Source organism: Muscardinus avellanarius, assembly GCF_963383645.1.
Source record: "Muscardinus avellanarius genome assembly, chromosome: 7".
In the NCBI taxonomy this organism is placed as follows: domain Eukaryota; kingdom Metazoa; phylum Chordata; class Mammalia; order Rodentia; family Gliridae; genus Muscardinus; species Muscardinus avellanarius.
This window is the reverse complement of record NC_137793.1, coordinates 26,233,486-26,304,839: the sequence shown is the minus strand read 5'-3', so window position 1 is coordinate 26,304,839 and position 71,354 is coordinate 26,233,486. Positions and strand designations below refer to the sequence as shown.

Here is a 71,354-nt window from a genome sequence, read left to right as displayed (position 1 = left end):
TAGACCAGAGACCTTGAGGCTCCTTGAAGAGGGCATAGGTCCAACACTGCAATACATAGGCTCAGATAAAAAAACTTTTTCAACAAGACCCCAAAGGCATAACAAACTAAAAGGCAAAACAATATGTGGGATTGCATGAAACCGAAGAGCTTCTGTTAAGCAAAGGAAACTGTCAAGATCCTCAATTGAGAGCCAACAGATTGGTAGAAGATTTTTGCTACCTACCCCTCTGAAAGAGGACTAATATCTAGAATATACAGAGAACTTAAGAAACTCGACACTAAAAAAAAAAATCATCCAATAAAAAAAAATGGCTAAGCAAACTAAATAGACACTTCACGAAAGAAGAAATTCAAATGGCCAATAAATGCATGAAAAAATGCTCAACATCATTGGCAATCAGAGAGATGAAAATCAAAACTACCCTGAGATTTCACCTAACTCCACCTAGAATGGAAATCATTCAAAACACAAACAACAACAAGTGCTGGCGAGGGTACAGAGAAGTGGGAACTCTAAAACATTGTTGGTGGGATTGCAAATTAGTGCAACCACTTTGGACAAAAGTATGGAGAATCCTCAGAAGAATGGGAACAAATCTACCATTCAATCCAGCAATACCACTTCTGGGTATCTACACAAAAGATAGGAAACTAAACTACCAAACTAATGCATGTGTATCTATGTTCATAGCTGCACAATTCACCATAGCCAAACTATGGAACCAGCCAAGATGTCCATCAACAGATGAATGGATTACAAAACTGTGGGATATGTACACAATGGAATTTTACTCAGCCATAAAAAAACACAATTACATCATTCACAGGGAAATGGATGGATCTTGAGGCCATTATGCTAAGCGAGATTAGTCAGTCATAAAAAGTAAGGAATCAGATGCTTTTCCTAATATGTGAAAGCTAGGGTGAAAGGGGTTATAGGAGGAACTCTAGGTGAAAAAGGAGATCCTATAGAGGAGCAAATAAGGCAACCTAACTGTGGGGATGGGAGGGGGGAGAGGGAAACTCTTTAAAGCACATGATGTACTTATTCATATCGAAGTCAACCACTAAACCAAGCATGGGAGGGAGGGAGGGATGTGGAGGGAGTGAAGTGGGGACTGGGTAGGGGCTGGCTGGGTGATGTGTGCATTTATGACTACACAAGTTTTTTACCCCATTATGACGTATAAATACAATGAACCAATAAAAAAAAACAACATAAAAAGAAGTAGAATGACCTTGGGTTCAATCCCCAGTACCACAAAATAAATAAACAAAAATAAATAAATAAATAAGATTGTCATTTATATACCAATAGTGAACTTTCAAAGAAAGAAATCAAGAAAGCAATAATATTCACAATAGCCACCAGAAAAATAATAAAATACCTACAAGTAAACTTAACCAAGAAAATGAGAAGCTTCTACCATAAAAATGTATATAATTCTGATGAAAGAAATTAAAGAAAGCTCACACAAAAAATACAAAAAAGATCTTCCATCATTATGAATTAGAAGAATGAATGTTAAAATACTTTTTACCCAAAGCAATTTATGGATTTGAGGCAATTCCTATTAAAATAGCAAAGGCACTCTTCACAGAACTAAAAAAGGCAATTCTAAAATTTATATAAAACCCCAAAAGATTTCAAATAGCCTAAGAAAAGAATATAAAATAGCCAGGCATAGTTGTGCATGCTTGCAATCCCAGCATTAGGGAGGCTGAGACAGAAGGATTGCAGTTCGCAGACAGCCTCAGCTACTTAGTAAGGCCTTTTGCAACTCAGTGAGACCCTGTTTCAAAATTAAAAAAAATAAAAATATAGGGATATAGGGTTGAGGGTGTAGCTCAGAGGTAGAATACCCCTGAGTTCCATCCCCAGTACATATATAAATATATGCCAATATATACCCCAGTACCAACATATATATATATATATATATATATATACACACACATATATATACCAATATATATATATATACCTATATATATACCAATATATATATCAATATATATACCAATATATATATATATATATCAATATATATACCTATATATATATATATATATATAGGGAGAGAGAGAGAGAGAGAGAGAGAGAGAGCTCAAAATGGTCCGGAGGAACCAAGAGACCTCATCTCAAAACATACAGCAAAGCTGTTGCAACTAAAAGAGCATAAAAACCAACACACCAACCAGTAGCACAAAGTAGAAAACCCAAAAATAGACCTATACATTTACAGTCAATTGACCTTCAACAAAGCTGCCAAAAATATCCATTGAAGAAAAGACAATCTTTTCCATAAACGGTGCTGGGAAAATTGAACATCTACATGCTGAAGAATGAAACTAGACCCCTATTCCCCCAGTGTATGAAACTCAACTAAAACCAATCAAAGGCCTATGAAGCAATTAACCTGCTAGAATAAAATAAAATAGAAAAAATGCAAGTGATTAATAGAAGCAATATTTTTTATAAAACCCCCAAAGCACAGAAAACAAAGGCACATTCCAGCAATTGAGAAGATGGGCTCTGTGTCCCTTGGCATGCAGCTGATTGTCCTTCTGACTCACAGCTTGGGAGGATCAGGTAGGACCATCTGTTGTCTCCCAGCACTTCTTTGCAAGAGTTCAGGCTGGAATAGAGAGGTGGTGTGGGTGCAGGTTAGCTTGCTCTTCATGGCAAAGTGAATGGGCTCGTTGGTGGCAGCACTGTGGTCGGATGTGGGTGGGTGTGTTTCCCAAGGCAACATGGGAAGCTGGCCCCAAGTGTGGTGGTGTTAGGTGGTAAAGGGATCTCTAAGAGGTGGGGCCTGGTGGAGCTCCTTTGATCATTGGTATGTGGCCTCTAATGGGATTAAACTAGTTCTTGGGGAACTGTGGTCTAAGTCTTTCAAAAGGGTTGTTTTAAACTAGGTGCACAGCTGTAATCCCAGTACCTAGGAGGCTGAGACAGTAGGATAGCAGGTTCGAGGCCAGCCTTAGCAACTTGGCACGACCATCAGCAACTTAGATAAAATAAAATAACAGAGAGGGGTCAGGATATGGCTCAGAGATAGAATGCCCCTAGCTTCAACCCCTAGTACCAAAATAAACAACAACAACAAATGCCTGGGTGTCCTGGCCCTGGGTCTTCCTGTTGGCCATATGTTGTGTGGTAATTTGTTGCTACAGTCATAGGAAGCAATCACTAGAAGAGTTACTATGAAATACTTTGTTTCTTCTATTATAAAATATAGAGCTTTTCCAGTGTAAGCAGCAGAAGTCGGATATGACAGGAACTAACACTAAAATTACCAAATAGAGCCCCTAAGACAACAGGAAGGAAGAGGAGGACAGAATTTGAATGTGTTCAACAGGGATGAACAAACCAAGTCCTTGTAAAGGAGAGCATTGCTGACTTCTTAGCCCTCCTGAAGATACCTCCCTGATCAGCCTCTGAGCCTCTTCTCCTCTTAGGGAAGCAAACTCTAAGATCTCAACCTTGGCCTTGCAAGACTCAAACAAAGCTAACAGTGTCTACCAGCTCAAAGCTACATTCCTAGGACAACCTTAGCCCTCCTCAGAGCGCCTGCCTGAGAAAACTCAAGGCTGCCACAAGAATATACTCTCTCAAGCCAGGTGTGGTGGCACACACTGTAATCCCAGCATTTGGGAGGCTGAGACCGGAGGATTGCGGTTCACACACAGCCTCAGCTACTTAGAGAGGCCCTTTGCAGTGAGGCCCTGTTTCAAAAAAAAAAAAAAAAAAAAAAATAGGACTGGGAGTGTCGCTTGGAGGTAGGATGCCCATGAGCTCCATCCACAGCAACACCTCCCACCATAAAAATGAATTTACTCTTCTAGCCAACACCTGACGATGGATAGGTTCCTGCTGTCAAACATCTGTGGGAGGGTGGGATCATAGCTTCAGCAAGTGTTGCTTAATAAACAAGATGAGTTCCACATGAACCAACCCCCTTTCCCCTTCTCTTTGCAAGTTTCCACCACCCAGCCCCTGCTCATGCCCCTGCCTACTTCCCCATTCTCCCTTTAAAAACACCATCACTGCTCTACAGATCCAAGTTAAGTGCAGTTCATGGTGCAGAATTTGTCTTTGAAACTTTAACTAGCTTGGAGTGGTTTATCTTGACACCCTCACCTCCATCAAATGAGATCCTCCAAAGGCTTCCTACATATTATAATAAAATACTGTGGAGTGCTCCAGGACAAACTGGTGACCTGCTAATCAGTCTTTGGGGTACATGGAGCTGACCTAGTGAGAGGCCAGAAAAAAACACAATTAGGGGATATGTATGAGAACAGTGCAGACCTCAACTAAGTAACTCATTGCAACTTACTAACTTGTCTAGTGGAGATCACCTGAAGAAGGAGCCATTTTAAACCACCTGGTTTAAAACACTCCCGAGTGGGGATCTAGTGAGAGGTACCATCTTGATCATACTTAGTTACCCTTGCCCAGGGCCACAGCTGGCAGGATACTGTGTCCATTTTAAGAGGACTGTGGAGAAGAGATTTCTGAGAACAAGGGAGGTAAACCCTAAGAAAAAGTCAGAGGAAAAAGAAGACAAGGGAAAAGGAAATTACTGTCATTTGCTGTCATTGATGACATTGGATGTGACAGAGTGACCCATCTACATGCCAGCAGGCTTTAGAATCTTGTAAAAATGTTCACGCCCTGTCTGTGTGCACTGAGGGAGTTAAGTATTTGATGAGAAGCTGTTTGGCTGGTGGTTCTAAGGAAACATTTAAAGGTGTTTTGTGATTGCTACAACAAATGTTTGTATATTTGGGGAACTGTCATTTGATAAATCCATGCATGGATATTTGGAGGAACACTAATGGTTTCCTATGCTAGAAAGGCCCGTTGCTTGAGATGGAGCGAGTGAAATGGGCACAGTGTAGCAAGTGTGGGGCTTCAGGCTGTACAGAATCTTCAGCTCTAGTGAATTCTAGGACAAGCGAGGTGCAATACCCACCTTTACTTTCTCCTTCTTGGAAAGAGAGAGAAGCCGGAAAACGGGAGACCCCAGAGTCTTTGGGAAAAGATGAGCAGGAGGCTTGTCCTTGCTCAGGGTCACACCAAGCAAGGGCTTGTCTGATGGTAGAAACAGTTCCTGGAGCAGGTCAGCCCTGGAGCAGGAGGGTGGAGTCTGGTTTCTTTTCTCTCCAGGAAGAGTTAGACAGCACCTCCCCCTTGCCACTTTAATTTGCACTGGGGATTTTGCAAATGTGTGTTCTTCCTGGAGCAGCACAGAAGCAAGGGCATCCTTGGAGTTCAAAGGGCAGGGGAGCTGTGGGCCAGGAACGAGGGAGAGCTGGGCTGTGTTGGAGGAGGGGCAGCAATGACTCTGAGAGCCAGCCTGCCTGAGCCTGGTGGCAGTGAGTTCAACCTCTGGAAAGGCCCCTTCATTCTTCTGGGTTGGGTGTAATGCCTGGAAGCGGGGTGACTGCCATCCAGCCCACTCCTCTCAGGGTGAGTTACACAGTCCTCCGTCTCCCATACAGAGAAAACCTCTGGCTGTTCACTATGTCAACCTCCAGGACGCCACACTCTGTGCATCACTCAGCCGCTGACTGTGGAGAACACCCTCCAACAGTTTGCTGGCACCCTAGAAAACTTTAAAAACAGGCAATTCCCTCCACATTCAGGCTCCGATTCACTGTGGTCTCAGAACCACCTCCCTGGACTTCAGATTCCTCATCTATGAACTGAAATGATTGTCCCAGTTATTCCAACAATTTTTTCCATTCCAGCTACCTGGGGGAAAGCATGGACCAGTCCTGAAATCTTGCTCCTCCATCACAACTCATCTAGAGATCTCCAGGAATAAGAAGGTACAACCCTGAATTCTAACGGCTGGCAATTCAACAAAAGATTTAGAGACAGGATGTATGTTACTGTAATGGTAGACACACATCATTGCACATTTGCCCAAACCCATAGAATGTACAACTCCAGGACTGAACCCTATGTGAGCTATGGACTTTGGGTGATAATGACAAATCGATGTAACTAATGAGTCACTCTGGTGGGGGATGTTGGTGATGGGGGATGTGTAGATGTGAGTGCAGAGGTTATAAGGGAAATCTCTGTACCTTCCTCTCAATTGTTCTATGTGCTTAAAACTGCTTAAAAAGTAAAGGCTGTAATATGAAAAATTATCACTACATACACGGAAGTTCAATTCCTTTCATTTCTTCTGAAACTCCAGCAGGTGCCTGCAGAAGGGAAGATTCTGACATTCTGGGATTAGTAGTAAGACTCACAGTTTCTCCAAGGCTTTCTTGGTGTTGTATATATTATCCAAATCCCATGAAACCACCTTTCCAAACCACCAGCCACCGTGGAGTAGCCCATCCTCTGATAGAAACCTCTCCATCTCCTGCACCAGGTCATCATGGCCCAGTTACCAGTTCTAGTTCTGACAGAATTTTTTGGAGCTACATGATCGTATTTTTAAGTGTATCATCTGGGATCAATTTGCTGATAAATCTATTCCTCACTCTTCTCCTAGTCTAATAGGGGTCTCCTGGAAACCATATTTCCCAAGATCCTTTGCCCACTTCTTCTAGTCAGGTTTGGCCAATGGGAAACTCTCATGATCCTATCAGGCTAAAGATGAAGGAAAAAGCCATCTGTCCTGTTCAATTGGAGGCTCCGGCTGTGGCTACTTCTCTTTGTCAACCTTTGCCTCAACTAATTATTTTAATTGTAGAAACAATTTAGAGCAAATGTGAGCTTTCCTGTCCCCTCTTCCCTACATAGTTCAGAAAGCAAATCTGAAAAATACTGGAATGTCCTTACAGACCCACAGAGGCATGTAGCCCCTCCCCACATGTACAGGCACACACACACACACACACACACACACACACACTCACACAAAGAATTGAAACTTTGTTTCTCAGGGCCTCAGGGACTCCAGAGATGTGAAGGAGAAGAACTAGGACTCAAAATCAAGACTCCTGACTCCAAGCCACCCCCACCTACCCCCAGCACCCTCTGCTCCTGCACTATTTGGGCAGATCCAGTTTGGGCCCCTGGAACATTCTCTAGCAGTCCAAACAAAGTGTTAGCACCTTTGGCATAGATCTCAAGCGTCTCTGGAGAGCTTCAAGGTCTTTCTAGGTCTCCCTGCCTTCCCATCCCCCAGTTTTTGTATGGGTGGTGAGAGTTCACAGTATTCTAAAGAGAAGGAAGTCCAGTAAAGGGGGAAACTATGGCTTAATCATTGGGCAAGGAATTTTATTTCTATCTACTCCTGATTAGGTACAAGTTAGATGGATGCAGAGGCGTGAGGCTGGAAGCTGCCACCACCCCTGGCCTGGGGTCTTCCCCACTCTCCCAGCTCCTAGCAGCCCGCCACCCCAGAACACAGGGTCTCTTGAAGTGCCCAAGGCCTGGCCGCACAGGGACCAGGAACAGGTGGTGTTTGCTTGTCTTTCAAGGACAGATCTATGTCATGCAAAGGTGGAGGAGGAAATGGAGACTCCACAAACACACTAGATCCACTTTATGGCACCCATTTATATGCACGGCAGCTGAACTCATCACAATTCTGTACTTCCTGGACATGTAAAATGGGCACTATGACTTGCATATAAGCCCGAGGGGCCAGGAAAGGGCCTGGAGGTGAAGAATTGGGCTGAACATAGCACAATGCCCATGGTACTGCCCATCCCAGAGAAAGATAACACAGCACCACTCCCGCTCAGCAGCAGAACCACAGTGAACCCACCAGGGGTCAGGTCTCAGGGGGCATATGATTTTCTTATACAGACTAGTGCCTGAATGCCTGAGATTTGCAGCCCTAGACCAGTATCTAGCCTAACTGATTCTAAGTTTTAGCTGCTGCTACAACATTCCCTTCCACCCACCGCTTCTGTGGAACTCATAATCCAGGAGCATTGGTGTGTAGTGCTGGTCAAGACTTGGAAGATTCTCTGTGGCTCAAGGACCTCTAGTAGGCAGAAAGAGACAAATTATCAAAGTAGTCAAGACACCATGCATGCAGAATCATTTAAGTCTCACAGAAATGTGATGGAGATACCATTATCATTTTAGAGACAAAGTAACCAGAAACCAGAGAGCTAAAATAACACACTCAAGTTGGGAGAGCTGCTGGGAGGATAGGAGATTTGAACTGAGGTAGGGAAGGTCTAGGGTCTTTTTGTAGAACCACCATGCTAAACTCTCTTCCTATAGTTTATAAGAGTTGCACTTTCTCAGGAAAAGCCACACCAAAAGATATTCCAACTCAGAGATCAGTATTAGGATATAGAAGCCACTGAAAGGGAAAGTAAATTCTATCGTTTTTACTATTCTTTTGCACTGTAAGATTCTGAGCAAAAGCCATATTTCTTTTATTCATGTTATATAAAAAATTATGTCAATTGCAACCACTTTTCAGGCAATTGGAGAATTATATCAAAGTTATCTCCATTCCCATTAAGATTTTTATTACTCTTCTGAATACCTGCATAAATGAGGAAATAATTGGACCATGTTCCAAGCCCTAATCTCAACTATTATCTTGAAAATGTGTCTAAATACTGATGAAATGTGGTTCTAATCTGATGAGCAAAATAAAATATCTTTATGTATACTCACAATACTCTTAAAGGGTTAAACAATATGACATTCTACCACCTATCTAATTCACATCAATGCCACATTATTAATCCGTAGTGATAACAACTTGTAAATCATGGAATTTTTTTCTTATAAGAAAACACAGAACAGGTATAGAAGTAGACTGGGTCGAAGTTATGGTCATTTTAAAGATCTCTAATATTTCTGGCTTTATGGCATTGGATTGACTTTTCTAATATTTAAGTTTCAAACCAACACCTTTAAAAGAACTCTTACTTACAACTAGTCAAGCTGTACATATCAAATTCTTGTGATAATCTTTATCCATCGAGATCGTATTTTAAAGGACAGGCAAGGCATGAAAGAAAGCCTTAAGAAAAAAACAACGTATGCCGGGTGTGGTGGCGCAGGTTTGTAATCCCCGCGCTTGGGAGGAGGAGACAGGAGGATCGCACAGGTCCAAAGCCAGACTCTCTGGCTTAAGAGACCCTGTTTCCAAATAAAAAAAAATGTATATAAAATAGGTCTGTGAGTGTAGCCTGGAGGTAGAAGGGTTTCCAGGAATCCCAGTAAATAAATAAATAAATAAATAAATAAATAAATAAATAAATAAATAAAATGTAAAGCCAGATATGGCAGCCCACGCTTGTAATCCCAGCACTTGGGAGGCAGAGAAAAAGGATCACAGGTTCGTGGCCAGCCTCGGCTACTTAGTGATGCCCTCTGCAACTTAGTGAAATCCTGTTTCAAATAAAGAATAAAAAAAATTACAGCTGGAGGTGTAGCTTGGAGGTAGAATGCCCGTGGTTTAATCCCAGTTCTGAAAAAAACAGTAAAGGAGAAAGAGAGAAAAATGAAAGAAAATGTAGCCCCAAGGCCCCATAACTGAGTTTGCTAATAGTAACATTAATCATTGACATATATTAAATTATTAACTTAGTATTCAATTAATGTTAAATTAAGCAAACAATAAATCAATTTAACATGGCCAGTATTACATTTTTTTTTTTTTTTTGGCAGTACTAGGGAAGGAACCCAGGGACATTCTACCTCCAAGCTACACCCCCAGCCCTATTTTTTTATTCTTTTTTTTTTTTTAAACGGTCTCACTGAGTTGCAAAGGGCCTCAGTAAGTAGCTAAGGCTGTCAGCGAACCAAGATCCTACAGTCTCAGCCTCCCAAAGGCTGCAGTGTTAGATCTTGAGGAGGAAAGTGGCTTGGGGGAAAAGAAGCTATAACAGGTTTCTCAGGCATGAGGCAAGGGGGTGCCAGGGAGCATCCAGGCAGGATGAGCAGGTGAGGCAGGCATAACCCTCCTCCAGGTCATGGTGGCCAGGTATTGGGCTGAACCAGGAAGCCTGGCATTGGGACCTGCCATCCAAAAGGCAAAGCAAGAGCTGGGCATGGTGGCCCATGCTTGTAATCCCAGTATTTAGGAGGCTGAGACCAGAGGATTATGTTTGCGAACAGTCTCAGCTACTTAGTGAGGACCTCTGTAACTTAGTGAGACCCTGTTTCAAAATAAAGAATAAAGCCGGGCGTGGTGGCGCACGCTTGTAATCCCCGTGCTTGGGAGGCGGAGACAGGAGGATTACGCAGGTTTGAAGCCAGCGGTGCTGGCTTAAGAGACCCTGTTTCCAAATAAAAATATAAAATAGGTCTGGGAGTATAGCCCTGAGGTAGAAAGGCTTCCAGGAACCCCAGTACCACCAAAATAATAATAATAATAATAATAATAATAATAATAATAATAAAGAATAAAAATAGGGCGTGGGTATAGCTCAGAGGTCAAATGCCTCTGGGTTTTATCTCCAGACTCACACATGCTGGCACCCCAACATGCTCGTTTGAGGAATAAACATTATGCAGCTATATCAATAATCTTCCTAAATGAAGATGTTTTAGTTTTCATTTAACTCTTACATTTAAAATTTAAAAACATAGCCGGGCGTGGTGGTGCACGCTTGTAATCCCCGCACTTGGGAGGCAGAAACAGGAGGATCGCGCAGGTTCGAAGCCAACCGTGCTGGCTTAGGAGACCCTGTTTCCAAAAATAAAATAGGTCTGGGAGTGTACCCCGGAGATAGACCGGCTTCCAGGAACCCCAGTACCACAAAAAAAAAAGAAAGATAAAATTTAAAAACATAATTGTAACATTGAAATTGAGTTGGGGTTGCGAAGGAGGCAAACACCAGCCAAGTTATTATAAAACTTTTAAAATCAACCGGCACCTTTGGGCAAGGACTGCTGACCGTGGGGGAAGGGACCAATGACCAAGCGGCAGAGTCACAGGTCAGCAGAGTTGCATGGTCAGCAGAGTCATTCAGCAGAGAGGAAGTGCAGATATTTATAGCGGGGGTCTTGGGGTGGAGCTAGCAGGGTGGGAATGCCGATTCTCTTGCGACATCCAGAGTCTCGCAGCATCTCGAGTCTGCGCCGTGATGTCTGGAGTCTCGCAACACCTGGAGTCTCACGACATCTCTGCTTCTGGCTTCCCGGGTTCCACCTCCAATTCCTGCTGTCGGATTCCATGGAGGGAGGGAGGGAACTGACCTACCAATAATAAATGCTGGAAGAAATTTTGCCTTCTTATTACAAAAGAATGGTTTATAGGTTTACATGGCTAATGATATTTCCCCTAGACCTATATGTGGACTCATTCGTCTGTGTGTGTGTGTGGTGTGTGTGTGTGTGTGTGTGTGTGTGTGTGTGTGTGTGTCCAGAGACATTCACCCTTTGAGTTATACCCCCAGCCAGATTTTAGTTTTTATTTTGAAAGAGGGTCTTGCTAGGTTGATGAGAGTCTCACAACTTGCTGAGGCTGTCCTTGAGCCTGCGATCCTCCTGTCTCAGCCTCCCAAGTACCAGGGTTACAGACATGCACCACCACACCTGGCATTCATTCTCTTCTTTTAAACTGTGCCACCCTGAACTTGAGCACCAGGATTATTCACCTTCTAATGAATGTCCAGCAATGAATGTGGTTCTCAATGAATGTGGGATGGTGCATGTGATATGCACCATTCCACTTTTTTTTAGGCATTGCTTAGCATATTTTTAAAGCAAAAAGATTGTCATTCCAAATGGATTAAACCTTCCTCAATAGATGACTCAACTTCTTTGTCCGGCATTAGCTGGAGTGACAGTGTGAACACTGCATGTTGACAGAGAAAGTGACAGAAGGGGGTGGTTTGGCTGTATTTCTTGCTTAATATTCTTTCAGCTGCAGATTATGGACTTCAGCTCCAGCAAGGATAAGGCGAAAAGATGTGGTGTGGTAGGGCTCTGGGAACCTCTGTCAACACTGCCTGGTGGAACAGGGCCTCACAATAAGATCAATACAGGGTAGACTGTACTGGGTGGGCTCTTTCCTTCTGGTAGAAGAGCAGCCTGGGAGCAAAGGTTTCACCTTGGGTTACCCAACCTGAAAGCCAGGTTTCCACAGCCTTCCCTGAGCAGCCTGCTCTTTCTCTCCTTGGTCTTACTCCACCTGGTTCCTAGGATGGTTGTTTCGAAGAAAGACTTCAAAGATACCCTAGGGAGGTAGCCCCTTACCCATGTCTTGAGTTTACTCACAGAATCTGCTTTCCTGGTGCAGTATTGGAGGGCAAACTCTATTGGAGACAATGTAGGGGTAGGGCATGAATAACACAAAACTTATCTGTGATTCCCCTGACATCAGGACCATAAACCTCTGGCCAGCAGACAGCTGAAGAATTCAGGTAGCTGAGGAAATAGCCCCACACCTAGTCACCTTCAGAGAGTTCAAGATAAGGAAGGGCAATAAACCCAACCTGGCTCCACTAGGCCCAGGCACCCCTGAGCACCATGTATGCTGCTAGCCCGGTCATGAGTGGAGGATTTCCTCTTCTTACCTCTGAGGTCCCTTTCTCCAGCTGAGTACATGTAATCTTGGGGCTCTCTTCTTCTCCAGTGCTCCCTTCCCTGGCACTGGGGATTGAAACATGGGGTGCTCTACCTTGCTGCCACATCCCTAATTTGTTTTATTTTTGAGTCAGGGTCTGGCTAAGTTGCCTAGGCTGGCGATTTCCAGGTAGCTGGGATTGCAGGCATGTGCCACCTGGCCTGACTGCTTTCTCTGGTTTGGTTGGTTTTTCTACCTGCAGACAGGTTTTGTGTACCTGCAGACATCAATAAGGATGAAGAATATGTGTTTATGTTTAAGAGATTGGAAGTGTTTGCTAATTTTCGAAGCTGTAGCTTCCAGGATCAACAGTGGTGGCAGTGATGGGGAAGAAGCAGGGCAGGGCTTTAGTTTTCAGGCAGTAGAAGATGGTTAACAATGTATAGAATCACAGGTGGATGACCCAGGAAAGTATCCCCCATTGCAGATATACCAGTGATTATTGTTTTGAAAATACTGCCACACAACTCTGCAAATTGTGATGTCAACATGGTCAATATGAAGTTGAAAACTACCCCCCACAAAAATAAAAACATTGTGTGCACTCCTATAATTAAGTATTTGGGAGGCTGAGCAAGAGGATCACAAGTTCAAGGTCAACCTTGGCAACTTAGGCCCTCTTTCAAAATAAAGTTAAAAATAAAAGAAAAAAAATAAAGGGTTAGCCGGGCGTGGTGGCGCACGCTTGTCATCCCAGCATTCGGGAGGCTGAGACCTGGAGGATCGTGGTTCACGGATGGCCTCAGCTACTTAGTGAGGCCCTCTGCAACTCAGTGAGACCCGGTTTCAAAATAAAGAATAAAAAATTGGGCAGGGGGTGTAGCTCGGAGGTCGAATGCCCCTGGGTTCCATCCCCAGACCTGGAAAAAAAAAAAAAAGGTTTGGGGTGTAGCTAAGGAGTAGAATGCTCCTGGATTCAATCCCCAGTAAAACACACACACACACACACACACACACACACACACACACACACACACACATTTTGCTTTAGACAGGACATTTAGAACTCATGCAGACTGTCTTGAAAACTGGCCAGGTTGCAGAAGAATCAGACACTATATACTCAAGGTTCCACACATGTGTAGCATGTGTAATGGAAAAAGTAGGTTAAAGTCATTGCTGAACTGACCAGATTATGCCCACACAGGCCCCAGAGGGTTAGCTACCACACAAGCATTGATGATTAAGTGTGATGTTTTTGTTCTGGAAAACAGAAAAATCAGGAACCTTGCGATGGTGCCTGATCAGGGGACATTGTCCTAACTGCTGTTTTTAGGCTAGAACATTAAGAGTGAAAGTGAATCTGATAGGATTTTCCCAGATTCAAAAGATGCTCCCAGAAATCCAGCCATGGTAGAGAATTAAGCAGGGCTCATTACTTTTAGAATGTGGATATACTCAGATAACAAGAAGTAGCTTTAAGAGCTGGATCTTCTGCTGTAGACAAAGGGAAGGGTTTTCACTGTTGAGGAGGCTGACTGGAAGCCCCATGAAGACCCTTGGGAACAACAAGCTAAGTGGTACCCAGTGGGTAAATGTTTGTTAGAAGTGGTAGGAATATATAAGCAACATTTTTTTTTTTTTTGGTGGTACTTGGGGTTGAACCCAGAGGCTTTCTACCTCCAGGCTATACCCCAGACCTATTTTATATTTTATTTGGAAACAGGGTCTCGATACGTTGCTGAGAGCCTCACTAAGTAGCTGAGGCTGGCTTTGATCCTCCTGTCTCAGCCTCCCAAACGCAGGGATTACAAGCATGCGCCACCACGCCCGGCTATATAAACAACATTTAGTTGACCCATTTGGTTGAGGAATCTTTGGTAAAAACTGCTGAAAAGAAACAAACAACACGATCATCAAGTCAAAGAACTGATTATTCCATCTTTCAAAATCCTATGGTACAAGAAGCTACATGAATAGGATTCAGTTTGAGGGAGTTGAGGAAAAGAATCCACACATCTGGGAGCAACTATAAGTCACTGGAAGCTCTGGTTGCAGATTTAGGTGGTGTTCAGAAAGATGGAGATTAGAACTAAAGAGCTGTAAAGACACCTGCAAGAGAAGCTTTGCAAAATGTGCATGGAGGATCAACACTGCCATAGTGTGTATTCCTTGTGGATATCTTGTTACTTGTCAGCAGTATGCTCAAGCAGCTGACAGATGTCCCATGTGCTGCGCCATCATTACTTCCAAGCATAAAATATTTGTCTTAATCTAACTGCACAGCAGACACGTTGTGTTCACATTACCCTGATTACATTACATTTAATGGGATGTGAACTAAGTAGTCAGCAGTGATTTCCATTAGCATTTGCTAACCAACGAGGGAAAGAATGTAAATGGCAGTGTTTAACAACTTCCAGCCAAAAATTTCCTACCCAGCAAAACTTTCTATCAAATTAGATGGGGAAATAAGAAGCTTCCACGACAAACAGAAACTGAAGGAATTTATGTCTTCAAAACCAGCGCTAGAGAAAATACTCAAAGAGATTAACTACAAAGAAGAAATAGGTAACACACACCAGAACCAGAGAAACAAGATTTTCCATCCAACAGACAACTAAGATTGGTTATCTGTGGAGATTCATTATTTATGTTAGTCTTTTACCTATCTCTAAATGGTATTGTTTGCTTTTATTGTTGCTAATTTTTAGGATTTCTAGTTGGAATATTAATATACCTTCAGATATAGCATTTGGAAATATTTTATCCCATTCTATCAGTAACTTTTAACTCTGTTTACATTGTCTTTGGATATACAATATTTTTTTAAGGAGTTTATTTACCCTTTTGTTGCCTGTGCCATTGAAATTATATCCAAGAAATCACTGCCAATTTCAATGTTGTGAGGTTTTATGACCCAGATTTTCTTCTAAAAGTTTATAGTATTAAGATTTATATTTAGGTCTTTTATCTATTTTGAGTTAATATTTGTATATGTGTTAGGTAAGGGTCCGATTTTATTCTTTTTCATGTAATTATTATTTTTCAACAATATTTAGTTAAAAGATTAGTATTTCCTCCACCAAATGTTCATGGAAACCTTGTCAAAAATAACTTGACTATATATGGAAGAATTTATCTCTAGGCTTTTATTTAACTCCAATGGTTTATATATCTGCCTTTATAACAGTACTACACTGTTTCAATTATTGTAGCTTTATATGGTTTGAAATCAGAAATATACATCTTCTAGCTTTTTTCTTCTTCAAGATTGTTTTGGGTATCTAGAGTCCATATTCCATATGAGGATAGATTTTGTCTGAAAAATAAATAAATAAATGTATGATAGTTTCACCTAAAAAAAAAAAAAGAAAGAAAAAAATATTCTCTGGTAAGAAAGAAAGCAAAAAGAAATATTGAACTGTTATCTTTAAGTCATCAAAAGCTTGGTATCAGACAAATGAAACTGTTATGTGAGATTATCATCGTTAATATTGGATAAATTGCTATAAAACTAGATGTCAACCACTAAGCCAAGCATGGGAAAGAGGGATGGGGAGGGAATAGGGTGGGGATTGGGTAGGGGCTAACTCGGCAATGTGTGCATGTATGTCTACAAAAGTATTTTCTTTATACCATTATGATGTATGAATACATTGCACCAATAAAAAATAAATTAAAATAAATAAATAAATAAAAAATTTGAGTTTTGTAATCTTGATTTTTCAGGATATTAAGTATATATTTATCAGTTTATTGTTATTCAACTTAAACTCTAACAAGAATCCTATTACAACTGTTTACAAGGTGTATTTGTAGTAGACTTAGTTTCTAAGTATAAATGAATTAATCATCTAACATTTTCATCCTTTTCAGATGGGCTGAACAAATGAAGCATTTGTCTTGTATGAAAGGGGAGGTGTTTCACACTGGTGGAAAGAGAAAATAGTTTTGGATGTTTGTCTTTGTTTTAGGTTTCTGTTTCCTCTTAGAATTATAAACTTATAGCTGGGTGTGGTGGCACACGCTCGTAATCCCCGCACTTGGGAAGCTGAGACAGGAGGATCGTGCAGGTTCGAAGCCAGCCTCTGCTGGCTTAAGAGACCCTGTTTTATTTATTTATTTATTTATTTATTTATTTATTTATTTAATTTATTTATTTGTGTGTGTGTGTGTGTGTGTGGTACTGGGGGTGGAACCGAGAGGCTTTCTACCTCCAGGCTATACTCCCAGACCCATTTTATATTTTATTTGGAAACAGGGTCTCACTAAGTTGCTGAGAGCCTCACTAAGTAGCTGAGGCTACTTGGTCTGGGAGTGTAGCCCAGAGGTAGAAGGCCCCTGGGTTCCATCCCCAGTACCACCAAAGGAAAAAAAAAAAAAAAATAATAATAATAATAATAATAATAATAAACTTGTGTGAATGATGTTTAAAGTTACTTTGTCATTTTCAAAAGGCTATTTAATAAGACTTGTATGTAGTCAGCATGTACTGGCATGGAAAAATGGCAACTATATTTAAGTGTAAAATGCAAGTAGCAAAACACTGTATATAATACAAAAAAAAATCAAGGTGTGTTTTATATCTGTATAGAACATAAGATTTGAAAAGATGTGCACCAAACTGTTACATGTGGTTTCTCTTGACAGAGGTGGGGAGATGGATCCCAGAGGGGGTTTATGGGAAACTTTCACTTTATGTTTATTTTTATTCTCTTTGAAATTTTTGTATGTATTAATTTTGTAATAATAAGGTTTTGTAGTATGACCCTAAGGTTAATCCCTAGCACTACACACACACACACACACACACACACACACACACACACACACACACACACACAAAGGCTTAGGCATGTTCAAACTGCTTTTTGCTCAGTGTTAGTTTTTCTTTTTTTGTGTGTGGTACTGGGGGTAGAACCCAGGGGCCTTCTACCTTCGGGGTACACCCCCCAACCTATTTTATATTTTATTTGGAAACAGGGTCTCACTAAGTTGCTGAGAGCCTCATTAAGTAGGTGAGGCTGGCTTTGAACCTGCACGATCCTCCTGTCAGCCTCTCAAGTACTGGGATTACAAGCATGCACCACCACGCCCAACTAGTGTTAGTTTTTCTAATCCAAGAAGACAGGACAGTTAAACTTGTTAGTGGCAATGTAAAATTGGAAGAATGTTTTTATGTTTCTCCTGCTTTGTGGATGAAAAATATTTCTGAGCAGTAGTTTTCTAAAAGGTAGACCGTATCTTTATGGTGTATGGTCTAATATTGTTTCAAATTATATTGTTTCAAAACAAATATTACACACACACACACACACACACACACACACACACACACACACACGATTGAATTTAGGGGCCTTCTACCTCCAAGCCCCAGGCCTTTATATTTCTTATTTTGAAATAGGGTCTCACTAAATTTCTAAGGGTATTGCTAATTTGCTGAAGCTAGATTTGAACCACAATCCTCCTGTCTCAGCCTCCCAAGGATTACAGTAATGCGCCACCATGCCCAGGCCAAAATATTTTTTTAAAGAGTAAAAAGGGACAATGCGCCATCCAGAAAGAGCATGTGAGATGATGAATTAGCAGCTGGGAGAGGTGTTTGCCTTCTCTAGTAACCACCATGGCCCTCCTCCCCCACTTCATCCAAGTTCTAGAATGTTTCTTCTTCCTAAATGAGGAAGAAAGTCATTTGGAACCCTTTCCTCCCAACTATATTTGTACAACTCAGCTGGTTTTGTTTTTTATATCGTGTGAAAATACTACCTGCTGTCTGGCAACGGAGAAACCGCTATTCAGTACAGGTTCCGCAGCCGCAGTGAGCCCAAGCTTCCACCCACGGCAGAACACCCAGCGCCCTCCGTGCCTTCAGGGTGGACATCACCAGCAGGAGGTCTGCTGACCCCACGCCTCTCTGGAAGCACATCCACCATTTCCCATCGTCCACCCAAACTCTTCCCATGGCCTTCCTGCTTCAGGTAGCCTGAGAGGTTGGCAGCCACGTCCAGCCACTCTTCCTGCAGACTGCACAAGAAAGCCAGAGGAGCTGAGTGATGTGACCCCGTGCACGCAGCCCACAATGGCAGAGACGCATAGCCCGCCACAGCAGAGGCAGTCAAGGACAAACCTTTTTGGTGGTACTGGGGTTCCTGGAAGCCCTTCTACCTCTGGGCTACACTCCCAGACCTTTTTTATATATATTTTTATTTGGAAACAGGGTCTCTCTTAAGCCGGCAAAGCTGGCCATGAACCAGCGCGATCCTCCTGTCTCTGCCTCCCAAGCGCGGGGATTACAAGCGTGCGCCACCACCACGCTCGTCAAGGACAAACCTTTTTGAACAGTGTGGTCAATGCCTTCCCCACCTTGAGCTGATGAATCCACAGATGTTCGCTGAGTATCTAGAAAGAGGAAGACTACACAACCTGGGTCACCAAGTCAGTTCCAAGTTACACCTGCCACATTTCAAATCCAACTGTCCAGATTTAGACCATACACCACATACAAAGCCACTCTACATGGAGGAGATGTGTCAGCACAGAAAGCTAGCACTTCAGTAAGTCAGAAGAGCCATGGGAATCCTGGGTACTGGGGATTTATTAGATTGGGCTTATCGCTGAAGAACCAGGAAGGCCTTTGGTAGAACTCCATAGGGAGAAGTTTAAACCTGTGTCAAGGGTGGTGTGGGCAGAAACAAAGTCATGACAGATGTCTGGGGGGAAAGTGCTGTATCCCAGGCTCTGATAACACCAAGATGGGTCTGAATCAGGCCTTGGCTGGAGGCGCTTGGGGCAGATTTCACAAAAGTTAGGAAAGTCAGGGGGGACCCAAGTTGGGGAGGGGAACTTCCTGCCACCCCCTCTCCAGTCTGAGGCCAAGGCCAAGTCAGAGTGTCAGATAGCAGTCCCCTGCTAAAAGCTTCTGCTCCTTCCCTGGCCTCCCAGACCCCTCCCGGACTAGAGCTTTTCATTGTCTCTCTTTTTGGGGGGAGGGGGGGGTCTGGGGATGGAACCCAGAGGCATTCGACCTTTGAACTACACCCCCTGCCCTACTTTTTATTCTTCATTTTGAAACAGGGTCTCACTAAGTTGCGGAGGGCCTAAGTAGCTGAGGCTGTCGGCCAACCGCGATCCTCAGGTCTCAGCCTCAGGAATGCTGGGATTACAAGCGTGCGCCACCACGCCCGGCTCAGGGTCATTTATTTTTTACTGGCCAGACTCACTGCTTCTGTGTACACCTACATTCCTTACCAGCAAGCCCCACCTATCTTGGTAAATATTTTGTAATAAACTACTTATGCCCATGGCCCCCCTCCCTGGCCCAGTGAAAGTCCCAGGGTCCTCCTTCCAGGTGCCACCTGGGGCTTATAAAGAGTGGGAGGGGAATACTGAAGGCAGCTGAGGTGGGGAAAAGAAGAGGGGCAGGGCACAGGAAGGAGGTCTGTGAACAAGGTGCAGCAGCAGTTGATAAATATCGTATCCCACGTGCACCCTAAGCCTCAGTCCAGCGCTCAGCCAGGTTCCAAGGAGCTGTGGAGAGACAAGAGGCTTGTGAGAAAATGAATGGGGTTCTGCGCCCGTGGATAACACTTCTCCACCTCTCCAGCAGTTTCTCAGGCCCCGCTGCAGTGAGGACTAGGAACACCTCGCAGGCCTGCAGGACCAGGCCCGCAGCGGGCGCTCTGACTGCTCAGGCAATTCCAGGCGGCTTCTGCCCCCTGCCGGCAGAGCCTTGACAGCAGAAAGGCCGTCCACAGAGCGCAGGTGCGGCTCGGCTCCTCAGAGCCACTCCAGAGGAGGGCAAGCACAGCCCTTTTACAAGGAACTTCCTGTCTAGCACAAGAAGGGATGAGAGCCCCTTGGGTTAAGTAACCTGAAGCCTAGGGAACTGCTAACAGAATGCTGTGAAGCCGGGCGTGGTGGCGCACGCTTGTAATCTCAGCATTTGGGAGGCTGAGACAGGAGGATCACTGTAGTGAGGCCCTTTGCAACTCAGTGAGACCCTGTTTCAAAAAATAAAGAATAAAAAAATAGGGCTAGGGGTGTAGCTCAGAGGTAGAATGTCCCTGGGTTTCATCCTCAGTACTACAAAAAGAAAAATACTGTGACTATCATCCACTGATGTAGCGCCATGCTGTGTACGCCTACGCCATCCTGTTTTATAGGTGGTAAAACTAATGTAGAGAAAATTTGAGATTTCCCAGGGAGATGTGAAGATTGCTTCTGGGGATGGGAAACATTGGATCTCGACCTCCTGACCACTTTTTCATTCAAGAGTCCTGGTGTAGGTTTGGGCTGGGGCAGGACAGAGCAGAAACACCTGCATTGATTACAAGACACAAAGCCTGGCTGGGGAAGACACACTATAGAAAGCACATCATCACCCAAGGTGAGGAGACACAGTGCAGAAATGGGGTATGTGACCACGTGTGGTGGCTCATGCTTGTAATCCCAGCATTTGGGAGGCTCAGACTTGAGACTGGAGGATCGCGGACAGCCTCCGCTACTTAGTGAGGCCCTCTGCAACTCAGTGAGACCCCGTTTCAAAATAAAGAATAAAGCCAGGCATAGTGGCGCATGCTAGTAATCCCAGCGCTTGGGAGGCGGAGACAGGAGGATCGCACAGGTTCACAAGCTAGCCTCGGCTGCTTAGTGAGGCTTTCAGCAACTTAGTGAGACTCTGTTTCCAAATAAAATAGAAAAATAGTCTGGGAGTATAGCCCGGAGGTAGAAAGCCTCTGGGTTCCACCCCCAGTACCACACACACACACACACACACACACACACACAAAACAAAATAAAGAATAAAAAATTGGACAGGGGGTGTAGCTCGGAGGTTAAATGCCTCTGGGTTCCATCCCCAGACCTGCAAAAATAATAAAGAAATGGGGTGTGTGCCTGTACCTGAGACATACTGGGTGAGACTGTACTGGGTGAGCATCAGGCGCTTCGCCAGCGTGGGACAGTGCACGCTTGCTGAGGTTTATTTCCTTCCACTTGGAGGCAACACCATTAGCCACCTGATCCTTCTCTGCCCTTGCCTTATCTGGGGGTGATTTTGCAAGGAGAAACTGCACAGGTGCACCCAGCCCTTCTTTGGGACTCCTCCACACCAGGAATTCTACAGGTCTCGCCTGTCAGGTGGGGTCATCTCAGAAACCCCACTCTTGAGAACTGTAATTATATACTAGAATTTGCCAAGTGTAGATTTTAAGTATCCTTACCACAAAAATGGGGGTGGCTATAAAAAATCTGTATGCTGACTTGGCTATAGTAACTGCTCAGTCTGTCAAAACAGCATGTTGTATACCTTTAATATATACAAAAAATAATTTTTAAAGCCCACTTGAGCTGGAGATATAGCTCAGTGCACAATGCTTTCTAGCTGGCCCTCGGCTCCATCTCCAGCACCATAAAAAAACAAAAAGCCCACTACCCCCAAAGACATAGCCAGGCATCCTCACAGCTTTTCTAGTACCAAAGGAAGTACCATGACAGCCATCTGCCAGGTCAGTGGAGGAGCCTCACAGCTCTGGGCCCTCCTGGCAAAGGGCTCAGCCAGTGCTAGGGGCACAGTGGCTCCCGATGGCTCCTCTCGCACCCAGTACCCACAGGGCCAACACTCTGCCCATGACCCACCAAGTCTCGGCCTTTGCCTGTCCCTCCTGCCTCCAGAGCGCCCCTATCTCTCCCAGTGCCTGCTCCTCCGTTGGCCAGCCCACCCAGCTCTCACTGTTGGTCAAGCCAGAGCCCTTGCTCCTCAACCCTGAGGTTCACATCTCTCCAGTCCACCAGGTGTTTCACAGATTTGCCTGTGAGCCCAAAGCCAAATCCCTCCCACTTTTTACCCACATCAAATTTCAGCTTCAGACACACTACTAATACAAGTGTGCTCTAAATATTGCAGAGGACAAAAGTTGTGCTCTATCTGCAGTCCATGTTTGTGTGGCACAGTTTATCTGATAAATCTGTATCTCTTTATTCCTCCTCTGCCTTCATGTTCATGTACAGACAGGCATGAACCTGTGCGCCCATCTCGTGGCTCCAGCAGCGCGCACCCCATCTGCAGGCCCTGTGCACCACGCCCTCCTCACACTGCACTCCCACAGAAGGAACCCTCGGGCTGACCCCACTTGCCCTGTGCGGCTGTCTTGAGTGGGCACTTCCCTCTCCCTGCCTCCCACAGCCTGGCCTACTCCAAAGGCCCTTCACCTCCCTCTGCACCATAGCATGTGGAGAGGCCCCCCACCTCATCCTCACCCCCTCTCTTCCTCCAACACTAACAGTGAACATTACTGTTACATAAACTATTTTATTTAAATAAAACCAAGGCAGACCTTTTCCCACGCAGCCGGCACATGCACTCACACACCCACCTCCTCCCGCCCTTTTCCCTCTCCACCTTTGGCCACCTCAAACCCTAAGGTTCTCATTGCGGCCATCCTCCAATTTAACATAGGGAGACACCTGTGTGATGGGGCCGAGCTCCCCACCCTGGGGCGAGGTGGGAAGGGCCAGCTCTCCCCAGTCACCAGGTCTCTGGCTCCCTCCACACACCTGAGGACACCAGCAGCTGCTCCCTGAGGCTGGGACCCCTCACCCCAGGCCTGCCCCTCCCTATATCCTGGCAGGAAGAAGCTGGCAGCCAAGCCTAAGCACTCCCCAATGTCCAGAACAGGTATGTTGTGTTGGGGAAGCAAGGGAGAGCAGTTGAGCACCAAATTCCCTAACACCAGCCTACGGCAGGATGCTGAGATTTAGTTCAGCAACCTCCAGCCAGAACCAGCCCAGCTGCACGGCAAGAGCGTGGGGGACACGGGGAGAAGCAGGGCTAGCCTCTGCATCTGGATCACATCTTTGCTTCCGACAGGACCCCAGGGACCCCCTAGCACTTTGGCGATGGTGAGGACTTGACCCAGCTGAACACTACAGGGGCCGAGGCTCCCTAAGTGCTGATGGGGCTGGCCTCCCTCCCTAATGGTGACAGGATGGCAGGCTCTGCTTTAGGACAGGCCACGAAAGCGAGGGAGCACTGAGGGTGGTCTCCAGAGGCACCCAGCGTTGTACAGGTCACTCAGCAGGCTGGATGGAGAGTGAGCAGCACACCTGAGTGTTCCGGGAAATTGTCCTGGGTAAGGGGAACCCTTAGATGAGGCGCCTGTCCACCCACTCAGGCCAGGGCAGACATCTCTGAGGAGCTTCCTGTGTCTCCAGACCAAGTCCAACGCAGGAAAAGCCAGACAGATAAAGAGACGTCAGAGAGAAAGAGACCAGTCAGACAGACTGTGAGGGCTGCAGGCCGGAGATGAGAGCGCCAGGGAGCAAGCCTTCCAAACCGTGAGGTGAAAGAGCTGCCTCCTGAAGAGGGCAGGGGAGAAAGCCGGGCACAGGGGATGGAGATGCAGCCAGCAGCCGGCCTCCTCCAGAAAAGCCCTGGAGGCCCGGCCCTTGGGCAAGGCGAGGCTCCAGAGGCCCAGAGCAGCCGCAGTGAAGACTCAAGCCAGCAACCTGGCTACAGGCTGACGCTGCGCTGGTGGCGGCCCCCTCGGGCCCCGCTGTCGCTGCCCCGGCGCCCACCGCGGGGCCCCAGCTCTTGGCCATCCAGGCTGGCGTGGTCAGAGAGGCCGCGCAGGTGCTCCACCGAGTCACACTTCTGCAGGTCCGAGGCCACAGTGCGCAGGCTCAGCAGACTCAGCGTGTCCGTGTCCGGGGCTGGCCCGGGGCCCAGGCTGCTGCCCTCCTCCAGGACTCCGCCCTCGGCCCCCTCAATCCCGCTGTCCCCGTCCTCCAGGCCATCAGGTCCAGCCTCGGCCCCCACGGGGGAGGAGCGCCGCGGGCCAGGGGGACAACCAGGCGGGCCCCGGCGCCGCGCGTGGATCTGCTCGCTGATCTGCTCCAGGTTGCGCAGGGCAACCGAGTAGCGGGTCTTAGCCTGAGCCACCTGCTGCTCCAGTTCGGTCACCTTGGCCTTGTGTTCCTGTGGGCAAGATGGGGATCCAGGTCAGCACTGCTCTGCAGCTCACGACTGCCTGCCCCAGAGCACCTGGCTACCCAGCACCCACTCCCACTCCAGCCCTGAAATACCTGCCCAGCTCTGGGCCTCCTCGGGCTGTGCTTAACTAGCACTCCTTCCCTGAGCCCCAGGAAGGCTCTGGAAGGCTCCAGAGGCTTCCTCCATGTCTTCATTCCCATGCTCTCTGGCTCTTCTTTATCTGGCTGCCCCCCCACCCCACCCCTGTTCCACCAGTTTTCATTCTCAGTCACCTCCTTCTCTGCCAGCACAGTCCCCATCCAAGTCCCCCACCCCGCAGGGTCTTCTGAGCACATGCACCTCACCCCAGAATGGACAGAGAGGCAGACCAGCCCCTTGCCTGCCTCACTTTCTGTCCCACCAGCCCAGCCCTCCTCCTCCCTGACTTAGCTACCTCCAGGATCTGGCTGAATTGGGCCTTGAGCTCAAAGTAGGGGCGGCTCTTGCCAATGGCTCGCCGCAGGGTCTTCTGTAGAGCCTGGACTCGGGCCTCAGCCTGCTGGCACAGCCGCGTCACCCGCTGGTGCTCCCGCTCCCCTCGAAGCCGCTCCTCCTCTGCCTCGTTCACCTGGCCCAGGGGCAGGGACACATCAAAGAGCTGGAACCTGCTTCAGATCCTGGGATCTTCCCGAGGCTGCCAACCTGCACCTGAGCAGCCGCATCCTCTGCCGCCCCCACTGCCTATAGGACCGAGACATGCAGGACACAGTGGGCTATGGCCTCTTCTGATTTCTGCTGGACTTGCTGCCTGACCTCCTGGTCATCAAGGACTGGGACTCAAGCACACACCTCTGAGACCACCTCTTCCCCATGTCCTGCCTATTGGCACCTGCACCACCCGCCACTCAGCTCTGCTGATGCCAGAAAGGGGTGCCAAAGCCACCTTGGTCACTCATGGGCATGAAGAAATATCTGTGAGCACCTGCACACTTGTGGCAGCCAGCTGCGGGAGCCCTTGGTGCAGGTGGCTAGGGGCCTGTGATGGAGGGCCTCTGTGTGGGGAGCCGCAGCTGTGGACAAGTTCTCCATGCAGCCACGCCGTGTGGCTCAGCTCACAGCTACGTGTGAGAAGACCGCAGGTGAGGACTACAGCCACCTTGTCACCAGGACCAGGCCCATCCAATCTCAAAGGTGCCCACCAGCCCTTAGTGTCTACCCCACAGAGCTTCTGCAACCCTGCCTGGGCCCATGATCATATTTGTGAGCGCCACAGTAGAAGCTAGAGCCTGCTCTGTGCAAGGAGCCTCCTAGGAGCCTGTACAAGCTGGAGGTGGCAGTGGGAACCCAGCCAGAGGCCCTCCCTTTTCCCACCCTACTTTGAGAGGTTTGAAAAAGAAACACAAATTATACTTCAAAAATCAAGAGACACTGGCAGGGTTCAAAAGCAGAAAAGGGAGAACATTTTGAATATAGAACCAAGCAGTCACTGCTAACCCTAATGAAACATGGATGCTGAACCCAGAGCACCCACCAGGGCTGTCCTGCCCCCAAGCAAAGGCTGGAGGAGAGCAGAGCATGACATTCTAAGCTGGGGAAATAGAACACAGGCCAGATGGGTAGAGAACCAGACAGTTTGCCTGAGCAGAATCAAGGTGGAGGAAGGCTGGCGTGGTGGAGGCGCAGGAAGGTATGAGGAAGGAGGCGGGGGGAGAGCAAAGGCTCTGCTAGACAGCGTGGAGCCTGCTGGCCCTCACCTTGCAGGTGGCATGGTTGAGCATCTCCTGCCATGTAGGGTCCAGTCGATTCTTGTCAGCCATGACACCCTGCTCAGCCACAAACACCATCTCCCGGGCAGCGTTGTGCATGCTCACGGCCCGCTCATACCGCAGCGCCGCCTTCTGTGTCTCCTGCTGCGCCTGGGAGGAGAGGGCCATCAGGACGGGGAGCCTAGGGGACCGCAGACACCACGCAGACCCACCACAGGGTAGGACCAGAGAAGGAGGGCCCACCTGCAATGCCAGCTTCACTTCCCAAGCTACACTAAGGATAAGCACCATGGAAGCAAGGTTCGGTAATATTTCATAAGGATATGGATTTGGAGAAGAAATAAACATTAAAAGGAATGATACTGCCAGTGGGTGGCGAGTATGTGAAATACAGAATTTTCATAGGCTGCCAGCCTTTGCCCTAGTAGGAAGGTGGTTAGCCACATGGACCGAACATTACAGAAAGTACGCCTGAATTCGTCAATTCCATACTTGGAGGATATGTTAAAGAAAATACTCACGTAAGTCCTCACAGATATATTCATCAAAGCCATATGAGCTGAACACTCCTAATCCCAAAATCTGAATTTTTTTTTTTTTTTTTTTTTTTTTGGTGGTACTGGGGTTCCTGGAAGCCTTTCTACCTCCGGGCTACACTCCCAGACCTATTTTTACATTTTTATTTGGAAACAGGGTCTCCTAAGCCAGCGTGCGCGGCCGGCTTCGAACCTGCACGATCCTCCTGTCTCTGCCTCCCAAGCACAGGGATTACAAGCGTGCGCCACCACGCCTGGCCAAAATCTGAAATTTTTTTGAGCACCAACACGATGCCATAAGTGAAAAATCTAACACCATGAAACTGTTTCATGCACAAGATTAAGAACACTTGTGTAAAAAGGGCATGGTGGTGCATATCTGTAATTCCAGATACTTGGGAGGCAAAGGCAAGCCTCCCAAGTAGCTGGAGGCCAGCCTGGGCAACTTAGCAAGTCTCTCAAAAAAATGTAAGGGGCTAGGGAAGTAGCTCAGCAATAAAATTACCTTCAGACAATGTGAACAGGGTGTTTACTTTATAATATAAAATGAATTTCATATTTAGACTTGAGTCGCATCCCCTAAATAACTCATTATGTATAGGCAAATATTCAAAAACCTGAAAATAAAATCTGAAATCTGAATAATTTCTGGTTCTAAGCATTTCAGATAAAGAATACTTGACTTAAAACCAAGGAAGCAAAATACCAGAAACAAACCTAAGTTTTCAGAAACAGAAAACAGACTGAATAATAGTAAATCAATGAGAACTTTGTTTTTTTTTGTTTTTTGGGCGGTACTGGGGATGGAACCCAGGGGCATTGTACTTCCAAGCTACACCCCCAGCCCTATTTTTTCAAACAGGGTCTCACGGAGTTGTGAAGGGCCTTGCTAAGTAGCTGAGGCTGTCTGCAAACCACGACCCATGATGCTCTGGTCTCCACTCCTGAATGCTGGGATTACAAGCATGTGCAACCACGACCGGCCAGTGGGAAATATTTTAAGTTATTAAAAATGATGGCTTGAGGCTGGGAATAGGGTTTAGTGGTAGAGTACTTTGCTAGCATGTACAAATCCCAGGGTTCGATTCCAGCACTACAAAGAAAAAAAAAAAAGGATAGCATAGATACGGATATATACTGACATAGTACTATGTCACAGTGCTGAATAAAATAAAGGAACAAAAATAGCACATATTGTATAATCCAATTTTGGCTAAATATACAGTAAGGTGGGTTTTTTTAAGCATACATGGTTATCTGTGCTACAGTAAATGTATTTCTTATTTCCTATATCTTATGAGGCTTTGACATCTTGAGTGCCTTGCTGGCTAAAAATAGACTATCCTTCCTAATATTTTGAAAATTCCTAAACATAGTCTTAATTTCCCCATAACTGCATCTTTCATAGGCAAACCAACCAATTTAAAGACAAGAACCCCAACTACCTCCTTTAACTTTCAAATACCAAGCCACTGTTCCCCACCATAAATCACCTCAGGGCCAAATACTAGACAATCACAGATTACCCCTATATCCCTGAGCCTGCAAAAACTGTTTGAACTATCCAATCCTAAACGTACTCAAACTTGCCTACCCTGCTTCATCCATTCCTCCCCACAAAAACACAGACCCTGGGCTCTGCTTTCTCCATCTCTTCAGCCTCCTGACTGACCCTGGTACTCCTCCACAAGGCTCCACAAGGCTCCACATGGCCCCCCATGGCCCCTAAACTCATTAGGAATAAACTCCTCTTTGTAAGGCCTATTTTCTCATGCCTAGCACCTCACCATATTGTATTAAAACAAATCCTGGTGCCGGGCACACTAGTAATCCTGGGACCTGGGAGGCTGAGAGAGGAGGATCATAAGTTCACAGCCAGCCTCAGCTACTTCGTGAGACCCTGTTTCAAAATAAAAAATAAAAAAAATAGGGCTGGGGGGTGTAGCTCAGAGATCAAATACCCCTGGGTTCAATCCTCAGTACTGAAGGAAAAAAATCCAAACAAATCCTGGGTATCAAAGGCACAGTATGAATTTGGGTTGTTTGGGGCCTCTTATTTTTATTACAGCCTTCAAATGGTGGTTATTTGTGTAAAGAAAGGTAGGACTGCAATAAGAGGGAAGGTTAAGCAAAGGAAAGATAATAGAGAAGAGAATAGAAGTAACATATGAACAAAGAGAGGAAATGGGAAAAGATAAAAATAGTAGGATTTGGAGCTGACATATAGAGAGACCCTTGGGCCTGATTCCGTCAGCAGGTAGGGGCTGGGGTGTAGCTCAGTGGTTGAGCACTTGTCTGGCATGCATGAGGCCCCGGGTTCAATGTCAACATGACAAAAAGTAGTAAACATCAGTAGGGCTAAAGTGTCTGAGGCAGATACCCCACCATCTTCTAGACAATGAATCCATTTTCCAGATCTTTAGCCCATAGCAGGTTTGGAGCAGGCCCAGAGGAGCCCGGGAGTGCTGAACCTCGAGTCTGGTATCTGGTCTCATGCTCCACACAGAGACAGAAGAGCCGGAGCCAGGTTCTGCATGCAGCCCTTCCTGATCATGGATCAGGTGGCCATACCTCCTTAGCCAGTCGCCGAGCCTCATAGTAGGGCCGGGCCTTCTCGATACAGCTCCCCAAGTGGGAGCCCTGTGTGTTGAGCTTCCTGGCCGACTCCTGCAGGATCCTCCGATAGGTGGTCCTGGCCTCCTGGCAAAGGGACAGGGCAGAGGGAAAGCATTCGAATAGGTCCCAGACTCTCGTTTCTCACACACATCCCTTCCTCTACCACTGTCCCAATCTGGGGAGATACAGATGGAGACATCCCCAGAGAACAGCCCAGGGGTGAGGAAGAACAGAAACACTTACATCTAGCTGCAGCTCCACCTGGTTGATCTCCTCGCTGGCCTGGTTCAGATGCTCCAGCTCCTCCTGCCAGAGAGAGGATGACCAATCAGAGCAGGGGAAAGAAACAGCCTCAGAGGAAGAGTACTGAAAGGAGCAAGACAGGGAGTGCGCCCCAGCTGGCCAGGAGAGAGACACTTGGGAAAAGGAAAGAGACGGAGAGACTGTCCAAGCCCTCCTTGTCAGAGACCCACACACGATGCAGTATTCACAATTCCATCTTGTGCTGGGTTGATGGAGGACATGGAAGAAGCCTAAGGAACAAAAGCTTCCAAAAGAGTTTCGTTCCAAAAGAGTTAAAGGAGATTCACAAAAGGTTGAATTCTCCAAAACTCTAGGTGTGACCATTGTCTTTCCGGAATTTGCCCCCCAGGACCCACCTGCAAGGTCAGGGGGATGACCTTAATCACAAGGTCTGGGGCTGATCTTAATCACAAGACCTGTGACAGGTCTTCCTTTTGTCTTGTTTATGATTGGTGATTTACTTGTCTTTCACTAATGCCTATTGTTCTTTGGTGTTTACACTTTTCTACTAGGAATTTCACTGGTGTAGGACATAAAATCTTGATTTTTAGGAATAAAGGTGGTCAGTTGCTCATCAGGCAATTGTCCGTGCATTCATTTCAGGGTAGCTGCTCATCAGGCAATTATATTTCAGTACGGCTACTCATCAGGTAGCTGCATCAGGTAGCTGTTGCTTTCATTTCAGGACAGTTGGTCATCAGCCAACTGTCCGGTGTTCAGGGCAGCTGCCCATCAGGTAGCTGTTCGATTTCCCCTCTCAGGTCTCTCCCTCCCAAGTCCCAGAGAAGAATCTCTACACTGGGTAATGAAACCCCATCTTAAGGACAAGGACACCGAGATTCAGAGGATGCGACAGTAATGCGCACACAGCAAGGTGGCAGGGAACCCCCACTCTCTCCCTCAGACTGCACCGCTTCCTCTGCCTGTGCAGTTCCTTCAGAGATGAAGGGCTGTCCTCCAAAGACTGCATGATCCCCTAGGCCAGGGGCCATGTGCTCCACTCAGGCTTTCTGCAAACTTACCTCCTCTTTGCACCACGAGATCCAAGAATTCAGAACAGACATGCGGGGGCTCATACTAGTGACAAAGACCACTGAGTCTGTGCAGCTTTGAGAGGGTAGACATGGGTGCTACTGGGTGGCAGAAGGCCTGAAGCACAGCTTCTAACCAGAGGATCACAGGAGAGCAGGTGCAGCAAGTTGGCAGGTATGAGGACCAAACGAAGATGCTGGGGCACCAGGGGAAGGGATAACTGGCCTTTTCTCAACAGCACAGAGAAACCCTCAGAGATTGGTGCCTTTTCCCACTAGCACAGAGAGCCCCTTAGAGATTGGTGTCTGTGGTTTAGGATGGCAGGTCTGATGGCAATGAAAGAAAGTTTGGAGGGGTCATGAAGATAAAAGTAAAGGCTCCTTGCAGTGTTCCAGAAAACAAACCCCAAGGAAATACAGGACACAGGATCACAAGGGCTTGGTGGATGACAACAGTCAAGACCAGGAAGAGTACGGGGTCCAACAGGCCTCTTGGCCTGCATGGACAATGGGTGACAGAACCCCTGGTCCCCATGCAGTCAATATTGTATAAGGAAGAAGAGTGTCAGGGAGAAGTCGGCAGGCTTGCAAGTCTGAGTACCTCACTGGCCCCCAGGCTGGATGGAGAAGCAATGGAACCACCCCATGGCTTTCTGTAAAGTGGCAGAGAGCTGGGAGGGGTGCTAATTAACCTCAAAGCATCCTCCCCTGCCTGAAAAACACTTGGGTTCCCGGAAGCCCTCAGGAGCCGAGAGTACTTCTGAGCAGTGCTGGTCTGCACCAAGGCTCTGCCTGGGAAATGCCCAGTGCTCAGTTACAGGCTCCATGCCCAGAAGCCCCCATGGGCCATGGACAGACCAGCAGGACCCAGTCCAGTGTCTGCCTGCCACCCAGCGTGGCCTGCACTTAGCAGCGACACTGCCAGCACTTCCTATCTGTACAGCTATGATCCAGCACCATGGTGAGGGGCTGGACTGGCACTGGCACACATGATCTCCCTTTAGCCCTTTCATTTTTGTCCTCTCCCTTACCCCCAGTTGATTCTGAATGGTTTGGCTCAGCACGTAAGAATACAGAAATCTGGTCAAATGCATTAAGTACAGTACAAGGAAGAATACAGCCTATAATGAAACCAGGACCAAGGAGATGAAAATGTGCATACCTACCGCAGGGTAGACCCTGCCTCGGGAGCACCATGAATTTGACTTTAGATTTGGTTGAGCAGAGCTTTTATCTGTCCAACAGAAATATAATATGAGCTGCACATGGACCTTTTAATTTTCTGGCAGCCACATTTTAAAAAGTAAAAAAAACAAAAAACAAATAAAAAAAACATGTGAAATTAGAAATAATATTTTGTTTAACCCAATATACCTAAAACATTATTACTTCAACATTCAATCAACCTAAAATATTAGCCATGCTTTCATAATTTTTTTCAATCAAGTCTTCAAAATCCACATGCATCTGATCCTTAGAGCATATCTCAACTTAAGACAGAGGCAAGAGGGCTCCTGTGTTTGACAGAATACGGGGAAATAGATTAGTAATACAACCCAGGACCACAGAACAAACCACTGACACTTGGTTCAGGGAACCCTGAGGAACCCTAGAGGGAAGGCAGCCTTGGCACCAGGTGTGAGAGCTTAGGTTCCATGGCGCTTAGGACAGAGCTGCTGCTGTAAGCTGATGGGCAATCTCCATCAGGTGAGAGGAAGCACCCTGGCCTGTTGGCCCAGCTTCCTGAGCTCCACTTGGCCCCTGAGGGCATCTGGCTATCTAGGAGAGAAGCTGGCAGTCCCTTGAGCAGCCCTCCCAGTGATGTTCTTCCTCAGAGGAGAAACAAGAAGGCAGAGGATCTGAGGAGTTGGGTCTGATCTCACCTTCCAGCCACCATGACCACCTTCCTGGCCTGAGGCCGTCCTTGCATGCATGCCCCAGAAAAGACGGGAGTGTTGTGACCTAGGACAATCACAGCCCAGGTAGAAAAAGGTCAGGGCTCAGGAAAGCAAAACCTTACAAGGGAGAAGAAAAGGAGGCAGGTCAAGACCACCTGCAATGTCCACGTGAGCACAATGAGATTCCGGATCAGATACCCCACTAGATACAGTGGCCCAGTGTGCTCCTGGCCCCTGACAAGACAATCGGGGTGAGCGAATGGCTCAGCATAAGTTGTCCCTAGTGGGAAAATAAAAAGGATTCTTGCTACCAGCAAGTGGCAGGAACGGGTGTCATTTTTCTAAAGAGGAACTGGCACTTCAATGGCACCTCCTGTAATTTAAAATACACCTGCTGCTGAGGTCTCTTGGCCTAAGGGACAAGGAGAGGCGGGGTCTAAGGGGCAAGGAGAGGCCAGAGGGCAGGGTTAACATGGGAGGAAAGTGGACAGCCTGGCTAGAGCACACCCTCGGGAAGGCTGACAGGGAGCCAGGAGCACCCTGGCGCCATCCTAGGCAGGCAACAACACATTCCACTTAGCCTGCTCCACCAGGGACTCCTGGAACTCAGCTAAAATGGAATTCAGGGAGGACAGTCTGAGTCAGCGTGCATCATCCATCAGCGAGCCAGCAGTCAGCAAGGAGGGTGACCTTCCTAGGGCACACTGGTGCATTCTCAGGATGCCAGGCCACTGAGTCAAAGGATGGCCACAGATGTTCCCGCCCCACCTAGCATGGACCGTCAAGACTGTCAGTGGGTCAGGCCAGCGTGGTGACTGTCTTGTGAGATCTAAACTAACACTCCCACATGAAGACACAGGTTGCAAAGTCACCCTGAAGAGCTTGAAGAGGAGCAGTTGAGGGTATCCACATACTGGAGAGAAGAATGTGCCCATCCCCAAAGAGACAGAGAGACACTGGGGAGCAGACCAGGCCCATCCAAGCATCCCCTCTCCTTTTCCCCTTCCCTTTACAGAGTCAACTCTCAGAAAGATAGAGGCTTGGAGAACTGTGTGAGGCCTGGGTGTGCAGACACGGCCAGTGCCCCTTCCTGAAGGGGCAATTGCATGCCACAGGTAGTACCAGCTGCCTCCTTCCCCCTTCCAGATGGCCTGATGAGCTGTCCACCTGCCCAAGAACCTCAGTCTCATATCACAGGGGCTCACCCCGAGAACAGCCACTCTGGGAACTCCAGAGAATTTCAAAACAGAGTCTCTGCTTGGGCTTATCTCTGGCCCTGGTTGTGCATTATTCACTTCTTAACACACCCAAGCGCAAGAGAATCCAAATGTCTGGCAAGGCTTGGGAAAGGGTGTATTTAAAGCTCCCTGGTAGCTCTGCCAGATCTGCGGCCAGAGACCCACTCAACGCACTGGGAAGCCAGGAAAATGAAAAACCCATTTAAAGCATTAAAACCCATGATCAGGACAATGTGGTCTGGTGCACTGTCTACACTAAAACGGACTTCAAAAGACACGGCCCCAATCTCTTCTGCATCCTGAAAAGGGGTCAAAGCAGAGGGCAGAAACTATGGCCTCCTCCACAAAGTTCCCTCACCAGGCTGCTTCTACCACACTGCCCAGAGGCACTAATTCTCTGCTGGGACTGGAACACAGGCCTAGGCACACCTGTGCATCAAATGAGGGAGAACACAGACATCTGTTCCCTATGTAACCTACAGGGTTCCTCAAGGTACCTCAACCTAGCAAATGAGGGTTGGCTTCACCCTGCACCAAGAGCTCTGCAAGCTCAGAGGTAGCAAGGTGGACTTCATGCCCCCTCAGCACATTTTGACCCTCACAGAGCTCATTCGATCTGTCATCGATGACAGAAATGTTCTATTTCTGCACCATCAGCACAGCACTTTCAAAAAACCACAGGAGAACTGCACCTTTTTTATTTTACTTACATAGTCACATGAATCTGGTGACTACCTTTTCCAACAATGCAATGCCAGCGTGACTCTTTACTACACTCTTTTTGCCTATGTGGACACTGGAAAAATATACAGAAGCAGGAGAGGCCCAGCAGAGAAAGTACAGAAGTTCTATTCTGGTCAAGCCTCCTCTAGAACAGTGCAAGGAGCACTTCAGGGCAGTGTGAGAAGCAGACCCCACAGCCCTTCTCAGGAAACAGTGATCTTCCTCAAGAGCTGCCCAAGAATTTGTGGAAGAGAAGACTCATAGATCTGTGTGAGAGCAGAGCAAACATGAGTCTTGCAAACCAGCTAGAACAACCTCCTTCACAAGCAAAGAAACTGAGGCGCAGAGAGGTTAGCTTTCATAAAAATCACAAATCATATTCTAACCCAAGGCTTTTTTCATTATAACCTGTTTCCTCAGTGGACGACAAATCAGTAGAATTAGCAAGAAAAATTGAGCTGTTTTCACTGCGGTGTCTATGAGGCACAGCAGAAATAAACTACTGACTCATGGCAGAAATGAATGGCTCACCACTGCTCCATTATAAGCATGAGTACAGTCCAAACAGAGCCACCCTACACACAGATATCCCAGGGACTCACATCAAGAAGGCCATAAAGATGCTAAGACCAGCTTTGATTTCCTCGCAACTCACCGGAGAGATCCAATAAAAGCTTGTTAACAGACAAACAAGGAATTTGAGCCTTGGGATGCTCTTGTTCACCTAGAAGGGTGGGTGAATCATTTCCTCAATATCAAAATCTCAGGGATGTGACCTAATCAAATAGACTTAGGTCCCAAATACACGGAAGCACCGTGGTTATCACCTGCCTGAGCCACTTCCCCAGGCATCTCTTCTTATCTATGCTTTGAAACACCAGAGTTCAGCATTAGAGGGCCAGGCATCTCCTCCATAGCACCAGTCTTCCTCACCCACTGCTCCAAAGTCTCCTACACAGAGCTCTACCTGCCCTACCAATTAGACTATAAGCACCCCAAGGCAAGAAATCACTCTTCCATTTCTTGAGTCAGTTCACCATCCTGAGAGCCAGGGATGTGTGCTGTTAAGGACTGAATGTGACCGACACAAACCCTTGGTTGTATGAAATATCCTTACAGGCTAAATCTAATACCACCTTCCTAACACCTGAAATGTCTCACATCTACAGATGTGAATGGCCCTGGGAGGTACCATCACGTAGGTAGAAAAAGGGCCAGATTTATCCGCTCAGCCTCAAAACTGTGTCCCAATCTCAGTCACCTCCTCTCACTTCCAACACAATGGCATCTCTGGGATGCTCATTTAAAAAGGAGTATAAGAGCCTCCCACATCTTCTGCCAAAGACACTTCACTTCTTTCCCTGGGGTCTCCAGCAACAAACCCCACCCACTCAGGCCCGGCTTCCTCTGCGACCCAACAGCAGTTCAGACACACAACTCTTGTGTCAACCTGTACGACAGCCAGTGATTTGTTGACAAACTTGTTTTCTTTTCCTGCCCCAGTATACTGAGGAGAGAGCAAATCTAAATGCTCATTCATCTAACAGCTCTTCAGGAAAACGAGATTCTGAGTTCTTTCTCTCCAGCCACCCAGTCTCCTCACCTGTATTCTAGGATCCAGTTCTTCCTCTTCTTTTGCGGACAATTTGGATTCACTGCTGTTGCTTCCCCCTCCTCCAGGCTCCTCTGCCACTGGGCTTCTAGGGACTTCATCCTCCACAACTTCAGGCCGCAGCTCCCCCTGTGGGGTCTCCCGTCCCCCTGGAACTTGTCTGAACTCGGCCATGCTCACCCGGAGAGGGCAGAGCCCTACGCACAACAGAGGACTGACATGCTGGGCCCAGGGCCCCAGCTTGAGGCTTCCTGGACTCTGGATGGCAAGGAGAATGGTTTCTCTTCTCAAAAGGCAGGAAAGGGGACACAGGAAAAACACGATCCTGGGTTAGAGGCTGAGATACAAGTTAACAGTGGGGTTCCTGGAACGAAAGCCTTGTCTGTGCAAAAGTTCTTCCCTCCCCACCACCGGGAGTCCACCAAGAGGAACCCGGAGCAACAGCTCCAAGGCAGGGGGCAAAGGGGGCCTGGATCCTGGGCCGAGGCCTGCGAACAGGAGCACCATTCGGGAGGATGAAGGAAGGCGCCTCCAGGCTGTGGCGGCAGCTGGAGAGGGAAGAGCAGGCCTGAGCAGAGGCTTCGGGAGGAGTGTCTCTGGGGAGCTACAGGAGAAACAAAGGCCAAGAGTATGGTCACGTCAGCACCAGAACCTCGGCCCCAGCCCCTTCTGACCTCTCAGACTCTCAGGACCCCACGCTCGTCGCCCCACACTCTTGCATTCTAAGAGAAGCCCACCTCAACTTCTTTCCTCCGCCCTCAAGGACTTCGGGTCCGACTCCTACCCCAGTCCCAGCTCCACTCACCCAGCCCTCCCCCAAGCAGCGCCTTCCAGACTTCCCTCAGAGCACCAGCCTGCCCCATCCCCCACGTCTGTCCCGCCTGCCCCACAGCACTTGCTCCAGGTTTAGCAATCCACCTTATAACCCCCAGCCGCGCCCACCTCCTCTCCGCTCTCCAACCCTGAGGACAAACTGGGCCTCCTGTCTCTAACCCTGCACTCCTCTTCTATCCCAAGGACCACGCCCAACCAACCCCTCGCCCAAGCTCCCCTCACCGCCCATCCTTACCTCAGTTTACCTTCCCTGGCGCGGAGATCCTAGGCAGCAAACAACCTTCCCCCTCCCTCCCCGCAACAAGCCGGTCCAACCAAACACGACCCGGCGGAGCGGAAGCGGAAGTACGCCATCGTGTAACAACGCCCTCCCTTCGGGGCTCCCACCCCGGCCCCGCCGTCCGGATTCCTCCATTCTGCGCCCCGCCCGCTTCGGCTTCCGTACAACATGGTGTCGCGCAGTGTTCAGCCTTGTCTTGTGCGGCTTCCAGCCCATGCTCTCCAAGGCCGGCAGAAAATAAAATATGGGCGCGTAGTACTGAAGAAAACTAGTCGATCGCTGGAGATCTAGAGTCCCTCGTAAACAGAGGACTGTTAAGAGAAAAGCGGAGTCGGACAATGGTCGCGAGAGAGGACTGCCATCTTGCTTTACGACTTTCGGCCTCTAGCAGCCACTTCCGGCCCCGCCCAGAAGGGCCTCGCGACGCCGGAAATGAGCTCGGAGACTTCCGGCTACGGCGGAGAGGCCACTGGGGCCCGCGAACTGGGCGCTGGATTCGAAGAGTCCTTTCCCAGAAGTGATTCTTCTCGCTCCGGTGAAGCCAGCCGGACTCTTAATAACATCATCTGAGCGTCCAGCACCGACGGGTAAATCCCAGTCCCCCAACAGGCGCTATGGCCGCGGCCCTGGCGCTGCCGCTGCATCTTCCAGAGCGTTTCGGTGGGCACCCCCATTACACCGCGGATACTAACTAGACAGTGACGGTCGGCTCGCTGTACTCGGGCAGTCAGACCTCAGAGGCTTTGAAGTGGAGGAGGAGGAGTTGTCTTTTTTTTTTCTTAATCTTATCTTGAGTATCATCACTACATCAAAGGGCGACCGGGTTGCCACTTAATTCTAGTTTCCGCTCTGCAAGGCCAAGTCCCACGATCCTGGGCAGGATGTTTTGTTGTTACAAAAGGCCCAGAGTTATCAGAGCCAATTCAGGGTTTCCTCCTGGAGATGAAGCCAGCAAGTGAGCTGAATTCTTCCTCGAACCTTTGGATCCTGTTAAACACAACCGTCGTTAGTAAAAAGCAGTGAAAAACCTTTTACTTAATAACTACTTACCGTCGGGGGAAGATCTGAGCTCCATTCCTATTCCTACCGAGGAGTTTAGGCGGTTTAAGAGGGAAATAAATAAGGGAGGGTGGATGGGGGATGGGCAAAACCAAAGAAGTGGAAATTTTGAGTTCGTCGGTGTTAATGCTGTTAGGCCAGGTATATTCTCTAGCTGGCAATCACGAGCTGCTTTTACTTGTCACCGATTTTTGTTGAGTAGTGAGATAACATTAGGAATATTTGTGATGCCCAGACCAGACCTAGATAACATCTTGAGGCTCAGCTGCCTTCTTGAAGTCTTCCCTGGCCCCCAGGGTTAACTCTGGACTGAGCCCAAATGTGACTTTTATCACATATAGATTATAATTCCCTGGCGGTTTTTCTGCTGATGTTTCCTTCTTGCAGGAGAGGTTAGAGGATACTGTGCACTGATTTCATCTAGACTTCTTTTATTGATGAAGCTTTTTTTCTTGAAGCAGCGCTGTCCAACATAACTTTCTGTAATGAAGTATTCTGTATCACCTCTATGCAGTATAGTAACTTCTGCTACATGTAGCCAGTAAGCACTTGAAATGGAGCTAGTACAATTAAGGCATTACATTTTTACTTAAGTATACTTGTGTGCTTAGTGGGTTCCACTATTGGACAGCACAATTCTAGACCCTGCTTTTACTGTACTCCAACGCAGCATGGTTTAGAGGTGTGGCATGGTTAGAGCAGGGTGGGTCACTGGCACCATGCCTTTGGAGACTGTATATCCCAGGTACTCTGCGATCCCCCTCTCTGTTTCTGCCCACCATGACTGATGGAGGCATATCCACCATGCCTTGCCATGGCAGTTTCTGCCTTGGAGCTGGTCAGTTATGGACTGAACCTCTGAGACTATGAGCATAAATAACCCTTTCCTTCTCCAAGTTGTTCCTGTTGGGTATTTTGGTCACAACAACAGAAAAGCTGACTAAAACAATTGTGAAATGTTTAAATAAAGTAAGACATATCTATCTCCTGAAACATTTAAATGTTTTAATGTTGAAAACTTTCAAGCTGGGCATGGTGGTACACACCTATAATCCCAGCTCCTTGGGATACTGAAGTTGGAGAATTGCAAGTTCCAGGCCAGCCTGGTCAACTTAGCAAGGCCCTATCTCAAAATAACTAAAAGGGCTGGAGGTATATCTCAATAGTATAATGCCCCTGGGTCCATTAACTGGTGCCAGAGGTAAAAGAAAGAAAAAAGAATGCTTTCTTCTAGCCTTTTGAAATGTACATTATTGCTACCAGTAGTCATTTTTTAGTGCAATAGCACACCAGAACTTCTGGCTCCTAACTGTTAACTGAATGCTTACTGATTAATCTATCTTTCTTCTTAAACTACTGGGAGTTCCCTCTGACCAAACTCCATGGCCTAGATCCTATTTTATTTACTCTAGTAGTAGGCACTGTCTACCACTTGGTTACCTAAACCTAACCCTGTTTACCTTCCCCCCCAACACACACACGTACTACCATCACCAAAGCCTTTACTAGCTGTTCCCTCTGCAGCTGCCTCCTTTGGGAGACTGGTGCTCTAGGGTTCTGCCCTCAACCCCTTCTTACCCATTGACAATTCCTTGGAAATTTCTTCCATGCTTATTCACCTCTAACTTCCTGGTCTTTATAAACACTGATATACGATAGCTCTCGCCTGTCCACTGAGAGAAGTCCACACTCTTGGGTATGGTGTGGATTTTTCTGCCATATTGTAAGGATAAGTGATGAGCATGTGTATTTGCATTTTTGTCTCTGTGGCCAAGAAATCCCAACAAGAGCAATTTAGGAAGAAAGGGTTTTTGGCCCATGCTTTCAGAGGTTCAGTCCATGGTTGGCCGCCTTCAAGGCAGGAACATCAGGGCAGTAGGGAAGTATGTGTGCGTAGTTGGAGTAGGGATAGATATAACCTCAAAGCCACACCCTCAGTGGCCTATGTCCTCCAGCTACATCCTACCTACCTATACCAGTAAATCCATTCAGATTAGTAATCAGTCAGTGGATTTATCCACTGATGAGGCTACTGACTCTTTTTTTTTTTTTTTTTTTTTGGTGGTACTGGGGGTGGAACCCAGAGGCTTTCTACCTCCAGGCTATACTCACAGACTTTTTTTATATTTTATTTGGAAACAGGGTCTCACTAAGTTGCTGAGAGCCTCACTAAGTAGCTGAGGCTGGCTCCGAACCTGTGCAATCCTCCTGTCTCAGCCTCCCAAGCGCGGGGATTACAAGCGTGCGCCACCACGCCCGGCTACCTCTGACTATTTCTACATTGCCAACACATGAGCTTTTCTGGGGAACATGCCATATGCAAACCATAACATCAGGTGATCTTTTGTTCATCTGTATATGCCATTACATAGCCAGGTATAAACTTAGTGAGGGTGTAGCTCAGTGGCAGAGCTTTCTCCTAGCATACACAGACGCTGAGTGTGATTCTCAGTGCTGCCACATAAATAAAAGCTTGTGGGATTTCTTCATTTAACCCAAAGCTTCTTTATGTTTCCTCTCCCAACACCTCCATTCCCTCTGTTTCCTAAAACTCCTGCTCTTTCTTTCTCTAGAATCTGCCAGGATTCTAAGCTTCTCTGCTCACTCCAGTCTGGTTGGTGTCCACTTCAACCAGTTCCTCAGCCCACCCCAATTCCATCATCTACACTGGAAGAAAACTGGGGAGAGGTTGGAAATCATTCCATTCACAGACCCCAATAGTAAGTCTTTGGTACAAGTTGAGTCGTTGAAGTTTGCTGCTGACCTGTGTCAGAATTACCCTATTCTTCCTGTCCTGTGTTGATATCACTTCATACTTTGTATACGATGAGATGGCAAGGTCTGGGGAGGTCTGTCCCCACCATGTCGTCAAAGGACTCAGTCTCCAACACTCAGCACACTGTCCAGAAGGTGTTTAGAAATGTCCACTCAGACACAGACTCTGCCCTCAAGCTTACAATTTAGTAAGGGAGAAATATGCAGCTTATTCTAAAGAGCATGGTAAACATAGAGAAAGTGTCTTGCATATGTTGTAACCTTTAAAGACAAAAGATTTTTAATAAATACTTGTGGAATTGCTGGACAAACAATCCCAGTGGTCTCCAGTAAGGAGGCACAGTTTTCACCTTGAGTCCTGAAAGATAAGTAGAACTTTGACAGTCAAGGAGAGGTGGAGAAGTAGGAGTATATATTCCAAGCTGAAAGAAATGTAGAAAGTGGGTGAGTAATGATTCAGTTTAGTAGGGACGTGGAGAGAACAAACTAGAAGAGCAGGAACAGTTTAAAAAGAGGCTTAAATGTCACATCAGTAGAGCAAACTTCATTTTGACAGTTTGTAAGCAGCAATAGAACATAGCTTTAGGGAAGTTCACCTAATGCTTCACAGTTCATTAGCTGTAGCCTAGATGCACATATTAGTCCTCCCATAAGGACTAAAAATTCTCCCATTGTTCAGTCCCTTCCCTCCATAGCTACACAAAAGAAAGTCATATAAGCCAGCCCAACTTGACATGAGTTTGCCAGTTTGTGTGCAGCCTGTTAAATACAAAAGTTTTAGCCGGGTGTGGTGGCGCGCGCTTGTAATCCCAGCATTCAGGAGGCTGAGACCAGAGGAAAGCCGTTCGCAGACAGCCTCAGCTACTTAGTGAGGCCCTCCACAACTTAGCGAGACCCTGTTTCAAAATAGAGAATAAAGCCGGGTGTGATGGTGTATGTGTGCGTAGTTGGAGTAGGGATAGATATAACCTTTTTAAATCCCACTAATTCATAAAACTTAATCTATTTCCATAAAAGTATGCTGGAACCCCTCTCCTCTCGAGCTCAGGGGATGCACCACACTGCAAACCCTGTGTAATACTGCAGCTGTAATGCAGTAGCAGAACACTGTATCCATGGTTTAAGGCATGAAATGGGAGCACAGGGCCAAAGCTCGTGTGTTCAGTGACCTTGTAATCCCAGCATTTGGGAGGCAGAGACTGGAGGATCGCAGTTCCTGGACAGCCTCAGCTACTTAAGCTCTCTGCAACTTGGTGAGACCCTGTGTTCAAAATAAAGAATATATATATATGGCAGGGGATGTAGCTCAGAAGTCAAATGTCCCAGGGTTCCATCCCCAGACCTGCAAAAAAAGAAAAAGAAGAAAGAATTAAAAATAGAGTGGGGTGGGGGGGCAGAGGTATAGCTTGATGGTTGAATGCCCCTGGGTTCCATCTGCAGACCCGCAAAAAAAAATAATAAAAAGACAAACGTTTTTCTTTTGCGGGTTACATAACCCCTTCAATTATTGACCCCTGTATCACCATTCTAGCTATGCCAAGTTTGTCAGTGTCTCATAAAAACATGGCAGTACTGAGCAGCAAGCCCAGAAATGTCCACACCTGGATTAGTCCAGTTGTGCCTTGACAGACTGGAATTACCAACTCGTCATCCTCTAGATAACATTACCTTATCTGTGCGTGGAACTTGACAGTTTGAGACACATTTTCCTTTCCTGGTCCCACTTCTATCTCGGTTCGGGGCCTCATTTTCCCAAGTCTGCATCCCGTGTCCTGCTTTTCAGCTTCTTAGCTACTGCCTGACCTACCCTTAAACCATGCTCCCATTGGTCACTGAACCATGCCTGACCTACCCTTAAACCATGCTCCCAAAGGTCAGGTCACTGAACACACGAGCTTTGGCCCTGTGCTCCCATTTCATGCCTTAAACCATGGATACAGTGTTCTGCTACTGCATTACAGCTGCAGTAATACACAGGGTTTGCAGTGTGGTGCATCCCCTGAGCTCGAGAGGAGAGGGGTTCCAGCATACTTTTATGGAAATAGATTAAGTTTTATGAATTAGTGGGATTTAAAAAGAAGATGGAGTTTCCAGGGCCGAGCTAAGTGATCTAAGTGCGTAGGATTTGGGGGACTCCTGAGCAGAGCTTTGCAAGCCTAATAGGATGAGTGGCACCAGGTGGTCTCAAAACAGGAATCATCAGTCTTCATGCATTCCCTGACAATACTTGGAGCACCTGCCAGTGGAAGACTTTAGAGTCTATATTTAGACCAGGAGCTGAGTCAGCAAGCTCTTCAGGAGGCAGCTGGCAAGCAGAACAGGAGTGCCCCCTACCTTGAGCTAGGCATTAACTTGTTGGATACTCATGTGATATTTGGGGAAATTCCCCGTGGCAGGGCTATGATATTAAGATAGTAGGTATTGAATCTGACTTCTTTGTATCAACTCACTATCTCACAACTCCCTGTCTCACTACTGGGGGATTTGGGAGAGGTGTCCCGCGAGCTGAACCCTCTTAGACAAGGATACGTGTCTGTGACCTACAGCAGCCAGGATACTAAGCGGTAGATCCTCTCAAGCCCCACCTGACTCGGCGCCCTTCACGCTGATTGGGTGGGATGGGGGTGGGCTGGCGGACCAACGAGGAGGCCAGGATTGGTTCCTCCCGGAAGAGGCGGGGCCAGAGCCCAGTTGGCGTTCCCTGGTGGCCCCGCCCCTCCGTCACCACGTAGGCAAAGGATCTGGGCGGTAGTCGGCGCGCGCATGCCTCCAGTCTGCCCAGCGACCGGTGACGCAGCCGGGGCGCGGCCGGCCACTGGCTCGCGGGAAGAGCGGCCCAGAGCGTGACCCCCAGGCCGAGGCGCCAGACACCTCCGCCTGCCCCTTCTCCGCTCCTCGTCCGCTGGTCTCGGAGTCCGGAGGAGGGTCGGCAGTCCGCCGAGGGGGACCCGCGCGGCGCAGAGGAGCTAGTCGCCACGGTGAGGGGCCGGGCGGGAGGACGGGGGTGGCGCGGAACGGCGGTTGTCTCCCTCCGCCCCGCGCGCCGCCCGGCAACGAGTGACGCGAGTGCTTGGCCCGGCGTGGCCCGTCGGTCCTCGCCGCTCCGCGCGGTGACCTTTAGGCCAGCGGCCCGCGGCGCAGACGCCTCGCCGAGCTGGCCCTGGGCGGTGACAGCGCGCCCGTGGGCTCGCCCCGGGGCTGCCGTCCGCCCTTGCCCTCAGGCGCTTGGCGAGGCTGAGACAGGCCCGGTGTGGGCAGCTGGCCCGAGCAGGCGCTGCCCAGGGGAGACAGGCCCGGCGTGGGCAGCTGGCCCAAGCAGGCGCTGCCCAGCGACCCTGACACGTTGGCCGGCCGGCTTCCGGGCCTGGCTGTGGGGACCGCGGAGACCTGCTCAGGTGCCACGTTCCTCTTCCCGTGGTTATTTGTGCCCAACTCCCGCTAAGTACCAAGCATGAACTCATAAAAAAGCAGCGACTTCCTGCTTTACCCTCGGAGCTCACGGTGCTCGCCTGAGGCTCTGGAAGGCCTGGCTGCTCTAACTCGTTGAAAAAGGACAGGGTAGAGGCGGGATGGAAAGGGCTTGCAGACCAATTTAAGTCCCTTGGAGTTAGGGCAGACTCGGGCGCCTCGTTCAGAGGCACTAAAAAAAGGCCATCTTGAGAAGAGTAAATCCTAAACACTGGGCAACTGCAGTTTTTTCAGACGTAGGAGAATTCTGACTTTCTCTCTTCTATGAAACTAATAGCTTCCTTTATTGAGTTTTACCAAGCAGAAGGATCAGACACCCTAAGTCCTCTCTTAAAAGTCACAGTTACTAATGGAAGCACCAGAACTTGAACACTTGCCTCTCTGGTTCCTCTAGACAGGTTGCAATTCCAGCTTAGTGAACCTTCAGTGTTTGCAGCACAAATAGAGGCTAGGTAGGGCTAAGGACAGGATGGCTGCAGATGGGTGCCCTCTGGTCTAGGAATCTAGTACTTGGGAGAACTTAATTACAGACTAATACAGTCCCATATTGCAGAATGAAATCTTGATCAAGAGGGACTGTATTATGATGGTGGTCCCAAAAGATTGTCTCTATCAAGACAATCCTTGAGATTTTGGGTAAACACACCCTAATGTTCACAACAGAATCACCTAAGGATGCATTTCTCAGGATTTATGCCATCAGTAAAAAATACACTACTATATATCATCTTGAAAAAGCATCAGGTGCTTTATGTATGTTCAACTCCTTGGTAGGCCCAGAGAGGGTAAGACTGCACAGTCCCTTCTCCATCCCTCTTCTGGGATGCTGTGGCCACTCTGGACATAAGTGTTGTCCATGTGTCAAAGGGAAAGAAAATACTTCCCAGATTTCATAGTAAAATCTCTATGCAATCAAAACTTCCAAAAGAATGTATTAGACTATCCTGGGCTTGGGCATTTATGGTGGGAAGAAGCTGTCATTTCTATTCCCATCAGCTCCTCAAACATGTCAGACTGCATCTGAAGTGGAAGGAGCAACTTGTTTTGAATTACAAAACAAGAGAAGAAAGTGAGCTGTGGCCATTCTGTTGGTCTGATTCCCTGTCCCATCATGACCCCCTAGGATTTAGCTGAAATCTTTCCAGAGTGGATGGGAATCACTTGCCTGTTACTTTTGCCAATTAATTGAGACTGAAGCTGAGTAGGGGAGTTGCTGGGGTTGGGGGTAATGGTGGGTGAGAGGAGTAGCCTTTCCTAGGACTGGTTATTTGGAAGAGACATGAATGAAGGGAAGGATTTCCCCAGGGGAAAGAACTGCACACACATGGAAAGGCCCAAACCAGGTGCCCAAATACCACATATACCTTTCTACCACACATCACCCATAGTGAGGAGTGGACCACTTCCTTCTATCTGATTCCAGAGCAATCTAGAGATGTGACAGAATCCTGAAGACAAGAGCATCCCTCAGTTTCCTAGGGATAAGGATACAGGGAGAATCCAACAGAAGAATCACTTCTAGATGCCACTATAACTAACTCCCCAGCCTCCCACCCCCAGGTCTTGTCTCTCTCTTTTTTTTTTTTTTTTAAATATAATTCTGTTTCCTGGGACAGTGATACAGTGCACACAGACTGAATTCTGGGGCCAGTGTCCCACCCCCTTGTCTCATGGCCACACGTGCTTCCCACTCAGCCATAACCAGGCATGTTGTCACTGTTCAGTGAGCTGCTTCAGGTCTGCTAGGGCCTCCAAGAAGTCATGGGACTGTTCTGGAGAAAGTGAGAGACAGTCACTATCCTTGCTATCCTTTTTTTGTCCCTGAACCCACCTACATGTGAGTGCTGGATGACCGGACAAGCCTGTGTGGGAACCTCACAGCATATGAGGGTATTGGACACTTCCAAGGACTACTGGGAGGATGAAAGGGACATACACACAAATAATGAGTCATTATGTGTTTATTTGCTTGTAACACTGGAATGGCTTTATCCTCTGATAGTAGCAGCAAGAAAGGTGTTGCACAAATCACAACCCCAAGTTCCAGCCAGTTCTCCTAGATGGGCGTTGCAGATAGCCACCTTCCAGAAGAGCAGGCAGACTCCCTGGGATGAGATGGTGAGGGGCTAGAGCCTTGGGAAATGAAACTGCTCTCCTCCATGATTACAGAGGCCCTAAGAGTCAGGAGATTTCAGCAGCCTTCTTCCAACCAAAGCCCCTCAGGGACATGAAGTGGGCCGCCCCTCCTTTGTAGATTGCTCTGGGATTTAAGAAGATCTCGTAGAGGAGCACTATCCCACAGAAATAAGATGTGAGATGCATTTGTAATTTATTAAAATAGGTGAAATTTTAATAATATGCTTTATTTAACCCAGTATGTCCCAAAACATTGTCATTTCTACATATAATCAACATTAAAAAATACTGAAGTGATATTTTGCATTACCTTTTAATACTAAGTATTTGAAATGAGTACATTTGAGCAGCCAAGTTCTCACATTTCAGGTTTCAAGTGCCACAGGTGGCTCATGGCTACTACTACAAGCAGTGCAACTCTACACTTCTCCCAACTTTACTTCTTTCAGCCCAGACTAGTTTTACCCAACTCTGCAGTGGGTACAGGTGGCAAAATGATCCCTTGCTTCTTGTGAATTATAACTTTCTTGGGGCTATGGTCCCCAAGAAAAAAAGTGTTGGATGGCAGATAACCAGGAAAAAAAACCTTTCCATTCCAGCTGAAAGACACAATGCAGAAGGAAAAGTCTCAGAAGGAAAGTAGATTGTTAATCAATGTTTTAAATCCTGACTAATTCTGATACCTCTGATTTGTAATTTCTGATCAGTTATATGTAGTTATTAAGTATCTGTAATATAAAGAAAAAATGATATGAAACAAGTTTATTTTGAATCTTATGATTTTTAATTTTCCATTTGCTTACATTCTTATTCTTAGATTCATATTCTGTTTTATTTGTTTTATGGAGTACTGTAAGTATTAAATACTTGAAATGTACTAAAACACTGTAAAGTATTGAACAATTAGAACTTTTCACTAATTCAGTTACCTCTTCTCCTTTTACAAGCCTTCCTGTACTTTATTCTTTCTTTCCAAATTAAAAGAAGTTTGGCAGCATAACAACTTCAAAATTTACACTTACTCAAGAGGGTGATAATTAGGATGGTCTAGAAATTATTACTTTTGGACCCAGTATTTTTTTTTTTTCAGATTTTCACCCCAGACACAGCTTTACTTCTTGTGTGAGCTCCAGCATGGGGTGAAGTACACAGGAGAGACTAGAAGGACCCCTCTGAAACCGAAGCTCCAAACTCGCACCCTACACCAAAGTTTCTCTTATTCCAGGTCAGTAGGAGGGGGACATGTTAATCTTTGTTTGTATACCATTCATGGGTACATATTTGTGTTTGTGCACTCTTACTTTTCTTGGGCCTGTGCTTGGGAAACAAGCCTGAGAGTGAGGATGGGCTTCCAGAAACGGGCTGAGAGGTGCCATGCCTCTTGGGCACCCCCAGGTGAGGCAGAGCACTGCTCTCTTTGGCATTTGGGATCAGCCACTGGGCCTCTAGGGTTTTATTCTTGCTGAGGGCAAACATTCCCTTGAACTGATGTGCAGCTGGAATCAGTAGCCCAAGTGACAGGAGTAAAAGTTCCCTCTGGAGGTTCTCAGATCCCTGGGACTGGGGCAGTGAAGCAAGTGCAGAATGTCTGCTCACAGCTTGGACACCCAAGCCTTTCCTGAAAGTGTGAAAGTTGGATAATGCTTCTAACTTTAGGCAGTACTTTTTGTGAATTATCCACACTCCTTCTCACAACCGTTTCTTGGATCCTGAGTTGCTTTCTCAACTTTGGGGTGGAGTACTTGTTTATCAGGTACTGTCTAAAGCTGAGAAACACTTTTGGGGGTTTCTCAAATATCCTCCCTTGCCCAGGTTCCAGCCCCTTGAGCCCTTTCCCAGCTGCTCTGGGCTCATTTGTGCTTTATTCCTCTCTGTCCTTCCAGGCTGGATTCATTGAAAGGACTCAGGAAAGGGAGGAAGGTGTTGCCTTATTATGGGCTTCAAGGAGTTCTCATTACCCCTCCCTCCTTGATTATTTCCCAAGAGGCATCCCCAGTCTACCAGGAAACAGGCTGGGCATCCGTCCTCCCTCTGCAGCAGTGTTGAGGGGTCCTGGTTCCTGCACTAAATGTTAGCTGTTGCCTGAATCCATACTGTCCCCTTCTATAGGGCAGCTGTGTCCTGGCCCTCCTGCCCTTTCAGGTAGTACAAGGATACCCCCCACCTCCATATTTCTGAGATTCCTTAGCTTTGCTTTCTTTTGAGGAACAGGCTCCAGGAGACAGTCACCTGAAGAAGTTACAGGCGTGTTCATGCTCCTGTCTGCACCGCGCAGTGGTTGAAGGTGTTGCTTGACTCGGGGACTTTCTCCCCACAGGGCTGACGGTGCAGGGTGGTGCAGGGTGAATCTGGCCACAGCCTGTCTCTGGAATACCGGCAAGGCCTCGTCTGTGAGAAGGAACCCTGGAATCCACAGAGCGTTTCTGAGGCTTCCCCCTCTTCCCTCTGCCAAGTTTTCTCCTGGCCTTAAGAAAACTAAAAGTTACCTGCAGAGCAAGGAGGCGGACACCAGTGTGAGTGGCACGTTTCCCTTTGTCACCATGTTTGCTGCGTCAGGGGTGGCGGTGGGGAGGCCCTACTCGTGCAGCGAGTGTGGCAAGAGCTTCCAGTACAGCTCGGTGCTGCTGAGGCACGAGCGTGCTCACGGCGGTGATGCCTGCTTCCGGTGCCTGGAATGTGGCGAGCGCTGCGCAAGGGCCGTCGACCTCCGCGCGCACCGGAGGGCCCATGCCGGCCAGACACTCTATATCTGCAGTGAGTGTGGCAAGAGCTTCCGCCACAGTGGTGGGCTTGACCTACACCTGGGCGCGCATCGGCGGCGCACCCGGGCCTACCCTTGTCGTCTCTGCGGAGGCCGCTTCCCTCACCTGCCCGCGCTGATGCTGCATCGGAGCCGCCGGCACCCGCCGGAGCAGCCCTGCCGTTGCCCACTCTGTGCTCGCGTGTTCCGCCAGAGTGCGCTGCGTTTCCACCAGGCTCGGGCACACCCCCCAGTGACCACCTCTGTCCCCTCCGCTGGCCCACTGCACCACTGTACACAGTGCCCGCGGGCCTTTGGCAGTAGCGCTGGCCTGCGCAGTCATGCGCGCGTCCACGTGGTCCGGAGCCCTGGCAACTGCGTGGCCCCGCAGCTCCGCACCACGGAGACTCACCAGTGCAGTGTGTGTGGCAAGAGCTTTGCCAAGAGGTCCACGCTAAGGCGACACCTCCACACGCATTCGGGCGAGAAGCCTTTCAAGTGCCCAGACTGTGGCAAGGGCTTCCTGGAAAGTGCCACGCTGGTGCGCCACCGGCGCACGCACACAGGCGAGAAGCCCTACGAGTGCAGTGACTGCGGGCGCTGCTTCAGTGAGAGCTCCACACTGCTGCGCCACCTGCGTAGTCACCGCGGTGAGCGGCCACACTCGTGCATCACTTGTGGCAAGGGCTTTGGGCAGCGGTACGACCTTGTGGTGCACCAGCGCATCCACACTGGGGAGAGGCCCTACCCATGCCCTGAGTGTGGGCGTGGCTTCACTGACCGCTCGGACCTCACCAAACACCTGCGCACGCACACAGGAGAGAAGCCCTACGGCTGCCAGCTGTGCGGCAAGCGGTTCGCATGCGTGTCCAACCTCAATGTACACCTGCGCAGCCATGCCGGCCACAGGCCGCACGAGTGCCCAGAGTGCGGCAAGGCCTTCAGCGTCGCTTCCAAGCTCGCGCTGCATCGGAAGACGCACCTGGGCGAGCGGCCGGCAGAGTGCGCGGAGTGCGGCAAATGCTTCAGTCACAGCCGGTCCCTGGCACAGCACCAGCGGGCTCACACACGCGCACGTGCCTCAGCCACCGCCACTAAGGCAACAGGGGGTTCGGCCGTCATCTTCGCAGAGTCAGCCGGACAGGAAAATCCAGAGCTCTTGTGCCCTCGTTGAGAGGTTTCTGTGAAGGGGTCTAGGCAAACACCCTGCTGCGCCTAGGGATGAAGGGACAACTCACAGGTGGCTAGGGAAGACAGAGACCCACTGGCTTTTGTGTTGCTGGCAGTAGCCCTGTATTTGCCCTGCTTCATTGTCAGCTCCTCCTCACCCTCTCTCTCTGCATTTCTCAACCTCCCATTTTAGGTACAGGTGCTTGGAGTCAGGGAGCCCCAACCATGTACTAGATGGCCTGGTTGTGTCCTGTTGCGCTCTGGTGTGTCTTTCCTGCTTTCTTCCTGTGTTCCATCTTCCAGTTTCCTTGGGCAGCGTGCACCTCCTCTGCCTCTTTACCAGCTCTTTCGCTGTCCCACCTCCTCAGGTCATGATCACAGATTTGGCGCTTGCCAGCCCTGTGGTTTCTTGCCTTTTAGTTTCATCTGTTAAGCTCCATGCTGCTTTCTCCCTTTGTTTGAGATATATCAGTGTAGATGTGGGAAATTTGCAGGCAGAGGGAGAATGTGAGTTTCCTTCAGTGAAGGGCATCTCCATACCAAAAGCTGTCTGCTTCCTGACAGCCAGCCCACCCGTGTGAAATGGGCAGGGCCTCAGCATGACCACCCAGCTGTGCTCTGGGCAGATCAAGATACCTCTTAGAAGCATGTTCTTCAGCCAGGTTGGGGACATCTGCTCTGGGACCCAAGCCAAGACCACGTGGGTCCACAGCGCCCAGGACTGCTGAGTGGAGCACGAGAATGTCACTTTTAAACCAAGCTTGGGGCCAGGGGAAACAGTTCCACAGAGGGAACTGGGGTGTTCCCAGTGGGCAAGATGGAGCGTCTCCTGGAATTCAGTGCCTGTACTTGTGGCTGGTGAAATAAAGAATGGTTTATGTGGGGTTTTGGATGCTAAGAGCCCCCTTTTTCACACCTGAGACTGCTGTCTTCACGGATTTGGGGAGTGACCCCAGAACCAGGTTCTCATAGTTATAAAGACTCATCCCTTCCAAGGCAACTCAGCCAACCTTTCCATATGCAGCCTTTCCATCTGCAGTAGAGGCCCAATGCTTCCGGGCCTACACAGTGGGTTTGCTCAGTTAATGGCAAATACAAGATGGACAAGGGGCATGACCAGCACTGCCTGTAGCGTCACAGCCTGCTCTTTATCGTGTTCTATAGCAAAAGCCCTCAAAGTATTGAAGTGAGTCTAGAAAGAAAACTGGGCCTCTGGGGGCAGGGACGGGGCGGGCCTGCACATGAACTGCATCCAGGCACATTCTGACAGAACCTACTTTCAAAGGAATCCAGGATTCCTGCCTCTTTGGTGCCAAAACATGCCCACACATGTTCATGTAAAATATTGTTTATTCTTTTAGTTAGGAAGACTGAAGTAGTCTGGTTTCTCTAGGGCCCAGTCTTGCCCTTACCCTGCAGTCCATATCACCTGGCTCCAGGCACTGGGCATTTGGCAGTTCCCTTCAGGACCCTCCTTCCTCAGTCCTTTGCAGTCTCTAGGTCTGGCTCCCTGGGGCTCATGGGAAGAGCCTGAGGAGATAGAGAGGGCACAGACCCCTCAGTGGACCGCAGGGGTTCAGAAGTAGAGATGCTGGGACAGGACTCTGGGGGGCCAGGTGACTCCTGGGCTGGGAGCAGGGTTGGATGACTTTTACTGCAGTGAGCTGCAACACTGTCTGGCTTCTCAAAGCGTTTGCCGCAGAACCCACAGGGGAAGCGCAAGGCAGCCGCGGTCTCTGCGTGCTTGCGCCGGTGCCAGTTCAGGGAGGCCTTCTGGCGACAGGTGAACCCACATATCTCACACCTGCATCCAGACATAGGAGGGAAGGGGCCCAAGTCCACTTGATGCTTCAGTATCTTGCTGTTGCCAGACCCCTTCCTCCCTGTGGCCCTGGCCCTCGGCCACTCCCAGGCACTCACTGCAGGGGTTTCTCTCCTGTGTGGATGCGTCTGTGGATGACCAGGTTGCTGCTGGTACGGAACGACCGGGCGCAGAACTCACAGATATAGTCCCGGGTGTCTGTGGGTACACAGGGGACCCTCCAACATCTGTACCCAGGCCAAACCCCCTCCTTGGTCCACCCACCTGAAATCCCCCAGAGAATACACCAATATCGGGAGAAGGCCTGGTTTTGTCCTAATGAGCTGGCCAATTCATGAAGCCTGTCTGGACCTTCTTTACCTGATGAGTTCTGACATCTGAGTGAGGTATGAACAGAGTGGGACACCCAGCTAAACACTTCATTTCTGTCACCCCTGCTCTACTCAGACCACTGACTCCAGTGGAGGTGCATCTCCCAGCATCTAGTCTCTATACTAGGGTCTTTGTCAAAGGAAATGTGAGGGGTACAGTGCTGGTCTTTGAGGTAAACAGGAAGCACCAGGCCGCAAACACACAAGCCTGAAATTGGACAAGATCAGAGACCTAAGTCCAAGCACCAAGGACATTTCTTGGCTTCTGAACCCTCTCCCCAATCCGGCCTACACGGGTCCTCTCCCAGCCCTCTCTGTCCATAGGCAGCCCATCCTCTCTTCTCTGAACCTACTCTCTCTGCTAGTTCCAGCAGCACCTGCCTGTTGCCCATAGGGATTGCATGTCCAGCAGCTCTCGGGTTCTCCCACACCACCAAGCCTAAGGGCCTATGACAGAAAGTGGCCTTATACTCTTGGTGCTACGACTTCTGAAGATCTGGCCATGAAACCACAAGCACACCTGCAGCCTCTTCCATCAGTCCATGTCACTCCCCTTCTGTCCACACACTTCTAACTCTAGGCCTTCTATCAGCCACTACTGCTGTCCTTCAGCACTCCGCCCTTGGCTCCCTGGTCTCCACTGGTCTTGTCCCATGCTCCCTAGCCATCACTCCCAGGGCATGCCTGAGCACCCTGCCACCTCTGAAATCACACTTTCCAGCATCCTGACTCCAGCCAGGGCCTCCCAGCTCATCCTACTATGACAATCCCATGGCTTCCAGGCCAAGAGTGGTGGTAGTGGTCTCAGACATCACTTCCGCTTCCTCAGTGCCATCTGCCTTGAGCCCACCCCACTCTGCTGTGCTGTGGCCCCACAGTTCAGCTGCCCCACCGCCATGTCTGGTCTTGCAGCACTAGCAATCACCCTTCTCCTGGAGCACTTTCTGAATCTCACTCCTTAAATAACACCTCTATCTTCCTCTCTACCCACCTGGCCTGTCCTCAAAGACAGGTGTGCTATGCTCAAATTTCTCTTCCTCTCCCCAGCCCTCTGTGTAGGAGTACTCCGCCCCTGTGGCTCCAAATACTACCCCTTGCTCACAACACTACATTTATGTTGTATTTTTACTTGACCTCTCTGCTAAACTCCAGATTGGTGTCTCCTGAGATGTCTAACTAGCATGTCTCAGTGCCTCTCCCTAGGCACATTTCACCCTTGTTTTCTGGAAGTCACATCATCTCTGCCCAGCTGCTCGGGCTGGGATCCTGAGTCCTTGACTCCTTACGACTGTCCCATGTGTGGCTCACCTATGCTTCCTGGAGCAGCCCTGGGCCTCACTTACGCACACACACAACTGCTTCCAGCTGTTGCTCACCAGCAGCAACCACATGCCCATGAGCTCTGCCATCTGCAGTCCCCCTGCTCTACACACAGCAGCGGCAGCGGCCTTGGAAGTCAACCATAATGGTCTTGTCTCACTGGAAGCAGGAGCCAAGATATCCTGACTGGTCTGAGGCCCCTGCCATCCACTTTAAAAGCTTCCCTCCCAGCCTTTAGCCTCCTCCCTCTTCCTCCACAGAGATGCCACCTTGAAGCTGCCCAAATCATAGATCTCTGCTCAGTCTTCTCTTTTTACAGTAGCACCATCCTGCTCTCCTCCATTTCCCTGCTGTACGTCTCTTCACTAGAACAATGTCTCAATGGGGCTGGGCCTGCTGTGTTCACTGCTGTCCCCAGCACTGAGATCAGCCTTAAGCAGGGACGTACTTAGCACACAAGGAGTGGAGGAAGGGTGGAGACACCCCTCGGGGAGAGGCTTAGGTTTAGGGTGAGCGGAGCCCACCACTCACCACTATGCAGCTTCACATGCTCCTTCAGGTGTTTCTTAAAGTTGAAGGACTTCCCGCAGGCTGGCTCTGGGCAGCAGAATGACTTCTGGTGAATGTGCTGGTACTTCTTGTGGTGCTGGGGAAGAGGGAAGGTGGCCGGGGGTCAGAAGCATAAGGATGGCTGCCTTTCCCAGGAAGACCCACTGGGCTGATTACAGGCAGGCTCCCTGCCGCCTTGCATATAATTCCACCATGGCCTATCCACCAGCCCAGTCCAGTCCTCACCCACAACGCAGTGTCCACCCTCCCTCCCTGACCACTACACCTGGCCCACCCTACTTTATTCTGGACAGCCATTAGGTCACTTCCTCACAAGGCCTCACGCTGCCAGGTCTGCATCCCCTGTGCAACAGAGGGCCACACTAGGTGACGCTCCTGCTCACCAACCATGAGCCTGCCGCAGGGCAGGGAAAGGAGCTTAGGGGGCTGCGGTTATCCTCATCAGGATCATTACTAGTGCACAGCAGTCTTTCTGGTTACCTACTGATTAAAATAGCTCTGCTCTTTATATGTAGAAATATGTGGTTTTCTTCTAAATCTGCTTTGGGAACACACATAGGCTCTTGACCTAAGGCAAGAGGTTCTTTTCTCTCATTTTTCCTTTTTTATAGTGCTGGGAATGGAACCAAGGACCTCACACATGCTAGGCAAGCCCTCTACCACTGAGCTATATCTCCAGCCTGAGTAATAGGTTTTTCAACTTGGCCCCTTAACATGGAAGTGCTTTTCTTTTATCTGGTCTAATTTTGCATCCTGGCCCACTACATCACTTTGGCTGTCCCCTTCATCACAATCTGTCTTCTCACAGTTGTGCCTCCAGGAGTGGCTTCAACCCCCACTACACAGCAAGCTCAAATGCATGTGACCTGCACCGCTCAACGCTCTTCTAAGCCTGTACTCCACCATGATGCTGGGACTCCTTCCCTGTCCCACTCCCTTGCTCTGGGCACTCTCCCTGCCTCCCCTTCCCTCTGGTCTGTGGCCCTGCTGTGAGGGCTCTGGTGACCAAGGGCTTGGCCCTTCCCCTTTGAACCATCTCCAACTCCTTCCTGCTCCAGGCCTACCTACTGCCTCCTCAAGCCAACAAGGAGAGGCAGCACCACACTGCATACCTGATGGAAAGCCTTGGCCATGCTTGGCCTTTCAGCGTGCCTCAGTTTCCTCATCTGCAAAGTGGCGATAATATCAGCACATACCCCACAGGGATGTTGTGAGAACGGGGTGTTATACACATCGAATGCCTAGGACTGCTGCTACCACCCATGGCAGCCTGATGAATGGTGTGTCATCTCCGTGAGGCTCTCTGAGGTCCATGGAGTGGGCACTATTGGCAGTGGCTCTGTGTGCCTGGGGCTTGGCTTCAGCTTTATCTACTTATCACCATGTTTAATGATTATCACAGGAAAGCTTTGCATGTTCTTCCTAGCTCCAAATTCCCCCATGCCAGACGCAGGCTTCGCTTTTCTCTCTCTCTCTCCCCTCTCTCAGTGCTGGTGTCAAACCCAAGGCCTTGCACACACTAGTGTTCTGCTCCGAGTTCCCACATCAGCTACACCCTAGGCCCCATAAGCTTCTCTTCCTCAACTTCTCCTTGGCCCTTCTCCCCAACTCCAGAAGCTAGGTGGGCATCAAGCTGTGCCCCTCACATTCAGGTACTGCCGATTGGAGAAGATCCTTCCGCAGCCAGGGAAATCACAAGGCAGCAGCTCTCTTTTGGCAGCTTTCCTGGGGAAGGGAAATGGGGAGCAGGAGGACTCTTGCCTATTCTCCTCTGGTCCCTCCCCTCTTTCCCAGAGTCCCATCTCCCCAAGTCCTACCTAATTCTCTTGGTCCCGATCTGTGCAGTGTCCTCATCCCAGGCCGGAGTAGGAGCAGACCGGGCCTGGTTCCCAGGGCTATTGGCAACAAAAGAGGAAGCAGAGGGCCTCGAGGTAGGACCTCGCCCCAGGACGCCCCTGCCCTCTCAGCCCTTAGATTACCTGGCTGGAGGCTCAGGCGGCTGAGCTGTGGGAGGAGTCCCACCGAGCTCCGGTTGCACCTCGACTTCTGACGGGGCAGGAGCTAGGGAACCCACAGAGGATGCTGGTGACGGTGGAGCAGCAACAGGAGTGGGGAGAACAGCAGGGGGTGGTGTCTCTCCCTCCTTAGGTGTGTAGGCAGCAGGGGAAGGAGGTGGTCTGGCAACATCGGTTTCACTGCTGAAAGATCCATAAGGAGGGCATTACCTCTCTGGGCACTCAGTGGGCTCTGGCCCAATCCTAGCCCTAAGTCAAAAAGATCTCAAACTTGGAACACCCTTTCCCCAACCCAGGCTCTCCACCACACCTGCTTCCATCCCTCAGCCTCCCTGGAGCCTGATTTCACCCCTTCTCACATACTCAATGAATAGCCCCAAGATCCTCCCACCTTCCCCAGAGACCTCGCTGCCCTCCTCAACAAGCACCTTCCTGGCATCTGTAGAACTCTGAATTATCAGGCCAGCCACCTCCTCCCCGTCTTGCTCTTCTCAGCACCCTCCCTCTACCCCAACTTGCTCATCTGGGGAGGAGCTGTATGTCCATGGGCTTGCATCACTCAGCATCTCTTCATCGTCGTCGTCCTCCTCTTTCTCCTCCTCTTCCTCTCCTGAGGGCAGGAAGGTCTCCGGTGGGGGTTCCACCCCCCTGCAGGCCCAAGGAAGGCAAGCCTGAAGTCCTGCTCCAGCAGCCCCACGATCTACACAAGGCGGTCCTGTCCCTCCTACCTCCCATTCTTACCTGCGCAGCCTGGCTCCCTGAGGCCTCTCATGCTCAGACTCCAAACCTGTTGACACAGTCAGGGTCAAAAGAGAAGGAGTGCTGGGCTCATGGGACGAGGACAGATGGAGCTCTAAGGTCTGAAATGGTGGAGGATGCTAAAGAAGGGCAAAGGGCAAAGGCTGCTGGGGCAGGAAGGAGTCCTTTAGTTCAGAACAGATACATTCATATGGCTCAAACAAATTAGTACAAAAAGCACACAGGAAAATTTTCCTTCCCAATAGTGTCCCCAGTGGTCCTTCCCACAGGTAACCCACTTTCCTATGTCCTTCAAGAGATATTTTATACAAGTACATACAAATACATACACTTTTTACCCTTTTTGTTTTCCACCAATGACAGCATACGTATTCTCTTTTGCTCTTTATACCTAACAATGTACGTGAGGACTATTTCCATGTTAGCATAAAAGGACCATTTTTAGAAGCAGGGTTCTGAACTACAGATGTTTGGCTTCTCTTCCTCCCTTTTCCCTGCAATTCATCTCTTTCTTTTTGTGTTCTGGGGATGGACCCTGGAGCTCACACTCGACACTCCTTGCCACTACCTACCTGAATGCTCCTGCCCACTCCTGACCTCCTCCAGGCGCCAGCTTCTCGGGGCAGTCTGTGGAAGGGGTGCCTGCTTGTGCACCTCCGGAGGTGTAGGGCTCAAAGAAGGTTCCCAGGAGAAGGTGTGGCCTGCAGAGCACTCCCACACAAGCCCCCCATCTTGGCCTCCAGGACCCCGGAGCCCTGGCACTAGGCTGCACTCCCGGCTGTGGGCATGAGACAAGAGCACCAGATACTGCAGGCCCTTGGGGGGCAAAGGCTCTGGACCTAGAGGAAGGGAAGTAGTCAGGCTGGGTGGGGAAAGCTTCTCCCCCAGAAAGCATGCTAGAGAGCCTGTCTCCCCAAGCCCTGGGCATCTTGGGCTCCAGTTCAATCTTTCTTCAGAGCTCAGACCGCCAAGGTCCTGAAACTAACCCATCAGACTAATTCACCACCCCCAACCCCTCCTCCCAAACTCGCTTCTGATCTAGCTTTCTTTGGGATGGAGCTTCTGGGCACCACCAATCCCTGTTGCCTCTCTGCCCTCCTCCCTATCTTCTACTTACCTGCACAGACAATGCAGCCTGAGGAATTGTACCTGTGGGAGGGAGGGAGAAGCTGCAATCAGGTCAGAGCCCGGCTGGCAGTCACCTTCAGCCCTGGGCATTCACGCACTTAAGGAGCCAGGCCTGACAATCTCTATTCTCTGGGGCCATGGAGAAGAGCCCTAAACCTGAGGGTAGGGAGGAGCAGAACAGGACCCGGCCCCTGCCTGGCGCGCACCCCAAGAGCCCTCCCGGTGCCTGACCGGTCCAGCAGGAATTTGGCGAGCTGCGAGTGCAGGGAAAAACCCAGCCGCTCCTTGAGGAGGCACCACTGCTCCATGTGGCCGCCCAGGCGGATGCGGCACTTGCTGCGGCGCGCGTCCAGCTGCCTCCGCTTCTCGCGCCGCCGGCGGGACGCGTCCTCTCCCGGGGAGGAGGCCATGTGTCCGGGGCCTGCAGGAGGGACTCGCCTGGACCGTCGGCCGGGGGCAGAGCACCCCGCCCCGTCCTCAGCGTCCTCATCGGGGAACTGGGGCATGACCAGACTACTCGGGCGCGGCCGCTGCGCCCCTTCACGCTGGGGTGTGGGCTGGGAGTCGAGGTGCAGGTGAGGGGCAGCGGCCAGGGCAGAGAGGAGGCCCCAGCCCTCGGGCCCCCCAAGTGTTGGATGGGGGCCAGGGGAGAGACGGGGACTGCGCGGAGAAGCGGGCTAGAGGGTACGGCGTGTCGCGGCCCTGAGGTGTGTGGGCAAGGTGCGCTCCGATGCAGCTGGGCGTGCCACCCCCACGGGCAGCGCCCCGCCACTGCCCACCTCGCGGGCCTTACCTGCGCGCCCCCGCCCGCCCTGGCCCGACTGCGCCTGCGCCCCCTGCCGCGCGCGCAGGCCCCGAGAGCCGCGGGAGGGCGGGGCCCCGGCGCGCGCCGCCTTTGCTCTTTCAAGAAGAAACCGTTCCCCTCCCCGGCTGTGCGCCGGAACTGCAGCCGCCGTCCCCCTCCCGGCCCCGCGCCTGCGCACTGGGCGCCGCGCGCCGCCTGCCGGGAGCCCCGAGCGAGGAGGACCCGCAGTGGGCTCGGCGCGGGCAGTGGGGCGCTGGGGTGCCCAGGAACTGGGGGTCACTGGGACCCTTGGCCTCGGGCTTCTCCTGCCTCGCCTCCCCTCTCCTGTCCACTTCCCCACTGCCGCCAGCCAGCAACCACCTGGCTGTTTGCATCATCCCAGAACCAATGTTAGCATCAAAATTCTTCTGAAGAGTTGCCTACATCGTGTGTGTGTGTGGGGGGGGGGGGGTACTGGGGCATTCTACCTCCGAGCTACATCCCCAGTCCCATTTTTTAATTCTTTATTTTGAAATAGGGTCTTACTGAGTTGCAGAGGGCCTAAGTAGCTGAGGCTGTTCGCGAACCGGGATCCTCCTGTCTCAGGCTCCCAAATGCTGGGATTACAAGCGTGCGCCACCACACCTGGCTTGACTATATTCTGTGCAGACTCCTTCTCCCTTCCCTTTCTCTTCAGATGACTCCAGTGAGGCTGTCCTTGAGCCAAGGTGGGGCTTTTCAAGATCGCTGTGTGTGTGTGTGTGTGTGTGTGTGTGTGTGTGTGTGTGTGTGTGTTGCAGAGAGGGGGGTTATTGGGGATTGAACCCATAGGCATTCTACCTCTCAGCCACACGCCATACACTTTTATTTTTTTATTTGAAACCGTCTCACCAAGTTGCTGAGGCTAGCAGCGAACATTCAATCCTCCTGTCTCACCACTCTGTCAGCCTTCAAGGTTTTGAAGGCCACATTGCTAAATGTAGCAGTCAAGTCTATCTGCCTGTTTGTCCTAGAGAGCACATGACTGGGTGCCTCTGTCCCTTTCTTTCCACATAGGCCCCTCGGAGGTAGAATAGATTAGGTAGAAAGGAGACAAGAAGGAAGGAGGAAAAATAAATTGGTTTGGTTTTTTTTTGTTTGTTTGTGGTTGGTTGGTTGGTTGGTTGGTTGGTTGGTTGGTTGGTACTGGGGTTCCTGAAAACCCTTCTATCTCCGGACTATACTCCCAGACCTATTTTTTATATTTTAACTTGGAAACAGGGTCTCTTAAGCCAGTGAGGCTGGCTTTGAACCTGCGCGATCCTCCTGTCTCTGCCTCCCAAGTGTGGGGATTACAAGCGTGTGCCACCATGCCCAGCAGAAAATAAAGTTTTAATTCAGAAGCTCTGCATACTTTTCCAGGCCCGTCACTCCCTAACATGTTTCTCTGTTACAGGCCTGTCACTGCCAATATCTTGTGAAATTTATCTTAAGTTCACCAAAAACTGTAATTATCTTGTGCATTGTTAACCCTCCTAATAAGCAGTTTAGGTAAGACAAATATCTTGAGAAAGAGGATTTTCCAGCAATTATCTATTGACCAGACAATGGAGACTGCATTAAAGATCTGGAAGATGATCAGATCACCATAAACCATCTTGAGTTCACCAGACTGATGTCACCCTCGCATACCTTCCCATATTCAACTTTCACCAACTTTCCTTTAAAAGGGGAGCTGAGACACCACACACATACACACAACTCCAGCATCACCAAAACCTTGGAAATGGCCTGTCTTCTTCCTTGGATGTGTATTCCTTACTTTCCTAAATAAGTGTCTGTACCTTTACCCATGCATCTGAAATTCTTTACCATCATGTGTGTCAAGAACCTCGCCAGTCCTGAATCGTGTTTTTCTCCTGTCTGGGAAGTCCTCAGACCCTCTTCTGGAGACACCTCTCCTCCTCTCATGTCACGTCACACCTTCCCCCAGCTGCACTCTGACTTCACCTGCTCCAGGTTCTCCTCCCTTTACTGGCTCCTCTGTCCTTTGTTGGAATCTTCTCTCTATCCTACCATGGATGGGATGTGCTCTGTCTGGCTCAGGCCCTGCACCAAGTCTTCTGTCTCCTCCAAATGTTCTCTTTCTGAGTGGTCTAATTAGATCCCCTGGCTTTAAATACACAGATGACATTCAGCTTTTTTATTTCCAGCTCGGTGCTCTTTCAGCTTCAGACTCATACATCTATCTAACTGCCCACTTGCTTCTCCATGGTTATCTGAGTTAATATACATAATATGTGTAAAGAACGTAGGACAGTGGCTGGTGCAAAGAACACTGACATTATGCTAGCTTATACTTTCTCAAATACAACTATGACAAATATATCAATAATCCCTGTCCCCTCTCCCTTAGAAAATGGTGCCATCATCTATCCACTAACTCAACCAAAAACCTGGGAATCAGCTTTGATCCTACTTTCTGTGACACCCAAACAATAACCAGCACCAAATTCCACTTCAAAAAATATATAATAGCCAGGTGTGGTGGTGCACTCTTATAATCCTGGCACTTGGGAGGCTGAGACAGGAGGATTGTACGGGTTCGAAGCCAGCCTCAGCTACTTAGTGAGGCTCTCAGCAACTTAGTGAGACCCTGTTTCCATATAAAGTACAAAATAGGTCTGGGAGTATAGCTCGGAGGTAGAAAGCTTCTGGGTTCCACCCCCAGTACCACCAAAAAAATGTATATATAATAGAGTTTGCATATATATGCATATATATATACCAAATCCATATGTGTTTATACATGTTGTATATTATATACGTATATGTATGCAATATGTTTGCAGTGCTAAGGATCAAACTTGCACATGTTTGAGAAAAGTTCTATTACTGCAAAAATATATCTTGAATCCAGTCACCTCTGACTCTACTGCTGAGACCCTACTCTAAGCTACCTATAGTTTGTGTGTGTGTGCGGTGTGCGCGCGCACGTGTGTGTGTGTGTGTGTGTGTGTGTGTGGTTGCTATAATAAGTCACCACAAACTTGATGGCTGAAAATAGCAGACAGGTATTCCCTTAGAATTCTGGAGGACAGAATACCATATCCAAGGTGTCAGCAGCACTGCGTGCCCCGTAATAGTTCTAGGAGAGAATACTTTCCTTGCCTCTTCTAGCTTCTGGTTGGGGCCAGCATTCCAAGACTCATGTCTCTGTCACCTCAGTCCATCTCTGTGCTCACACTGCCTCCTTCTCTTCTATGTCAAATCTCCCTCTGCCTCTGTCCTACAGGGATGCTTGCCAAAGCATTCATGGTGCACCTGGGTAATCCAAATAATCTCCCCATCTTAATATCCTAAAGCAATTGCACCAGTAAAGAGCTTACTGTCAGGTAACCTTCCCAGATCCAGTCACGAGGACACGAGTGTCTTTTCTCTGGACTGTGTAGCTACAAGCCCACCATCGTTGCTCACTTGGTCCCTGCCCACACCTTCCTAATGGGTCTGCCTTCTACTTTCACTCTTAACTCATGCAGCAGGGGAAGTGACTTCAAAGAGAAATCTCTTCCTTATTCTGTTATTTCTGGTGCAATCCAGAGTCGCCACCATGGCCTCAGGTGCTGTGTGATCTGCACCGCTCTGCTCCCCCAGTTTTTCAGGAATCCTCCCCTACACTGGGCACTGGGTCCTAACCACCCACTTCCTGCAGTTGCTGGTAAGTGCTGAGCATGCCTGGAGAGAGTTCCTTTTTCTCTGGAGCACTTACCTTCCAACTCTTCATGTGGGCACTTCCTTCTCAACATATCCATACATCTCAGAGAGCCTCCAAGATTCCTGTCCAGAAAGGTCCCCATTCCTCACATTCCATAGTCATTTCCACCCCACTGAGTCCTCTTCCTTCCCTCTTGATAGCTTGTGTCACTCTCTGAAATCCCTTTAGGAACTTGTTTTTGGGATCCTTAGTATATGATGGCTGCCAGCTAGCCCAGTCTTCTTCTCTAGAGCCTAAACCTCCCAAATGACTGGTGTTCAAACATGAACAATGAGCCCATATGCCCTATCCACATTCCTCTGGATTTGTGGTCCTGAAGACTCAACATACCTGTTGGGTTTGTTGTTGTTGTTGTTGTTTTGGTGGTACTGGGGATGGAACCCAGGGGCCTTCTACCTCCGGACTACACTGCCAAGAGCTATTTTTATATTTTATTTGGAAACAGGGTCTCTTAAGCCAGTTGAGGCTGGCTTTGAACTTGTGCAATCCTCCTGTCTCAGCCTCCCAAGCGCGGGGATTTACAAGTGTACACCATGATGCCTGGCTCCAACATACCTGCCTAACTGGTATAAGGTAGGAAAGGACATCTACTTTGTTCCAGATCTTTACTTATTAATATAGCTGCAACCTTTACATCAGAAAAACAGGACAAAGCCAGGCACGGCTGCCCATGCCTATAATACCAGGCTGAAGCAAGAGGATTGAAAGTTCAAGGGCAGCCAGTGTGACTTAGGAAGACTTGATTTCAAAAATGAAAATTTAAAAAGTGCTAGAAGCTGGGCATGGTGGCACAAACTTTTAATCCCAGCACTCAGCTACTTAGTGAGGCTCAGCCAGCCTCAGCTACTTAGTGAGGCTCTCAGCAACTTAGTGAGACCCTGTTTCCAAATAAAGTATAAAATAGGTCTGGGAGTATAATTGCCCAGAGGTAGAAAAGCCCCTGGGTTCCACCCCAGTACGACACACAAAAAAATGCTGGAGGTATAGATCAGTAGTTGAGCACTTGTCTAACATGTCTTTGAAGTCCTGGGTTCAATTCCCAGTACCATTAATAATAATAATAATAATAATAATAATAATAATAATAATACAATAATAATAATAACAGCAGCAACAATAAAATGTTTATCCTTTCCTTTTATGGTCCTTTAAAAGATATCTGTAAAATCCTAGTTCCTGTGTTTCTTGGATGAAATCATAAGCAGGTCCCATAAGTCTTGCTTATTCTTAGAAAATAAGAGTCCTTAATTTATATTGAGACCAAATAATATTTTTGGTTCTCTTGGTTTGATCCTGTTCAAGGAATACTCTAATAAACTTTTTCCAGTGCCTAATCTCCAAAAAATCCTCTTTTTTCTCTTAGCACCCTCAATTTCTCATATCATTGAAGTAAGGAATGAACCAATTCTCTCAAAAATAGTTACCAACTCCCTTTTTAAGTTGGCCTGAGGAGCACTAACTTTTGTAGAGGGTCAGGTAAGGAAGGAAAGTTATTTCTCTGCCTTCAGTGACCTCAGAGAACTGAGACCTTGAATTATATTTTTGTATCGAGTTACAAAGACTAAAATTAACCTTGAGCTATTTGTGGGTCTGTCACTTAGTTACAGTTTACAGCCTACTGAACTAACAATTCTTTCCCACGAGCTCCTAAATCTCCCCACCACAAACTCTGATAATTGGACGTAGGGTTTTGTGTGATGGACGATATTTATCTCCACAACAGTTTACCTGACACCCAAGCCCTCTTTTTGGTGTAGCCAACCTAATAACAATTCTGCACTCTCTAAGCTCTTAGTGTCTTCCACTCCCCTGGCTCAAGGAGGGAAGAGCCAAATCGTTACAGCGGTTGGGTCACTGTAATCCTGAGATGATATTGCAAGCAGGTGCAGTGGCCTGGAAGAAAACCTACCCCCACCCTATCCCCGTTCGGCCCCGCCCCCTACAATTGATGGGCGAGGTCTATCTCCGGCAACCAATCACGGGCGGCGTGGCTCTCTGTGACGCGTGTGGGCGGGGTGGGCGTGGCGGAACCAGATGGTATATAAGAGCCGCCTGGCCTTGCAGGATTTGCGGTTGACTCAGCCGCCAGCGCTGGGCTTCAGCTTCTAGTCTGCCACCTGGGAGGCCGGGGGACATGCTTCACGACGCTCCTGGCCACTGGGAGACTCGCGTTTGAAGATGCTATGGCGGCGGGGATGCTTACGGCCGCCTTGGCTGGGGACACGACGAAGTCCCGGGCGCCGGCCGCGGAGGGAGCTCTCGTTCCGGGTACTGAAGCCACCACCGCCCGGCACCGCGTCCCTGCGGCACGTGGTGGAGCGGGACCTGTTACACCAGCTAGCCCGCGAGGGCGGCCGACTCGGGCGCCGCGGGAGGGAGGCGGACGCACGGGCCAGTCGCCAGGCCGCTGGAGACCCTGAGATCCGCGCGGCGCCGCGATCGCTGCTCTGCTCAGTGCTGCGCCGGGAGCCTGCGCATCCTCTGCGAGGCGCGATCCGCGCCTGGCCCGCCCTCGGCCCGCGCTAGCCCGAAGGGGTGGACCCTGCGGGGCGGGGTCCCCTGCCTACAGCCGCGCTGCCGAAGGCGATGGGAAATCGCGGATTTGCAAATATAACCTAGGGGATCATCCTGGCCGAAAGTGACCCCGGCGCCTGTGTCTTGGGCGTGTTGAGAAAGAAGTGAAGATGTTTCCAGCGCAAAAGCGCAAAGAAAGAGACCACCTCTGAAATACAGGCAGAGAAGTGGGCACAGAAGCCAGGGACTAAAATCCTGGGCCACTCCTGCTGCCCTCCCCTGGCGAAGACGGAAATAAAGGGAAATCTGGTTTGCTGGTTGAAAGTGGCTGCTGTGTTTTCTGGGGAGAAGGGGTCTATTTGGTGGGCCTGATGGGCGAAAAGAGCTCAGGTGTTGGGGTTCCTCCCTCAAAGGAAGCGCCCTGCCCCGCCCCCGCCCATTTCTCAGTGCAGTCCTCTACCCATCGTCATCCCTTACACCACCAGCCTTTATACACTTGCGACCGTGTGCATTCAGATGAGACTAGAGACGGTGAAGCCAGACAGGCAAGTAGAGAGTGCTGGAAAGACAGGGTCACCTAAGCCAGGTTTGCCAGGGAAGAGGAGCCTGAGCAGAAAAGCTCCTCACACCTCTTCCCTCTCACCTCCCGTGTTTTCATCGCTGCTCTCGTTTCTCTTTTGCTCTGTTTGCTTTTCCTCTTAAACCTTTTCTCCATTCTGACTCTTTCATTCCATATACTTTTTTTTCTCTCTCCTTCACCTCTTTCCTTTTTTGTCTTATCTCCCTCTGTTCATAGAAAGTTTTAGATTGGGGCAAAAAGAAGAAATAGAAAAGAAAAAAAAATGGACCTACAAGTCCGTTTTTGCCATCTTGCAGCATCAGAATTCTAGTAGACAAGGATTTGTGAGCTACCAACAATCCAAAGACCTTACTCCTAATTCTGCATTAGGAGAATTGCTGCATTCCCCTTCTATTCACTCCACTGGCCAGACTATATTTATTCTCAAGACATCTCTTTGCTTCTACCTACCAGGGCCTGGTAGATCTTGCCCTCCACAGACTGCTCATTCAGCTAGTGAGAACTCCAGAACATGGTCAAACCCACACAATTCATTTTTTTTTGTTGTTGTTGTTCTCCTTGTTGTTCATTGTCAGCCTCAGTTTACTCCAGAACCTAAATCAGCGTGCAGCTAAACATCTCAGTTGTAGCCCTGAGCAGACACTGCCATCTGCTAGTTAAGAGTTTTGAGCTACATGACAGCCTTTGGACCACTAGGCTTCACAGGAGCTTACATGGAGGTTACTCAAGCTATCCTTGTCTGGTAAAGCAAACCCTAAACACAGGCTCTCCTCCTTGAAAGCTGAATAAATAAGACTTGATCACAAAGCATCCCCAAGAACCTGGAACCTTGCTACAGCTATGTGTAAAAATGGTCCCCCATCACAGTTTCTCCCATTGTTCCATTAATCTAGAAAGCCTGGGAAAGGGAGAGAGGAAGCTTGCTAACAGCCCCAGCAGTAGAATAAGGTGCAAAAAGTGGTGGCCAAAGGCACATTCTGGGTAGGACTTTGATGTAAGGTCTGCCTCTGACGTGCCAACTTCCTCCCCGGCAGCGAGAATGCCCAGCTTGATGCCTAACAGATATGCCTGCTCTTCAGTCTTCACCAGGAAAACCCATGATGGGTCCAGCTCGTCAGCAGCGGGGCTGGACGAGATGATGAGTACCGACAGTCCCAAACAACAGCACACGGAGACGGCCCCAAACAACAGCACACAGAGCCGGGAGACATATCAAGCAGGATCTCATTTATTTCTTTCAGGCAACCCAATTTAAAGCAAAAATCCACAAGGGGGATTTCCAACAGGAAACTATTCTAGCCTATCAAGCTAAAGGTCACTCTTACAGCCAATCATTATCCAATGCACGAGGGGTTCACGAGCACGGAAGCATCATTTGAGCCAATAAGGCTCAACATTACCAAATTGGGCTAGCTGGGGAGGAGAGTAGTTACACCCTCCATATCCACTTGGCCCTATTTGTTGCAGGTTCATTCATCGCAAGTTCAGGCGGTTGTGCAGAACTGCGCTAGATGCTACATGTAGCTGATTCATGGTAAGTTCTGTCAGGCGGTTGTGCAGATGTCAACGCACTCGGCGCTACATGTAGCTAATTCATCGGAAGTTCTGTCAGGCAGTTTGAGCAGACCCCAACAAACCCAAGTGTGTCTACCACATCTTAAGATGGAGACTGCTCCTCAGAATTGAGATGATGACAACATCCAGCATGCCAAGTTTATTAACTGAAATATTGAGTTTGAGGACACTGATTTCAGATTAGAAAACAACCGATCTGTGTAGACAAGCAAATCAATCTGAAAGTCACTTGGCAACTTCCAGATACAAATGCATAGTGATCAAAGGAGGGGGGGGGTCTACAAATAATTCATTAGAAGGGAAATGAGATAGTTCACATGTCCACTGAGACTTCAGTAGGGTTTTCAGGTGATGACAGAACCAGGAACAACCTGGAGAAAATGTCTCCTTCCCTGCCACAAGCAGCACTGCAGTTCAGTAAGAAGGGGGAGGGGTAGCAGACCTCGCGGGGGGCTTTCAAGACCCTCTTTCACTAACCAAAGAATATAGACCTCCTGACTCCACCAACACCACTTATTGGGACCTCAGAGATGTTCGATGTGATGCTTTGATCCCCAGACTCCCAAGGTTACCAGTGAGCTGGGGGATGAGCCCTGTGGACCTACCAGAGCTCTACCTTTGTCTTGGGAGATTCTTATCATCTTATTGGAGGACATCTTTAGGGGGCAGGCAATGGAAGGAGAAAGTCAAAGAAAAGGGAAACAAATAAATGAAGGACTCAGAGGTGCTAAGGAGACACAGGCCAAAGGTCTAAAAGCAAGAAAAAAAAAAGATGTCTATATTTACTAGTCATAAGACCCCCCATCCCAACTCTTCTTTTCAAACATTGTTCCGTTCTTCACTCTGAATCTGGCTTTGTTCCAGCCTGTTTCCACTTCCTCCTCAGTCATTGCTACTTCCTGTCCTACCCCTCCCCTCCCTTCAATACCTAGAAGATACCTTAACACAAATCCAAGATCACTGTTATGTTGCACATCTGCAACTACCTCTAGAGGCAAATAGCAAAAAGAAAGCCCAGGAGAGTTGGAACTGTTATTGGAGTCCTAAGAGACTAGGACTCCAACAAACCAGGTCTGGCCACTTGCCTCAGAAAACAAACAGAATCAGCATGGTGCAAAGCACAAAAGCAACTTGAGTCAGTATGGCTACAGCGGGAAGACAAGCAGACTCGGTTTCTTAGCCTTGTCTTCAAGGGGCTGACAGTGACTTTGAGGTTTTATAGAAAAGGGAATGAGGGCGAGGCTTTGGTACACAACTGGAGGGAGGCTCTGTACAGGTGCCAAAGCAGCTGATCTTGACCAGGTGTGGTCTGGTCCATCCTTATCTCAGGACTAATTAGGCAGGGCCTTGTCTATGATAAGAAAGTTGACATTGCCTGGCAGGTAGCTTCAACTGATCACAAAAAGCTTATTCATCAGACCTGTTGTTCCTAGAATCCAAAGTGACTTAGAGGAACAGACAAAAAAAAAAAAAAAAAAATAGAGGCAGAGATGCCAAGTCTTTAATCCTGCTTTCAGCCACCCATTGGATCTTGTCATGCAAAAGTGAAGAGCAAGTCTTTGTGACACCACCATTATGCAGATAAATGCATTTCTTCTTCTTTTTGGTACTGAAGATTGAACCCAGGAGCATTCTCCCTTTGAGCTCTACCCCCAGGTCTTTTGTAATTTTATTTTAACACAGGGTCTCAATAAATTGCCCTGGCTGGTGGCAAAATTGTGACCTTCCTGCCTCAGCTTCCTGAGTCACTGGAATTATAGGCATGCACCACTGAGCCTGGCTGGATAAAGTGCATTTCTTGATTCATCCAGGTGCTGGACAGATGAAATGGGACCCAGTTAATAATAAAGGGGCATTCTTTTGAAAAGGCCATTTGGATTATAAATAGCATTATTAGGGTTCAGAACACAATACCTCAAAGTATGGTGCTTTGGCAAGCTGAGTACTTTGAACTAAAGGATATTAAGGGCCTCAGAAGCAGGCTCAGAACAAAGGTCTCTCTGAGCCTCCCCTGCCCATTTATCTTCTGCCCCTAAGTGCAAGAAAGAACTTTCTCTAAAGTTCCATTATTTGTCTAATGATAAATTTTCCAAATATGGTTCTATGGTTCACTCACCTTCTTCCTGGGAATCTCATCCATCAAGGAAGATTAACTTAGAAGGGAAAGGACACCACATGCAGAAAACCTTGTCACCACCTATTTGCTATTATTCTGCTGGGCTTCTCTGAGGCAAGTTTTTACTTGAGAGACTCTACATGCATAATTAAGACAGCCTTATTCACTATTCAGCCCCCCCCCCCATCTCCCCATAGCTTGCTCCCCCCAGCCCCGTGCACCTATTGCTTTCACAAAGCTCAGGATGCTATAAAAACTTCAATCATCTGATCATTCTTGAAGTCTCACATATGAGACTCTCATGTAAATAATTAAATGTGGTTTTTTTTTCTCCTTTTAATCTCTCAGTTTATTTCATAGCTTCAGTGATAGAAACTTTGAAGAGTAGAAAGTTTTTCTCTTTTCAACAGTGTAAAGAAAAACATTCCTCGTATTACCACTTCATGGAAGAGAAAAGGAGAGAGAGAGGGTTCTATGTCTGTTGCCTAGATTGTCCTTGGGCTCCAGCTCAGTTCCTGGATGAGATGAATCCTGGGTCCCTGGGAGGGGAACATAGATGAGCTCAGAATGAGTTTTTTCCAACTTCTCTTGAGATCCAAATACTAGGGATAGTGCTGGCTTCGTGCTCATGGGTTGGATTGAGTTCAAGGGGGTGGCGGTATTTCCCCAACTCAGGGAAAGGGACAGCCTGCAAGGTCTTGGCATCTGGAAGACACAACTGATGAAGCAAGAATGCACCATCAGTGTAGCCTGAGTATATTCCCTGGTTGGAAGATGCCTTCACGTGTGAGCATGGATAAATGCCATGGCTGAATCAGGCAGGGATGCAAATGCCACACCCAGGGACTTGTCCTGTGTCCATAGGGGATGGAAATCACAGAGGAGTGCTTAAAATGGCTGGCACGTTGGCAGTAATAATCCTTAATGTTTATTCAGCAGGTGCCTTTAAGTCCTTTTGCTGTATTGTTTTAGGCACTTTGCAAAAATTATCTCACTTGAATTCTTCCAACAGCCCTGTGAGATAATGTAATTATCACCGTCTTATGGATGGGGAACTGGTATGCAAAAGAGTAGGGGAACTTTTTCACATGGTTTGAATTTAAAGCCAGATAAACACCATGATCCACTCACTTTGAGACACCTTTTTGGGCACCTTGAGGTGGCCATTGAGGTCAGAGAAGAGAGTGGGGGCTGAAAGGCTAGTTGGGATTCCAAGAAAACCACGATGAGGGATGAGCTAGGCCCCAGTCATTGAGCCTGGAGGAAGAGGTAGCATATAAAAGACCCTTTCTGAGGTCCAGGAGGCTCTATGGAGCTCCCTGGAGCTCTGCAGAGAAGCCTTGCTCTCGGCAGAAGCAAGTCACATTCTCTCTCTAACTCTTCTCCTTTGTGATCTCCTTGCCCTTTCCAATTCGTCCAGA

General features: G+C 48.6%; 2 protein-coding genes across 4 annotated transcripts; both read right to left on the bottom strand.

Moving 5' to 3' along the window:
• Positions 1-23,981: 23,981 nt before the first annotated feature.
• On the bottom strand, positions 23,982-36,337 carry SH3BP5L (SH3 binding domain protein 5 like; the record flags this gene model as incomplete). Of its 3 annotated transcripts, none has more annotated exons than XM_080699374.1 (6): positions 23,982-24,446; positions 24,895-25,068; positions 26,195-26,356; positions 29,314-29,442; positions 29,602-29,709; positions 36,155-36,337. In XM_080699374.1, 6 exons carry the CDS (start codon positions 36,335-36,337, stop codon positions 23,982-23,984), a joined length of 1,221 nt encoding a protein of 406 aa, XP_080555500.1. The 3 variants fall into 3 exon arrangements, with proteins under 3 accessions (XP_080555500.1, XP_080555501.1, XP_080555502.1); XM_080699375.1 differs by having other exon boundaries at positions 29,602-29,664; XM_080699376.1 differs by having other exon boundaries at positions 23,982-24,437; positions 29,602-29,664.
• A 15,767-nt stretch (positions 36,338-52,104) lies between these two features.
• Positions 52,105-59,026, bottom strand: ZNF692 (zinc finger protein 692; the record flags this gene model as incomplete). Its single annotated transcript, XM_080698640.1, has 11 exons — positions 58,842-59,026; positions 58,600-58,631; positions 58,055-58,321; positions 57,465-57,510; positions 57,222-57,371; positions 56,688-56,906; positions 56,526-56,603; positions 56,355-56,433; positions 54,670-54,784; positions 52,546-52,645; positions 52,105-52,429 (listed from the first exon to the last, which is right to left on the bottom strand). Exons 1-11 carry the CDS (start codon positions 59,018-59,020, stop codon positions 52,105-52,107), a joined length of 1,590 nt encoding a protein of 529 aa, XP_080554766.1. The 5' UTR covers positions 59,021-59,026.
• Positions 59,027-71,354: the final 12,328 nt, after the last annotated feature.